The 72,089-nt window shown below is 33.1% G+C and overlaps 2 protein-coding genes across 2 annotated transcripts; one reads left to right on the top strand and one right to left on the bottom strand.

Moving 5' to 3' along the window:
- Positions 1–7,829: 7,829 nt before the first annotated feature.
- Positions 7,830–20,050, bottom strand: SCAMP5 (SCAMP family protein). The gene is made up of 12 exons (XM_012213942.4): positions 19,891–20,050; positions 18,467–18,577; positions 18,308–18,370; positions 18,078–18,111; positions 17,857–17,979; positions 15,543–15,605; positions 15,354–15,447; positions 12,149–12,194; positions 11,990–12,057; positions 11,811–11,859; positions 10,395–10,460; positions 7,830–8,092 (listed from the first exon to the last, which is right to left on the bottom strand). The coding sequence occupies exons 1-12, from the start codon at positions 19,948–19,950 to the stop codon at positions 8,060–8,062; spliced, it is 810 nt and encodes a 269-aa protein (XP_012069332.1). The 5' UTR covers positions 19,951–20,050; the 3' UTR covers positions 7,830–8,059.
- Positions 20,051–40,396: 20,346 nt separating this feature from the next.
- STRS1 (DEA(D/H)-box RNA helicase family protein) lies at positions 40,397–57,591 on the top strand. Its single transcript, XM_012213944.4, has 13 exons — positions 40,397–41,043; positions 41,142–41,266; positions 41,829–41,936; positions 43,466–43,546; positions 49,323–49,401; positions 52,682–52,767; positions 52,845–52,901; positions 53,004–53,071; positions 54,721–54,789; positions 54,936–55,029; positions 56,195–56,359; positions 56,473–56,565; positions 57,263–57,591. Exons 1-13 carry the CDS (start codon positions 40,542–40,544, stop codon positions 57,353–57,355), a joined length of 1,620 nt encoding a protein of 539 aa, XP_012069334.1. The 5' UTR covers positions 40,397–40,541; the 3' UTR covers positions 57,356–57,591.
- The last annotated feature ends 14,498 nt before the right edge of the window (positions 57,592–72,089 follow it).

The raw sequence follows: 72,089 nt of genomic DNA, 5'->3' as shown, positions 1-72,089 counted from the left end.
GTGCTTCTCTCCACTCCAAGAGTCAGACCCTAGCACAGGCGTGCTTTTCTCCACTCCAAGAGTCAAACCCTAGCACGGCCAAGGCATGCTACTGTAGCACAGGCGTGTCACTGTAGCACAGGCGTGTTACTGTAGCACGGGCGTGCTTCTCCATCAATACCATAGCCTTTTCCACCACGCTATCAGTTGGTATCAGAGCCAACAATCTTATCTTCTTCCTCTTTCATTTGTTTTCTTAGTTATGCTTAATAACCAACAAATATTTCCTAACAAGGACAAACAAGTCATGTCAGATCAAGATCTAGCCTCAGCTTGAGAAAATGAGGTTGGAAATGGAAGTTCTTAAGGCCAAGAATGAAGCCTTAGAAACACTTATCCAAAATACCCCCCCCCCCAAATACCTGAAATCCTCATGAAGAAGAACTGACTAACGAAGATTTCATTGGAGAGGACCAGCACCTTGTGTTGGGACGTGGAGGTTTTAGAGGAAGAGGAAGAGGGTTGTTTCATGGAGGACTTAGCCAAGGGGGTAAGCATTTGCCACCACCCATCCGTGTTAAAAGACAAGAAGAATCTTTCAACTATAAAATTGAATTACCTGAATTTCACGGTAAGATCGATGCTGATGCCTATCTTGAATGGATATACTCAATGGAGAGATCCTTTGAACTAAAGGAGGTGTCCGAAGACAAAAGAATGAAGCTTGCTGCTATGAGGTTGAAGGGATATGCTGCCCTTTGGTGGGATAATCTACAAAAGCGAAGAATGAGGGAAGGGAGGCCTCAGATTACTCAATGGGATAGGATGAAAGAAGAGACGGATGCGGTGTTCTTACCACCTCATTATAGACAGAAAATGATTGAGCAAATGTTGAGCCCTCAAACAAGACACTAAAACCGTTGAACAATACACCATGGAATTTGAGGAATTTTTATTGAAGTGTGAGGTCGAGGAGACTGAAGAGCTTATCATGGGGCGTTTTCTCCAAGGCTTGCATTCTGACATCCAAGACATGGTAAGTTTCTACCCTTATGAATCTCTTATTGAATTAAAGAGATTAACATTGAGAAGTGAGACAAGTTTGAAGCATTCACAAAATAACACCAATACCAGACCTTCTAACTACAAACTGAGCTCTAGTAGCCCTAATTCTACCCCTATAAAGACCACATACACACCCTCACCAAAACCCCCTCTTAAAAACACTACCAACACACCAAGAAATACACAATCTGTCCCACCATCCAAAAGTACCTCTAAGAATGCTTTGAAATGTTTTTAAATGCCAAGGGTATGGACACTTCCAGTCTGAGTGTCCTTCAAGGAAAATAATGACCCTTAGAGAGATAGAAGAAATTGAGGAAGAAATATATCATGCTAATTCTGTTGCAGTAAATAATGAATTGAATGTTGATGAGGGTGCAACCCTTGTTTGTGACGCAATGGAAGATGGGGAGTGTTTAGTGATGATGCGTATTCTGAATATTGAAAAGAGTGAGGAGGACTGGAGGAGGAAATCCATGTTTTACACCAGATGTTTGACAAAAAATAAATTATGTGAAGTTATTATTGATAGTGCTGCATGTGAGAATGTTGTATCCAATGAAATGGTTGCGAAATTGGGACTGAAAACTGAGCCAATTGACACCCCTTACAGGTTGGCTTGGCTGAATTTTGAGCATGAAATTAAGGTCACTAAGAAGTGTCCAGTTCCTTTTGCAATTGGGCAATACGTGGATGAGGTGAGCTGCCATGTTATCCCGATGACAGCTTGTCACTTGCTTCTTGGGAGGCCTTGGTTATATGATAAGGATGTGCAACACCAAGGGAAAGCCAATACTTACACCTTGGGAAAGCTAATACTTATACCTTTTCCCATGAGGATAACACCATCTTGCTTACACCGTTACTACCCGAGAAGCGAAAAAAGAAGAGAGAAGTTGGGATGGTTGGATTGTTATCCAATGATGAGAAGAGTGAGATCATGGAAGGGCTACCTAGCTATGTTCCAATTGATGTGAAGGATGAGCCCAAACAGGATCATGTGATTCCAAAAGAGGTACAATTTCTTATTAAGGAGTTTGAGAGAGTTTTCCCAAACACTTTACCCATCGGTTTGCCCCCTCTAAGATCAATACAACATGAGATCAGTTTTGTTTCAGGAGCTCAAATTCCTCATAAACACTCCTATAGAATGAGTCCTAAAAAGAGTGATGAATTACAAAAGCAAGTTGACGAATTGTTAAAGAGAGGCCTTATATGGGAGAGTGTTTCTCCTTGTGTTGTGCCAGCCTTTGTTGTTCCTAAAAAAAATGGCAAGTGGAGAATGGTGATAGATTCAAGGGCTGTTAACAAGATAACGATCAAGTACAGGTTTCCTATTCCAAGGCTTGATGACATGCTTATCGATTGCATAGAGCTTCAGTTTTTTCAAGGATTGATCTTGCGAATGGATTTTACCAAATTCGTGTTAGAGAAGGTGATGAGTGGAAAACAGCCTTCAAGACCAATGAGGGCATGTATGAATGGTTGATCATGCCTATGGGACTCTCTAATTCACCTTCCACCTTTATGCGGCTCATGAATGAGGTACTCAAACCTTTTCTTAACAAATTTGTGGTGATATACTTTGATGATATTCTAATCTTTAGTACTAGTTTACGTGAGCATTATATGCATTTGAGACTTATTTTTTAGGTTTTGGACCGTGAATCATTGTATACTAATGTAGAGAAGTGTCATTTTTGTGATAGCACCATTAGTTTTTTGGGGTATGTTGTATCTAAAGATGGTATAAGTAGGGATTCTGAAAAGGTCAAGGCTATTATTGATTGGCCTATTCCAAACAATCTATTTCAAGTAAGGAGTTTTCATGGCTTTTGTTCTTTTTATAGGAGATTCATTAAAGGTTTTAGTACTATAACAAGTCCTATAACAGACTGCATGAAAAAAGGGGTGTTTAAATGGACACCTCAAGCCATCCTTGCTTTTAACACTTTAAAGAATGCAATGACAAAAGCTCTTGTTTTGGCCTTGCCTAATTTCAATTTACCTTTTGAATTGGAATTTGATGCTAGTGGAGTTGGGATAAGGGCTGTTTTGAGTCAAGAAGGCAAACCTATTGCATTTTTTAGTAAAAAATTGAATAAGTGTAGGAGAAAATATTCTGCCTATGATCTTGAGTTCTATGCCTTGATTCGTGCTCTAAGACATTGGAGTGCATATTTGTTGGCTAACTCTTTCATCTTATTTACTGACCATCAAGCCCTCAAATACATACAAAGTCAAGCTAAGTTAAGCAAGAGACATGCATCTTGGGTTAAATACATGCAATCCTTTAATTTTGTAGTGAAGTATAGGGATGGTCCAAGTAATAGAGTGGCTGATGCCTTGTCTAGGAGATATGAGGTTCTTAGTACCATGCATGCTTATGTAATAGGATTTGAGAATATTAAGACCTTGTATGAGAGTGATGGGGATTTCGATCAAATTTGGGAGAGGGTTAGGAAAGATGGTGCATTTAAGGACTTCACTATTCATGATGGTTATCTTTTCGAGCTTGATGTTGTTTGTGTTCCTCAAAGCTCTTTAAGGGAAGCAATTCTTAAGGAAGTCCATGGTGGAGGCCTAGCTAGTCACTTTGGAAGAGACAAAACCTATGAATTGGCAAGTAAGAATTTCTATTGGCCAAAGATGTGGAAAGAGGTTTTAAGACTCGTTGAGGGTTCTAATACTTGTAAGCAATCCAAAATGACCATACAAGCTCACGGACCATACATGCCTTTGCCGATTCCAAGCTCACCATGGGAAGATGTAAGTATTGATTTCATTGTTGGTTTGCCAAGAATGAGACAAAATCATGTTTCCATTATGGTTGTAGTAGATAGGTTCTCAAAAATGGCTCATTTTATTGCTTGTAACAAAACTAATGATGCATCTCATGTTCTGAATTTGTACTTTGAAAATGTTGTAAAACTCCATGAAATTCCTAGGAGTATAGTGAGTGATAGGGATGTAAAGTTTTTGAGTCATTTTTGGAGACATTTATGGGCAAGGTTAGGAACTACCTTGAAGTTCAGCACGGCTTTTCATCCTCAAACAGATGGACAAACAGAAGTGGTCAATCGAAGCTTAGGCAACATTTTGAGAAGTTTGCTAAAGGGGAAAGTAAAGAATTGGGATTCTTTGTTGGCTCATGCTGAATTTGCTTACAACAGTTCGAAGAGTAAGACCACTAATTTTACTCCTTTTGAATTAGTTTATGGAGCTAATCCATTTGTTACTCTCGATTTGAGCAAAGTACACTCTAGTATTCCCTCTAACTTAAAGGCCGAGGACAGAGCTACTGAAATTGTCAAACTCCATGTTAGAGCAAAAGCACATATTGAGAAGAAGAACGAAGCCTATAAGATGCAAGCCAAGCTGAAACCTGTTATGGAGTTCAAAGAAGGTGATCTGTTGTGGGTTCACTTAAGGAAGGAACGATTCCCTTCTAAAAGAAAGAATAAACTTATGCCCAAGGTCGAGGGTCCTTACAAGATCATCAAGAAGGTAAACCAAAATGCTTACAAGGTAGAGCTGCCTCCATCTTACAAGATTTCCAACACCTTCAATGTAAGTGACCTAGCCAAGTATAAGGAAGACACCATGTCAACTTCTGATGAAGTTGAAACTTTTCAAGAAGGGGAGAATGATGGAGGTCCATCTAGCCTAGCCTTACAAGCTAAAGTTGATGAAGACACTCAAAGTGAAGATGGGCTTAGTGGAGGTGACATGTTCAATTTGAAGCTACAGCTCCTTTTGGGGCCATTTGGGTTCCTTCACACCATCATCTTTGAAGACAACAATCAAAGACCACTTGGTTGATCATTGACTTTGCATTTCAGCCCTTTTGTGCTATTTTCAACCATAGTTAGGTGTCCTTTGAATTTGTGTCTTTGAAATTGTGTGTGTTGTTTTCAACCTTAATTAGGTGTCCTTTGAAATTATGTCTTTGAACAACACATTCAAAGAGAGTTTATGGCTGTTGTCTCCCTATATAAAGGGATTTTGCGTACTTTGAAAAATAGATTTTGAATAACAAGAAAGTGTTAATCACATTTGGGTTTTATTAGTTTCCAAAAACTATTGGGTTTTGTTTGTTTTTAAAAACAATCATCGATCTTTCTCACTTTAATCTTCATCATCAGTCACCTTTGCCTTTCATTACGTTTTCAATCAAGTCAGACCCTAGCACGGCAAGGGCATGCCTAAAAGCACGGGCATGCTTCTCTCCACTCCAAGAGTCAGATCCTAGCACGGCCACGGCGTGCCTCAAAGCACGGCATGCTTTTCTCCACTCCAAGAGTCAGACCCTAGCACGGCCAGGGCGTGCTACTGTAGCACGGGCGTGTCACTATAGCACGGACGTGCTTCTCCATCAATACCATAGCCTTTTCCACCACGCCATCAAGGAGAAAAAAAAGCTGAGAATTTAAACAAAGATAAAAATATATGTTTGTATAATTTTGGATAAATAAATGACATTATAAATAAATAAATAAATTTAGATAATAATAATAATAACAATTTTATGATGATAAATCTTATAAAAAATGAGAAATGTAAAATTAAAAATAAAAAACACAATTCAGTCAACCACTATTTATGGTTTCATAAAACTTATTTTTTATTTTAAAAACAGTTTTCTCAAAATAAAGAAAAAAAATTAAGGAAGTTCAAACAAATAAGTTTTGTTCATTTTATTTAAAAAAAATGAAAAACAAGAAATTTAATCGAGAACAAACAGCACCAGAGCAGTCCAATAAAACTTTTTGGATGTAAAAAATTTCCTTTTAACAATTTACAAATAATTTGAAAATAGCCGCATGGGAATTTTACAAAAAATAGTTCATTTATAATTAAATTTCCATATTTCATTTGATATATTTAACTTCACCCACTTTTACATCAAAATAGATTAGCTTTGAAGACTCGTATTCTTATTAAGATAAAAAAATTCATTTGCAAATTCTATCAAATTTATTTAAATTTTAATTCAAGGATCATTCATTCAATAATTAAAAAAATAATATTTTATATAAACTTTTGTTTATACTTTCAAGTTAATTTGCCCATAAAATTTTATAAAGGGAAAATTATTATTTCGTCCGTGAGGTTTTACATAATTATTTAAGTAGTCCTCGACATTTATACATATATTTATAACGTCCCTGAGGTTTGCCACCGTCATATTAATTAGTCCTTCCGTCAAAAAAATACACTTTTTCCGTTAATTTTGTGAAGAAAAAACGAAATTATCCTTTGGAAAAATAATTATTTCATCCCTGAGGTTTGCCATAATTATTAAGTAGTCCCCTACATTTATACAAATATTTATAACGTCCCTAAAGTTTACTTCCGTCATATTAATTGGTCCTTCTATAAAAAAAATACACTTTTTCCGTTAATTTTGAGTGGAAAAGACAAAATTATCCTTTATAAGTTTTCATTGACATTATTATTAATCTCTTTCCTCTAAAATATCTGAAACTCATTTTCACCATCTTCCTCAACTCAACACGATCTTCATTGCCACCACCTTGTCAATGAAAACTATCATCTCCATATCCAGATCACCACCAAAACTAAAACCCAACATCCAAACTCAATCAAGCCATCATCACCCTTCATCCATTTATCTCTCTCTCCTTAATTAGAGGATTTAGGTTAGTTTGGTCATTCTATTAAAAATTAACAGCAAAAAGTGTGCTTTAAACGGAAGGACTAAGTAATATGATGGAAGTAACCTCAGGGACGTTATAAATACTTGTATAAATAGCGGAGACTACTTAAATAATTATAACAAACCTCAGCAACGAAATAATTACTTTCCCTTTTAGTTTTGTTGGTAATCTGGTTATGGAGATAATACTTGACAGAGACACGATGGTGGCAATAAAAACCGCGTTGAATTGAAGAAGATAGTGAAAATTTGAATTTCAGTTATTTTAAAGGAAAGGAATTGACAATAATGTCAATAAAAACTTATAAAGGATAATTTCATCTTTTCCGCTCAAAATTAACGGAAAAAGTGTATTTTTATTTTATGGAAGGACCAATTAATATGACGGAAGTAAACCTCAAAGACGTTATAAATATTTGTATAAATGTCAGGGACTACTTAATAATTATAGAAAACCTCAGGCACAAAATAATTATTTTTTCAAAGGATAATTTCGTCTTTTTCTCTCAAAATTAACGGAAAAAATGTTTTTTTTTTTTTACAGAAGGACCAATTAATATGACGGTGGCAAACCTCGAGAACATTATAAATATATGTATAAATGTCCAGGACTACTTAAATAATTATGTAAAACCTCAGGGACGAAATAATAATTTTACTTTTTATAAATTCAATTGTACCGGACGAGCTCTGGCTATAAAGAAAGATGATCATTAATCATTGGGCAACAAAATGAGTACACACCGTGTCAAAAAATAAATAAATAAAAACAAAAACAAAAATAAAAAAAAAAAAAAGAAAAAGAAAAGGATTTGAAGACAGCAGTAACAAGTAGGAAGAGGTTTTCACTTTTCACTTTTCACTTTAAGTCGCCAAAAAACCTGCGTTAGCTCCCCCAAGAAAATGTTAAAGTGGGAAAGGCCACTTGCAAAACAAACTACTTTGCCTTCTCACAGAAAGCAGAGAGGACATTCAACTGCATATACATCAGGCAACTCTCAAACATTCAGAAATTTTAGCACTACAATTCAAAATACCGAGCGAGGTAACTGTAATCCCAAGACTTCGGAAAACTTTATTGATTTATAGATGCAATACTACAAAATAAGAAAATTAATTATATATATATATAAAAGAAAAAAAGGAAATTAACAGATACTCATGTTGAAGGTGATTATATCAATTCCTAAAATGCACTAAGCACTCCTCTAATTGTACAGTCTCAAACACTCATCACAATAAAGAAAAAATGGTGATAGAATGAGAATATACTCGACCACTCTGAGAAGCAGTAATACCTTAAAACTAAATTCATTCACAAACCTTAAATCGGCCTCATTTATGCCCTCTGAAGTACATGTAAACTTTCTGCACATAAACAAAACACAATCAAGTCAAAAAGTATGTTCAGCACAACGAGTATTCAAATTGTTTTACGTGACCGCCACTATGAATATTCAAGCCTTCATATCTTAAAAATGTGTTTTCAAGTTACAAGCAATGACATCAAATCAAACACAAAAAATACCTTACAACTAAATATACGTGTGCGTGTTTTTGGGGGGGTGGGGGGTGGGGGGGGGGAGTGGACATGCACCATTATTTATAGAACAAGTTGGGCAAGATTCATAAGAACAAATAACCAAAAACAGTAGGCTAAGAATAAGAATATCTATCTAAATGTTAAAATTATAAATCACTGCCACAAGAAAAATAATGAGGTAGACCTATTAGCATTCTTCGCAACAAATGTTCCAGGAACATAAGAGACAGCAAAATGGATTTGACACTTGGTCCCAGGTGATAAAATGAAGAAAGAAAAGAGTGTAAACAACAGTAATCTTTTCCTTATCCAAAAACAAGACATAAAATAAAGAAAGAAAAGAGTCAAAAATTAAAATCATAAAGGAATCAACACCAAAATTTTCAGTTTCTTAAGGGTGCCTTGGAAAACGCTGTTGTTTCTGCCTTTTTTCGCATTTTGTGAAAGCAATTTTTTTCCCATTTTATTACCTTTCAGTTTTCAGGAAATCTTTACAAACAAAAGACAATATTTGGGAAGCCACAAATCCTGGTTTTAGAGTTATGTTGTTTCATTTTTCTTCCGCTTTCTCTTTATTTTCCATCTTTACTGTTTTCATGTCCACTTTATTCTAACACTCAGCTCCAACTCATCTAATATCAGGTTTGTTCCAACCAAATTCAAGAATGCCTTTTAATTACAATAGTTTTCTCATAATTATACAAGAAACTTGATCACCATGTTCAAACTGACGAGAAATCAGTGTCACTGAAGCTGAATTTTTTAGATAATTAACTATGACATTGTTTTAGTCTCCCAGCAGCTCTCATCCATTGAAAGTCCTCATTTAGAAATTACTTCAGACCCTTAGGGGCAATGTTTGTCTGTTTTCTGAAGGCTTGAGTTTTATTATAAATTCGGACTTACATAAATATAAATAAAAACTTGTCTATTTTTTAGAACATAAAATTCACTTGGTCTTTCTCCAATATTGATTAATGGCATGGTAAATTCAGCTTGTATTACAAGATTTATATTTCAAAAATGACTTTTTAATTAACTTATAAAAGTAAAATGCATGAACTTTTAGAGCTCTTGCCCCTAAATTTTCTTCTGTTGCCTATTTGTCCAATTCCCAATGAAATGCAGATTGAATTGCCAACCAACCCAGCCACACTGGCATACCCAACCACACTATGTCACTCAGTCTAGCTTTAGGGAGATTTAGATATATGTTGTTAAATCAGGATTTTAAGTGACTGTCAGTTGCAACATCATTCTTGGCACCATGTTGTGGCATGAGAGCAAATCAAGAAAATGACAAAGCTATCAGGTGGCCTGCTGTAAATTTTTGCCAAAATCAGCAAAATGACTGAAATTTATAGTGTAACATATATTCTAATGGAATATACACTATCACAACCCTGAACATCTGAAATAATTATTGAATGAAATAAAATTTTTGATTTTGTATTCATAATTTGAATATACTAGCTTATTAGATTTAAATCTTGTGATAACAATATTCTTTTAGTATTCAATGACAACATCTGAAATTGATTATCAAATTCAAGCATAAAATATAAATTGAAAAAATTAAAAATGTTAAGAATTATCTTTCAAATTATTTGATACAAAAAATAGTATGTTGATAGAACTGCCTAGCAGCCTCAATTACTTGTAAATAGGCAGGTGGTAACAAATCAAAATGAAACTTAAAAGAAAACCCAATAACCCCACTAGATTTAAAGGTTGAAAATACCAGTTAGAATTAGGATTATTAAAGGGGGCATACAATCATCCCTCACATTTGATAACGTAATTATGACACTGATGCTTCCATGATTACTAGTCATTTATTCACAATAAGAGTAAATTATACTTGCCCTCACAAGTAAATAAATTCGAAGAAAACATGTCTGAGAAGGGAAGGATGGTAAAATTTTCCTTTCTAGTTAAAGAAATGATATACCTATTTACCACTCCCAAAAAATGGGCCAACTTGTTACTCTTAAAGATATAAAGAAATCATAACCAAGTTAATAAGAATAGTGCAACCTTTTTCGTGCTTGTGCTTGTGCTCGTGTGCATAGGTTGCAAAGATAACAACAAACAATTGAAGAGTAAATGAAATGTTTCACATCTAACCTGGAGAACCCACAAGCTGAGGAGGGACTCTAAGCAAAACAAGCCAAACCCCACCAAGTAGAAAATCTGCATGATAACACACCAAAATTATTTGGAGCTAAAAACTCCTCTAAATAGAAGCAAAAAAAACAAATGATATGTTCTACATTAAACATAAAATATGCGATTAAGCATTTCCACCTATTGAAACTATCATGTGATTAAGCGTTTCCACCTATTGAAACTATCCCATATTATTTTCTTGAAGCTTTAATTTGATCTCTTACAAGCATAACACTGGAATATTAAGTTTTTATTTAACTTTAATTTTCTTTGAGCTCTTATTTATTTACCATGTGATAAAAAATAAAAATTTGGACGTAAAAAAGTTCGGAATTTATATTACAAAATTTTAATAATTAATATTTAAAATGTGTTGTGTTACAACTTTCGAATATACAAAATTGAAGAAGCGAATTTCCATCCTTTACTTTTCGTTTTGCAGTGACTTAAAATAATTGAGTTGATTGTCATTTTCTATCCCTAATTTCCTATTTCTATTTATAATTTTTTTGTGACATTTAAGTAGAAAAACTCAATGATTATATTAATTTAACTATCAACAATACAGAAAATTAAAATGTCACATAAATTTAAAGAGACAAAAAATACATTTATTATGTTCAATCACTGTACAATTAGTATGAATTAATTGCATCTAAATTGACTCGATGATTTTATTAATTTAACTATCAATCAAATAGAAAATTAAAATAAGTGTAATTTAAAAAGTCAAAAAATACATTTATTATTTTCAATCCAATTGTACGATTAGCATGAATTAATTTCATATAAATCGAATAAAGAACTATGTTAAATGTTATATAAGTTGGGAACTTTAAAAATTACATTAATTATTCCAACCCAATCAAATAATCATTATGTATAATAAAAATAAAAATAAATTACTAAAAAATATATAAAAAAAAATAAGTTATTTAGTATTTTATTTTTTATAAAGAATGAATTACATTTAAATATATTAATTTTGGTATTAGACAGATATTTTATTATTAAAAAATGAATATGAACTAATGTTTGTTCCTATATTTTGGTAAAAAACCAATATAATACAATATATGTGATATAATATAAATGTAAAATTAATTCAAACATCAAAAACTCTAGTTCTAAATATCCAAAGAACAAAATAGTTAATAAAGCTAATAAATACTATATCTATTAGCATAAATGAAGTGGAAAGTTAAGAATTTTCTCTAAAGATTTATGTCATTAAGAATTCAAGAACTTTACATGACATTAATATATATTAGATTATAGGTAATTCCTCTCAAAACTATACAATTAAGTTTTCATGCTACTCTACCGGTAAAAGAAATAAAATTTATATGGCGGTGCCAACAAAATACAACTTACCCCAACCAGCAAATTGTCAGAAATGACATCAACCGCTGGAAGGATGCCGCTGAAACAATAGGCAAATTTAGTTTCCAGAAGATAATCATCAATATTAATCAATGCTCATTGAGTACAGTAATCAACTTTTCACGATCTGTACAACTATCAATTAAAAACTGCAACATGTGAGAACTTACGTCAGTGACTTCCCATGGAAAACAATTGGCGGAGCAATGGCAGCAAATATACAGAACCCAACGTGAAGCTGCATTAAATCATATTCATTAATATGTAAGAAGGAAAATATATGGTGGCACAATGATGACAAGATTGATATGTTGTGGATAAAAACTCACAAGGTAGAACAGGAAAAACCAACCAAACTTCAAAGCACTATCTGTCCTGCAAGTTTAAAAGCAAAGCACCATTTGTCATAAAATTGAGGCATGCCAAATGCTGCTTTATCATGCTAAGAAAATCACCATACATTCAGCCATAAGCCAATAGAATATTTATTTTTACCAATGAGAATAACAGGTTCAGAATATAGGAATAACACCACTGATTACTATTAAAGTATTAATTTATCAGTTTCCTCGCATACACACAAATCTTGGTAAAGCAAAGAAAAACCGGGCTTATTAGTAGGAGAGGGTGGTGCCCTCAAGGCTTAGTAGAAGTAGCAAAACTCAATGATTATTAGTAGAAGGAGAGGGTGGGACCATTAGATACTCACGTACTTATTGTTAATGGTTAGATTAGATTTTGATCCAAGTATTTAATGGCTGTCAAACTTTCCATTTTTCAGCCACTATCTTTTTTTTCCATATTTATATGTTATATTTTGACCTACTTATTAAAGGGCTGTCAAACATCCTATATTCCAGCCTTTCTTTATATATATTTATATACTTCTATTTATTCTTAACCTAATATTTTAATGTCTATAAAGGAAGACAACAAAATTTGTTTGAGGTGCTCGCCCACACATCGTCTCGCCTGGCAGCACCTTGGTGCCTAGGCAACGCCTAGTTGAAGGTGCCTCGCCTCATGGTATACCAGGCACCTGTCCCTCACCTTGCCTCATCTTAGCGCCTCAAGTTCCTAGTGACAACACTGGGTGGGGCTGGGAATCATAAAACTCAATTGAAATGAACAGATGACAATATCAACTTTCACTCCTTGTTCAGTATAAATGAATATGAATAAATTTCATTTGCAAATGAATTTCATAATAGATTTCATTTGAATGAAATGAAATGAACTGTGTGTTCAGTACAAGTCTGAAATTCAATTCAATATTTGACTTTACAAAAATGACCTTACTAATGTTCAAGTAGCTCCAAGCACCATTTTCTAGGTGGTAGGCAAAAGGAGAATAAAAAGAGAAAAAAGTTCACTCACATATCAAATGAAAATTTTAGTAACTACAAAATCACTGTAAGAATAAATTTCATACATAGATTTGATTCGTCATTACCATTTGCATGTTTTAGAAACATGATTTTACATCCTTTCAAAGAGAAAAAATATTGATTTCTTCCACTACTTAATAGTAAAAGCCTACTAAGAGTTTGGTAATTGATGTATATATCAAAGAGAAGGGAATGAAATAACTAATCTGCTTCAAAAACCTTATTAATGCCTGCATTTTACAAACACCTGCATTGCAAAATGCATACAAGTCTTATAACTTGCAGATGAACTCCTGGTTCTAGAGAGAGAGAAGGAAATTTTAAGAGAGAGAGAGAGAGAGAGAGAGAGAGAATTTGATAGGAAAACTTTAGTCCAATGAAAATTGTTTGTAGAATTCATTTGAAAATTCATCCATTTGATAGTATTTGGTCCAATCATAGAATTCATAAATTAGAATTTCAAATATATTTTTTTGCATACTGAACGTATCAAATATTCACTTGCAAATGAATTTCATAAAGAATTTCATGGAATTCATTTATACCAAAACACTATTAGAATATTCAGAAACTTATCAATCTTAGAATTTAGAATAAAACAAACAAGAATCTTTAGAACTTTTTAATTAAAAAAATTTAGAATATAAGGGTTTGTAAAATAGTAAATTTGCTTCTTTGTGAACAAAAAGAACACTGGCCCAAGTTGCAGAAACACCTTCTCTGGTGAAAAAATAGCAAAAGAGGCCAGGAAGCCGACTGTGCTAAATAGACAACCCTCTAAATCTATGCCGCATGCAAGCTTATTTCTTGTTTTCAGTTCATGTTAATAGGTCATGGAACTTTTCCTTTATTACTAGCATTGTTGCATGTCAGAGTCCATAACTGGCTGAAATGTTTTAGTCCCTAGTTTCCTGGTAATGGCGGTATCTCATGCTAATTTATAGTCAGCCATAGTTGGTTGACTGGTCGGTTGAGTGTCAGAGACTCATAGTCCTATATTATTACACTTAAGATTTGGAAGGAATTAAGTGGAGAATTATTCATAGGTACAATTTCCCTCAAAGTAAACCACTATTATTTTTAGCTATTTTTGCCAGAATAGCTCAATAAAAAAGTACTTCCTTGCACATAACAACTAACTGGGAAGCCTAATGCATTAAGAATGCCTTTATCAGTAACTCCTTCAATAAGTCCAATTCTATAATACAAAATTTCAAGTTACACAATTAGGGTTAGGGTACTTTCATCTACAGTTGTAACCTACTGTGTTTACATTATAAGTAACAAATCTCAGCAAAGAAAATATCACCTGTTTGCAACAGGAAAAAATCAGTTTATGACTTGCCCCAGTCAAACTAAGGTCCTAAATCAGGCAGCAAAGCATATTAAGAAGGCTTAACAAGAGATTGCAAAAAACCAGAACTTTTCCCATTCAAACTCTAATTTGAATTCCCAAATTCATAATTCACAAACTAAAAACTTGTTCAGGGCTTGCACTCAAAACCCTTGATTAGAATTTACAACCTACTGAAGCCTGAACTCTTGCAATCTGAAATCGGGACATCATGATTATAACATGAGTTTACTGCAAAGGTTGGAAATTGGATCAGCAGTCACGGCTTCACACCATAACCTAACTACATGTAACCTCATTACATATCCTACTCGATTTAAGTCACGTTCCTTTTATCACCCTCATAAAACATGCTATACCAGGAGATGTATTTTTTAAATCTTATGTCCAGGCAGATCTTGTCATATTCAAGGTAGAGACCACATAATGCATGCACAGGAAGTGAAAAGAAAAAATGCAGCAGTTAAGTGGAAAGCATAGTTAATAATGTTTTAGGAATTTCCCCAATGCTATGAAGAATAAGAATTGCAATCAGAGGGACATAAATGAAATCCTGTAGAAAAGTGTTTATCATCAAAACTTCCATTGAGTAGGAACTATTTTCATAATACATTTAAAAGTAAACTAATGTTAACTTATGATATCAAGAATTTCACCCAGCAGGCCATAGTAACCATAGAAATAGTTATCCTAGAAGCCATCTACTTTTTTCACTGAGATGTATGATTCGCACAATGTCAATGGATGGCTAGAAATCTTATAAAAACAAAGAAAGCATTACTTAACACTTACCTCATTGCACGATAAAGAGGTCTGTACCATAACACATAAGACATAGGGATTCCAGACAGAGCATAGATTGATGCAAGCAGAAAAATTTTGACTCCTGCATGTTACCACTCTCGTTAGCTAATTCAAATTGCATTTTAGTCCTGGGACATATATTTACCAATAATAAGCCAATTAATTGAATATACTTACCCCCGCCTCTAATCCAATTGACCAGAACAGCAATTACATTAAAGACAAGGCAAAGAACTATACCTACAAATCAGAACAAAAGGAGGATTAGTATTTCCGCAAATGAGTTGCTAATTGTGACAAAGTAATAAAAGAACCACTGAAAGTATATTTCTTTTGACAAGAGGACAACAAAGAAACTAGCAAGATGGGATTAATTGTATTTATAGAGAAAGCAATAGCTTAAAAAAACTATTGATCTAAAGCCATATGGCTACATGGCAGTTTGGTAGGTACTAGAATGACCAAGGCAATTAAACCCAACTAAGAAAGGTCAAAAGATGAGTGTTTTTTTTTTTTTTTTGGGTATTAACAAGGCCCATTTTGGGCATATTCAAGCAAACCTTACAAAACAAGGATTAATATATATGATACAACCATACCATTAATTTATTAATTAATCTTAGTTACATTCAATTTAATGTGGTACATGAATTTTAAAACAACATATGGCACTTTCGAGTTTTTGAGGCACTGAAAATGAATGATGTTAAATGATTCAAGAATTGGTGGAGGGGTTCATGATCAAGCGATAAAGCCAACCTAGTGTTGAGTAATGACTTAACATGCTTGTACACAAAATACAAGGGTTGCAATGACGCCTCCAAGATGTTTAATGGAAACCCAGAAGAGTAAATATTGCTGAAAGCATCTTTGATAACAAGGTTATGTTGTGAAAGATCAACTACTTGAGGAACTAGAGGTACCCAGGAAAATGCAGAGTGAAGGAATGGGTATTAGTTGGTTAGTTGGGTTAACATTACAACAATCTTGCAACTCGTGCACGATGAACAATGCATCATGATGATTTCCTTGAAAAGGAAAAGACAACTCATAGTTACATTCACAGATTATTACATCACCAAGAAGACTTGGTCTCCTAGTGATAAATTCACTTACTGACATGTTCATGAAATGTGGAATTGTTGATTATTACAACATATATTATTGTCAGAATAAGAATTGGAATCTTGGAATATTTTGTTGAGTAGTTATGCAATTAATGCTCATATTGGACAAGTAATAACATTGTTTCATAAAATTATTTTCCTTTTCTTTTTACAAATTCACAATTTTCCAGTGAAACATCTCACGAGAGCTTTCTTTTTAGCGAAGGTCAGAAAGAGACAGGAATGGCGCGACAAGGGGGAAGGGGTAGCAGAAAGAGGAAAAACCAAAAAATTTATAAAGGCCTACTAGCTACAAAATCCAAACTTTCAAGCAGTTTTGAATTTGAACCAAACCTATGAAATTCTTTTGTCAACTTTAGCTTATTTTAAAAACTAGGTTGAATTATTTCCAACCAATCAAAAAAATGGAAAATAACATTTTATTACTAATCAGAGTAGAAATTAAAATCTATCCCCTCCAACTAACCTCTTTCCTCTCTACTTCATAATTGTCAACGTGTGGGGCAAGAGAATTGAGGTCACAGAAGAAAAGTGATGTAACGACCATGGCCAACAACTAGAAAAAGACCATCAGGTCTCAAACAAAACACACTATTCCTCTTTCAAAAATAGAAACTTAAGTCCAAGTCTTTAAATAACATTAGTTTTCGCATTATGGTGTGGAACTGCCATAGGACTAAATCCACTGGCGCTACTATAGATTCAAAAAGAAAAGAAAGGCAAAAGAAATTTACAATTAGTGTATCTTTAGCCAAATATATAACAAGTTAACCCTGTCAACATTTAAAATATACATTCAAAAGACATTATGCACAATAATTTAATAGATTAAATGGCACATAAATTCCCCCAGTTTAATGAAATGAGTAAAAGCCCCTCTATGGGAAAAGTTGTATAAAAACGTAAACAGCAAGAGCTATGTGCCGGTAAACATATGCATGACATATAAATGGTTGCCAATGACAACCCAAAAAAAATTTAAAAAAAAAAAAAAAAATTAAAGACCACTAGAAATTTTCAGAGTTAACAGGAGAAAGCACACTAGATATTAGGCTATAGAAAATAGAAAATAAAAGTGTCGAGAAGATGCCTGCTTCTCTCTCTGTCATGTTTTTTCTTTTCATCATAGTACCCTCAAACAAGATAGGGCACACATGTAGATACAGAGTACAGCACTTAAACTTAGGTGTAAGGGATAGGGGTTATTGGTTACTACTCTAAACTAGGAAATTGCCACTCCATGAAACAAAGGTTAAAAAAATAAACAGAATAAAAGCAAAAAACCAGATAATGTGGGAAAATTTCAGCACAAAATACTATTACTGAACTTTAATCAAAGAAGATGGAGAACAATAGTCTTATACCTAACCAACTTGCAAAAGCCAAATACTGTAGCCTTTGAGCATGAATCGGTATTTCATTTGCTATATCATGATGGATGATGGGGAAAAATGGAGGCCAGTTTTTATCATCTGCAGGGACACCAGCTGATATATACCCAAAGATAAAATAGTTATACATTGCACAAAACATATATGGACAACTTCGCAAAATAGCATATGTAATCTGTAACATTATTGCTTACCATTTGCAACAGCATCTTCTCTCCTTTTGATATCCTGCAAATGACAACATCAAAGAGAAAAACCTCAACATCATTTTTAAAGGCAGGATTAAAACCATCTTTCAAAGTGAAAGCATCAAACATTTAACATAATCAAAATCAGGTAGCAATTGGGCATGTGAAAACCATATTACAAGATAAATACATGATACACTTGCTTGTGAGTAACCAATCATAGTATTGAAAATAACCTTTTCCCTCCTTTTAAGATCTGCTTCCCATGCTGCAAGTTCTTTCTCCTTTTTCTTTGGATCCTGCATTATTCAATACCAATAAAATGCAGAAATCAGAATACAAGACATGAGAATGTGAAAAATTGGACAATAATGAGGAAATAGCAACATAATTACATTCATTGTATCAAGTGGAATGTCGACTGTTGCATCATTATGCCCAAATCCTGCCGGCTGAGCTCCCACAGGAGGAACGCGTGTCTTTGATCCAGGAGCAGTAGCACCATTCTGCAAAAAAACCCCAGCATGTAGCCCCAAAAAGCAAAATGAAAAATGAACACAAAAGTGACAAAGGTGTATAGCTGCATAATAATATTGAGACCACAAATCATATAAAAACCTTGCGGCTTGATCCAGGAAAGTACAGTTAGAACAATAGCATACAGAAATTGGACGGTCTGCCAAACCAACATAAAGCACTGAATAGACCAATTAATGCAGTATCCACAAAAATACTTCACAAAATTTAACATCCAACTTGAAGTTGAAATAAGTTAACCTGGTATTCTAGATGCAAATCCTCTCCTGGAATTTTGCAGTAAACTCAGAGGCATGACCAATATCCAAGGTTTTAATATATCTACATCCGATAAGTTTCATTATTCTGACATACATAACAGTTTTAGAAAGTGGCATTAATTACATGAAATTGTTAATATCATGGGCTTTGGTAGTCCAACAACACAATAGTATAGTGCAGATTAGACACCATATCATCCTTTTAGAGTCAAGCATATACAACAATTACTCTAAAAACCCATATGTCTGTAAACCACCGAACTCAGATCTCTATCTTGAACAAATTAAACTCCCAAAACTTGAATCCGTCAACTCTCACATCCAACTATAAAATAGTTTAAGGGTTTCCCTTTAACTAGTTAAACTAATATTGACTGGAGATTTTGGAGCAAGCATAAAACATGATGCCAACTGAAAGGCAAATTTTTGCATCAAACTAAAACCATTATTTATGACAAATGACTGAATGATGCAAAACCAAGAAACCTTTAGACCTTTAGAATTCATAAACTGCTCAAATTGTATTTATCTTGAAAAATAGTAGTTCATTTATAACAGTACTGATACCAACAATGAGATGCATTGATGTAGTTTTCGTTATTATTAGATTATTGGATTCTGAGAATAAGTTGATGTGAATCCGAAGAGAAACCCACAAGGTTAATTAACGTAAAAAATTGAAAGGAGTTGCATAATTCCAAGAGCAGTGAGGTTCAGTTCACCAAATGTAAATTGTCTTTGGAAATCAGTTCATAGATATTAGATTCCAAACTATGTATTTTCATATAACGAGTACATTACATTCTAAACATTTGTATATGAGACTTCCCCTCAAAGATTTTCAAATAAGTCTAGAATTACTTATTGAATTGATAAGCTCCAAAAAAAATTCAAAATGTCAGTGTAATAACAATCAGTTTGCAGATCGAGATCAGTGAAACTGAAAACATACTAAAATTAGATGAGAGAGAGCTAAGAAGATATAGGTAGATCTGAGAAGGAAAAGGTGGAAGAGAAATTACCGAGAAAGGATTGACCTCTTCTTCATCGAATGGGTTAGGATCGCTGTGATACCGACTCATGCTCGTTTGCTTTGCTTTTTCTTCAGATCCCTAAAATTTGCACCAAATTTAGCTAAATTTCACTGCCAAAGTGGAGTGTGCTTTATCTTCTCGCTTGTGTCTAACGCGGGATGTCTATTGGAATTTTTTACGCGTTTGACCCTTGGATTTGAATTATTTGCGATTTTACCACTTACGTTGCGTGGGCCAGATACTAGGCTAGTAGGCTGTTTGGTCCCTAAAAAAAACAGTGACCGAACTAAAACTCTCTTTCAATTTTAGGAATAGGAATGGAAGGATTGAAGAATGAGAACCATATCGAAGCAATTTTTCGGTAGTCTGTTCATCTATTTGAGGCAGGGGATGCTGACTTAAGTCCTGTTGTGGGTTTATTTTCTCCTTTGGTTTCGGATAATGATAATTTTATGCTTCTCGGAGATATCTCAGTGGACGAGGTTAAATTGGCAGTGAAACAAATGCATGCGGATAAAAGCCCAGGGATGGATGACCTAAATCCTAGATTCTACCAGAGGTTTTGAGATATTGTGGGTCATGATGTTGTTCAAAGTTGTCGGGACTGGTTTAATGCAGGTGTTTTTCCAGATAACCTGAACGATACTTTAATTGTGCTTATTCCAAAAGTAGAAGACCCAGAGGCAGTGAAGGACTTTCGACCTATCTCACTTTGTAACGTAGTTTACAAAGTGTTTGCTAAGATTCTGGCAAACAGGCTGAAGACCATCCTACCCAATCTTATCTCATTATCTCAGTCGGCTTTTGTCTCGGGTCGATTGATTTCAGATAATGTGTTAGTTGCTTTCGAATTAATCCACTCTATGAAAACCAGAATGACTGGTCGACGAGGAGCTTCTGCACTGAAAGTTGATATTTCTAAGGCTTATGACAGAGTTAACTGGTGCTACTTACGGGCTGTTATGCAGGGCTTGGGCTTTAGCCAGCGTTGGGTTGACTTGATCATGTTGTGTGTATCCTCTGTTAAATATTGGGTTGGAGTGAATGGGGATGAGGTTGGCCCAATTATCCCGGGACGGGGACTGAGACAAGGTTGTCTGTTATCTCCCTACTTATTTATACTATATGCTGAAGGACTGTCAAAGCTGTTTAGTAAGTCTGAAAATGAGGGTCGTCTCCAAGGCTGTAGAGTCCCGAGAGCTGCGCCACGACTATCTCACTTGTTGTTTGTGGATGATAGTTTATTCTTCTTTGAGGCATCACAAATCCAAGCTTTAGAGATCAAAAATATTCTAGTCACTTACGAAGCAGCTTCGGGTCAAGCAGTAAATTGGACAAAATCCGATATTTTTTTCAGCTCTAACACTTCTTAGTCGGATAAGGATGCCGTTACCGGAGTTTTTAGTGTGCTTGCTCCTTTAAACCACGAAAGGTATCTAGGCTTGCCCTCGTTAATTGGTCGGGAAAAAAGGCGCATTTTTTCTTTCTTGAAGGATCGAGTGAGGAAGCTGGTCAGTGGTTGGAACCAGAAACTTTTATCGAAAGCTAGTAAAGAGGTGCTAATCAAGTCTATGGCACAAGCTATTCCTTCATTCTGTATGAGTGCTTTCCTTTTACCGGTATCCACCTTACAGGAGATTCAGAGGTTAATGAATTCTTATTGGTGGGGCGGAAAGATGCGATGGTTGAGTTGGGAAAGACTGTGTGTAGCGAGGGAAGAAGGTGGGTTAGGCTTCAGACATTTGCGAAGCTTCAATCTAGCCATGCTAGGAAAACACTGTTGGAGGCTTTTACATAATACAAATTCTCTTCTTTATAGTTCCTTCAAATCTAAATATTTTCCAAGTGGGAATTTCCTTGGTGCAGGCGTTGGCCGTAATCCAAGCTTTGCATGGAGAGGAATTTGTGCAGCTAAGGATGCTATTTCTTCAGGTTTTCGGTGGAGAATTGGAGATGGTCAGTCAGTAAATGTTTGGACCGAGCCATGGCTATTGAGGGATAACCAGTTCCGAGTCAATCTGCCTATTCTTCCTGGCTTTGAGCATATAAGGGTTTCCGACCTATTTTGACACAAGGGGAACGTGTTTGGAATTTGCCTCTGATTCATGGTCTTTTCAATTCTTCAATTGCTGAACTTATCACCTCCATTCCTTTAGCTACAAACATTCAGGAAGACACAACTATATGGCACTGGACAGACTCAGGGATATATTCTGTGAAATCTGGATACAAAATAGTAGCATCTCAATATGTGGATATTGAAGATGATTTGCAATCAGGTTTTTGGAAAGCTCTTTGGTCCTTGAAAATTCCGCCGAAAGTGAGGCATTTCCTCTGGAGGTGTTGCCGAGACATTCTGCCAGTTAAAACAACTTTGGAAAGAAGGGGAATGGAGCTTGATACAAGATGCGATTATTGTGGTGTTGCTGAAACGTTAGCCCATGCTCTTGTTGCGTGTCCAAAAGCAAGATTTTGTTGGCAGTTCTTTGGTGTTCAACCAAATATTGGCAATTTTCCAAATTTCTTACAGATGTTCGAACACTTGCACAACGTGTGGGAAAGCGATTTTTTTGAGAGTTTCATTATGGGTCTATGGAGTGTTTAGCTAAACCGTAATGAACTCGAATGGGACCGAGTGGATGAAGCACCTTATCATGTGGTTACTCGAGCTAGAAGTATGCTCGCTTCTTGGAAGAAAGCCCAGCTGAAGCTGTTAGATTCAGATACAGGCAACAATGCTTCTGCAGATAGTCAATGGTTTCCGCCACCTACGGGCACTTTTAAAATGAACTTTGATGCCGCTCTTCTCCCCTCTGCCAGCCATGGAGCTGTCGGTGCTGTACTCTCAAATTGCCATGGCGGGTTTGTATCAGCAGCAACGTCTTCAATGCATGGTTGCTCTTCTCCAGTAGTAGCAGAAGCTCAGGCATTAAGAAAGGTATTATCCTGGGTGCTGTCGGGACACCCTACTTTGACGATTCAGGTTGAGACCAATCGTCTTCAAGTCTATCATGCTATGAGAAGTTCTGTCCACGACTGGTCCGAGTTTGGTGTTGTTATCTCCGAATGTAAACTACTCATAGTCCAATTGTCTAATGTCACCTTGGCTTGGATTGGAAGACAAGCAAATGATATAGCTCATGTGTTGGCTAAATCTGTCCCTAGTGGAGCTTGTTTTCAAACTTGGGATAGTGTTCCCGCTTATATCACTCGTTTCTTCTCTTATTAATATATTCCATAATTCAAATGTCAAAAAAAAAAAAAAATCGGTAGTCTTTCGATTTTTGATTTTGTTTCCGATTTCAATTCCCAACCAAATTATTATATTTTTAAAATGCGATACATTCCTTTAAATAAAACTATTTTAATATCAAAATAAAATACATATGCTAATTAAAAACAAACATCATCTATTATATGATATAGACATCAAAAAATAATGGTCAATAATAAAGTTTTATTTTTATTTTTTGTAAAGCAGTTTTAATCATCATATAGTTCTAAAATAATAATATGAACGTTACAAATACCAGCAAATACACACACACACACACACAAACAAGAAACCCTCTCAACCCTTAAACACAAACACACTCAATCACTTAAATAAGAAGGTTTTTCAGTTTGGAGAGAGCATCGGCATAGTAGCTATTGGTTCAAGGATCAATTCTATTTTGAGATTTTGATGATTATGTAAAATGAATAAATTTAATATTTTGTGCTAATATTGTTTTATACAGATTTATTTATTTTTAAATATGGAAATTAATAAAGAACGCAAGTTCCTACAAATCCAAAATTAATTAAAGACTATGAACAATGTGAAGATTTTTTTAGTATCTTAGGATTTATTGTAAGATAGAGAGAATATTCCTTTATAAGCACAAAAGTATTTCTTCTCTCTCTCAAAAATGATTTTCGAAGTATTACCTTAAATAGTAAAAGTCAAAATCTCGATTTTAATTCTCTTACCTAAAAGAAAAAGATTGTAACGCCAACATTTTTCTGTGTCTGAAATAGTCATTTACCGGTCTGTGAATAGTACCACGGGTCTGGAAATCGATATTATTTCGGTCCTGAAAAACTACTATTTATACTTTATATTTTATTTATATTTTTTGGAGTATGCATACATGATTTTTATGGGTAGAAAATAAGTAAGAAATTTATTTGGAGAATTTAGATAATTAGTGAATAGTGAATTATGGTGTTTTATTAATTAAGAAAATTTGAGGGATTATTTTTATGGAGTGAATTTAAGAATTTTGTGAAGATAAATAATATTTTGAAGAAATTTAATTGGAGAATATTTTTAGCCATTAGATTAGAATACCATTGACTTAATTTTAGCCATTCAATGGTGGTTAAAGACTAAAATGCCTTTTGTTGCTTTATATAAGTCAATCTTCAATAATTGAGCAACAACTTTCTCTTTTCTTCTTCTTCTTCTTCTCCATGTTTTTTCTTCAATTCTTACTTACTAAACTCATCAAATACACTCCATTAAACCTTGATTAAGTAATTAATCTTAGAAAGTGGAGCTTATGAAGTGATTTGTGGTGATTAATTTCAAGAAATTTGGATATTCTCTACTTAAGCCAAAGGTTGGAGAACCCTCTACTAGGGAGTTAAGGCAAAGCTAAAGCTTAGAAAGCTTTAATCTAAGCTTGCTAAAGCTTGTTTTAAGGTTAGTATTCATAAATACACTTACTTTGTTTCAATTTTTGATTTTGTGAATTTATGCTATTTTGTGAAAAATTGGGAATTTTGTATGAATTGATTAAATTGTTGAACTTTGATTGTATAATTGTACATATGTTATGTTTAGAAATTTTCCCTATGGTAAATTGTTAGAACTGTGGGAAAAAAATGAGGAATTGGTTTATTTGATGCATGATGAATGTTTAAATGTGTTTTTTAGTGTGTTTAAGGGCTGTTTTTTGATTATTTTTATTTTCCATCTGTATTTGAGCTCTTCATGAAAGTTTTACGTCTACTTCTTAGCTTTCCAACTCATTCTCTTGTGTCCAGTTTGGATACTTATGTGACGCCCCAAAATTTTCGAATCTTAAAATAGTATTATTTTATCGGGTCATGAATGGTGCTGCAGAGAGGGGAATAATATTTTATTTAGACTCGAGGAAGACATTGAGTATAATTAACTATGGATGGATAGTGATTTACCTGTCTATGAATAGTACCACCGATCTGTGATAGTACCTCCGATCCGAGAATCAGTATTATTTTGGTTAGAAAAAATTACTATTTATGTTTTATATTTTATTTAATATTTTTGGAGTATACATACATGATTTTTATGGGTAGAAAGTAAGCAATGAATATTTTTGGAGAATTTAGATAATTAGTAAATAGTGAATTATATTAATTAAGAAAATTTGAGGAATTATTTTTATGGAGTAAATTTGAGATTTTTGTGGAGAAAAATAATATTTTGAAGGAATTTAATTGGAGAATATTTTTAGCCATTAGATGAGATTACTATTGACTTAATACTTATTTATACCTTTTAGTTAATGATTGAAAGTGATTAAGTTACTTGATAGTATTACTCTAATGATAAGAATGGTTCTTTATACCTTAATTGTTAAAGAATTGTTTTATGACTAACATGATGCTTGAACGAGGCAAATAAGTGAGTTGAGTAAGTACTTATCCTTTATATGTTTAAATGATGATAGATAAATGATATATTGATTCTACGAGTATCAAATGTTAATATCATGAATACATTATGTGTGTTGAGGCACATGGGGACCTATGAGTTCTTTTGTGTAGAATCAGATTAAAGACGCAATAAGGTATGTCTATGAATGCTTGTGATGCTATATTTGAACTTTTAAGTTTATATCTGTGATTGGATTAGGATATAAGTATCAAGAACTATAACTAAATATATGAGCCCTTATTATTTACTTGGTTGAATAGTTGTATGAATGTGGATATATTGATACTGGATATACTAAACATGTTATTGAATGCTGGATTTGAGCTATGATCATTTATTGGACACAGAGTGTTCCACTCAAGTGGTGGACGCGCACCACCATTCTATAAGCTTATGCCACCATTCTATAGGCTTTTGCCTAATTTGTTTTGTTGGCTATTATTCCATTCTAATTCTGAATTTGATCCCTACTCTGCTTCTGTTTCTTTTGAGTTACTAATAAGGCCCATGAACAAAAAGATTAAAAAAACGTGATTGATATCATACTATCATGGTATCTATTTTGAAATATTTTATAATGGTATATTTATTTCAATAATATTCTAATTTGACAATGAGACTAACGATATTTTGATTTGTCAATAACACCAACAACGTTCTGATTTAGCATTGAGATTGTCAATAATTTGTTACAGTATATGTTTTGATAATATTCGAAAATAGTACATATGCTTTGAACTCATCTGATAAGGGATATATTCTGAATTATTTTGATATAGTATATGTTCTGATAACATTCTAAAGAAGTGTATATTTGGAATATGAGGAAATACGATCATTGATACATGAATATTTGTATTCTTTTTATACTGAGATTCGGAACGGATCTTATGTGATACAAGTTACCTATGAATATGTCAAATGTGCATGAAGTAAGATACTTATGAAGCATGAACTATGTTACTGTCTATTGGATTGTATGTATTTATGAACATAGAACATGCATGATGAATAGAATAAGATTGTAAATCTATGAAGTATGACATGTTGAACTCTGAATCTTAGATAACTCTGTTGAGCATAGCTTTCAGTAAAACATACTTGTTTTGTGTTTATGGATTGCATATAAATGTTAAGCACCACTGAGTTTTATACTCAACGCGATGATTTTTATCTCGCGTAGGTTGAAGATTTTGATTTGCTATTGATCCCGAGTTCCTGCATACAAAGAAGGAAGTTTTCAGACATTTAGTCTTAAATCGAGTCTCTATATCAAGCTCATGGCATGGATTAGTTTGGTTTAATGAGAGTAATGGTTTTTCTATTGGGGATTGTGATAGATACGTTTAAGTACTTTGGTTCATTTTGGATTTAAATTCTCACAAGTTGTATGTCTAAAATTTTGGATTTAGAATTGAGATTTTATTTGAGAACTTGAAACCAGGATTTAAATTTTGAACTTTCCTTGGAATAATGGTTCGATAAATTAGGCAGATGATGTTTTTATATAACTTGTATACTTGTATTAATTAAGATTTGAGACTTTACTGATTTTGTATATTTTAAATAAGTTGTATTTTTTAAAGATGAGAAAACTCTTGTAGTTTTACTGTAGGATTTTTCATAGACTATTATGAATATGATTGATGAACTTACCTATAATTTATTTTGAAATATAATTTTATTAGTACTAAAACTTATTTTGTTTTCAAAAAATTTAATATTGAGTCTTTCACTTCTTCCTTTAATGTCTTTGCAAACCAACCTCTTTTAAAGATATGATTCAAAGAAAAGAGTTTTTAAGTAAAGTAAGTCAGTTTGTGCCTCTGACATAGAATGTGACATTCCCCACTTGGTCCCATGGGAGGGGGAAGAGGGTATTACAAGCCCTTTCAAATTATAGGCAAGAATTATATATCATGAATAAGAGATATTGAAATCATATGGATGCTATATGTCCTAGAAATAAATCAAAATTTGAGATAAAAAATTTAAGATAAATTGCATCAAGGCAATAATTATCTTTTATTGAATATTTGATAATTAAATATCTATTTGTTTTTGGAATGACTTGAAAGAACAACATAATTACCAAAGGGCCATCATGAATTGATATATTTATTGTTGCAAAGCTCGTAAAATTGTAAGTAATTATAATTATGCAGTGTTAAGATTATTATTATTATTATTATTATTATTATTATTATTATTATTATATATTGACATATACTATTCATGTGATAGAAATTTTAAAAATTGATTTTGTTAGAATTGGAGCAGGTCGGGGCACACATGATGGTGACCTAAACTTATAATCCATATGAATTGGATAAGGGAGTTACTCCCCAATTACTGGATACTTTATCCACGTACAAAAAAAAAAAAAAAATGTAGTCGTTTTTCTTGGAAGAAGAACGATTCCTTTCAATAGAGTACATAAAAGAAAAGAAAAAAAAATTATCCTCTCAAAAACACATCAAACAAAAGAAGTGAATAGGGTTGTGAATCCAAGTGATTTTCTAGTAAAACCATTTAACCTGGCATCGACTGAAAGAAAGGAGAAGATTTTGCTTTAAGCATTAGGGTATCTACAAGAGTTGAGTAATTTTCTGCGCAAATTATGAATTAATGTCTTTAATTCATCAATATATAACATATTTATATATTGTCGTTATTATATTTGGGGCCTATATTAGCCCTTGATCTAGAATTACCAATGACAATATATGCTTTGAATATGCTCTTAAAGTACCAATATCAAGAGAGAAGATTTTAAGATATATTTTAGATTTTTTATATCCTTTTTATTATTGAGTAAAATAAAGAGATCTTAATAAAGATCATGAGGCCGCGCAACTGGATTCTGTTTCATTCCCTAAAGTGAATGCAATAATATATAATATTGGATGTAGACATGAATAATGACAAATGTCACGCTCGACTCCAACCACTAGAGGAATTGTCCGCTTTGGATCAAGCTAATTCCATCCCATACTGGATTGGAAAGACCCGCACGATTTTGTCCAGTAGGTGAAATAGGAAACTTCCCAGGAGGTCGCCTATCATAGGATTTTCATTACGCGAGCACGCTTAACCCTGGAGTTCTTCCAACTCTCCAAGTCATTCCACCAAAATGCGCCTCTAATGATTAGTTTCTCCCTTTTCGATATATGATTCAATTCATTCATGTGTTCCACATTCCTCTGCCCATAGCTAGCTGCTATGTAACACCCGCCACCCAATCCCGAGAGACTCGACGACGGATGCCACATTCGGTGCCGGAGACACCGTCTTAACTTAACATATAAATCATAAAACTAAAATTTTACATTAGAAGTAATTGGGTATTCACAAGTTTCACGAGTATATTATTTTTTTTTTTATAATAGAAATGTCATTTCATTTTCTTATCTTTTTTTTTTAATATATATACATTGGGAACAATCCTACAAAAATACTGTAAGAATATCCCTTTAAAAACTGAGCTCGCCAAACATGTGAATACAAAATACTCCCAATGAAACTCCAAATGTCCAACATCTCCAAATAATTATTATAACACAACAACACTTTTATGTTTTCATAACTAAATAAATCCTCAATAGTATTTTCGATTCATCAATTACTTGCATTCATTATAGATATCGAGTCTTAATGAAGTAATCATATCAACTGACTTAAAATATTTCATATTCACTCATTTAATAAATCCTATGCTTATCTCCAAATATATAAACCAAAATAATTTATTATTACATATAATTCAAATAACATAATCTCCAAAAAATGTAATAATTATACATGCCATAATTCTTAAGTACATAAATCTCAATCGACTACTACCAAATTAGTGACTTCTGCTTTGATAAGATGCTTCTACTCTTCAAGTAGCAACCACATCTTCAACCTACGCGTGATAAAAATCGACGCGCTGAGTATAAAACTCAGTGGTGCTCATAATTCACATACTTACCAAAATTGCGATGGCAACTTACTTAAAACACAAATTTCATAAAATCATTTATAATCATAAAATCTCAAATATTAACATGCATTTACATTTATAGCAAAAGAAATATCAAATAAACTATGAATTAACAACATGAAGAATTTAATTCTTTCAACTCATAAATTCATTACTTGCACATTTATTATACCAATACATATACTATTTATTTTTAAAACCTTGTACCGGAATATCATGCTTTGAAAATTCATTTGATAACATAATCATTAATTTCCAAAGTAAAGTTTACTAAAATAATATGATCTCATTCGTTTAATTCAACTACTTTGAAAACAATAAGACGATTATAAATACAACTATGTCTTCATTCTTTTATAGCAACAATAAAATGTTATTTTTCGTTAAGGCTCATACTCATGCAGAATGAACATAAGCAGATTTGATCGTGGCCTATGTTAGCGCCACCCCCATCACATACTCGTGGCCTATGAAAGCACCACCCCCATCACACAATCGTGGCCTATGAAAGCACCACCGTGGCCTATGAAAGCACCACCCCCATCACACAAATAAGCGCGTCCGCCTATTTATAAGGGCTGATAACCCTAGCATATGATCATAGCTTCACAAAAATTCCTTCAAAATATTATTTAACACAATAAAATCCTCAACTTTACTCCATAAAAATAATTCATCTAATTTCCTTAATTAATATAACACCATTTCAAATTTACTCCATACAAATATTGCCTCTAATTTTCCTTACTTAATATCACACCTTAATTAACTATTCACAAATTTTCTAAATTCTCTAAAAATATTTATTATTTACTTTCTACCCATAAAAATAATGTATACATACTCCAAAAATATTATAGAAAATATTAAACATACATAGTAATTTTTCCGGACCAAAATAATATTTATTCCCGGACCGATGATACTATTCACAGACCGGTAACTTACTATTTTAGACACAGAAAAATGGGGCGTTACATGCTATCCTAGAAGCTAGCCATGAAATTTGCTATACTCGCCCTCTTAGGATCGCTTTGCCGAGTCGGGATGTCATAGATACCAATGTCAAATTCACATAACCATATACTCAAACATGATATGTAAAAGTTATGGTTGAATACCTATCTCTTTGCAGTGTAGCAGATGAATAAGCTCTAGCCTTGCATACTAGTTTGCTGACCATTGAAGCAATTATGATTTAACAAACTGCTCCTGTTGTCCACAGTACAAAAGCCCTTTTTATCCTCACGATATGAATGAGAGAACAGTTAGTTTTTCAGAGAGTTTTCTATTTCTGTTTTTGATAGCCATAATGGAGAACGTTGTCATAACCCGAAATCAGAGGCCGGATCGGCACTAGGGCCCAGGTAAGTTTAAAGCCCCCAAGGCCCATAGTAAGACCAAACTACAAAACTCATACACGCTAAGCAAAATCCTAAGAGCAGTAAGCCCATATTAATTCCTATATATATATATATATATATATATATATATATATATTCAGGTAAATGATTTTGTGATAGATGCAATTGCACTGTTTGATACAGGTGCAGACTTAAACTGTATAAAATCAGATTTAATCCCTATATATATATATATATATATATATATATATATATATATATATATATATATATATATATATATATATATATATATATATATATATATATATATATATATATATATATATATATATATCAAGTAATCACATGATCCTGGCCCAATCTCAAACTTCTCAAATAAAACATAGTTCGGGCCTATTAGTAATAAACCTCGTTCACAATATGGACTACTGATTCATACATATCTTAGATAAATAATAAGGACATTCATAGATTAGCATACCTATTAATACAAGATTAGAGATACATAAATCCTACAACTGCGAAATTCAATAATAGTTAGAAGTAGTGAAGTTCTTACAAATAGAAATACATAAATTAGCTAATTACAGAATTTAGAAATTTATTTTTATAGCCCTGTGGAGAAGATTGCAGAGCTTTAGTTGGATCGATAGGGATTCTACTTCCTGACAAGTTAAATAAAAGAAAAGTGAGTTTTGCAACTCAGTGAATAATAATAAATAATGCATAACACAGGCATTAACACAAAATGCATTATAAAATATTGAAGTGACACAACCAGTCAAGCATATGCACAACATCATCACTCACAAGTAATTTCACCTTCAAATAATCAAACAAGTGGAAATTAGTCAGTGGCGTCATCGAAACCCCCGACGAGCCGTGCTCACACATGGCCCGCCCTCTCAAACGTGTGCATTAAGGAGTCGATCCCCATACATGGCTGACCGGTCTAATCCTTACTTGACTAGCCCTCTCCTTTTTTTTATACTCTCTTTTCTTTTCCATACCAACAGGCGGCCACCCTGTGATTTTCTATATCATATATCATCAGATGCACACAGGGGCGCCGATCTCCCTATACATGGTTGACGGTATCGAAGACCACCCTCACAAACCCATAGTGACCCACTTCATCCGAATTCTACACAAACAAAGCACAATAATTTCATAGCATAATTTATCAAATAATTCACCTAGTATAATGCACCAAATCCATAATTAATATGCAACATAAAAGAATATAATTAATATATAAGGAAATGTATATAAACACAATCAGATATTCATAATAACATAGTAATATAATAAAATAAATGCTAAGTTATCTCTTAATTATTCCTTTATAAAGTAAATAATATATGCATGCAAATGATAGTATACACTATTTATTATTACTTACAGTGATAGAGAAAATAATGTACTCTATCTCGGATTTTGACTTGGAGGAGCAATACACGGGTTCGGACGATCTAAAGAATTTAAGAATATAAGAAAGAATTGCATTAGATAAAGGACAAATTTAAATAAAGAATTAAGGAACTAATCTAATAAACTATCTACATATCTAACTGCTAAAACTAAACTAAATTCTACTGAAAATTTAGTAGCATTTCCCCTAAAAATTGGACTATCCACCCGTTTAAATATCAATAATTTTATTAAATATTTATTCAATCCACACAGCCTATCCGTCGGGCAATCAATAAAGTCAAATTCCCATCCTCCTTTAATAGTCACATCACCACACAACCATAATTTATAAATTAAAACAACCCTCAATTATAGCTTGAAATAATCTTCCAACTTATTACAGCAATATTATCAATCCCTCTTACCTTACATCAATATAATTAGCTTCTTTAGTTAACTACCAAATAAATAAACTCTTTTATAAATATAAATATAAATATAAACAAATCTTATATCAATATTCTTTAAATGACACCTGCACATTAAATATCTTAAGCTTAACCACTTCATATTTGCTTATATAAATATATATGTCATAATTGTTGCGTCTCTTTGAGTTCCCGCAAGTATACGGATCGCAACGTAGTAATAAAAATATCGATCCCACGAGGAACGGGTTAAGTCCACTTTACTACTTTATTCTTAATTTTATGTTTAGAGAAATACAAATGTGAAATGATTTAGCTATAATTCTAGTTATGTTAAAACTAAATGTTACTCATTTCTATAGATAAGTGTGTAGTAGTATACTTAGAAAAATTGATCATGCACTGAATTTTCTTCTTCTATATCAAAACATGTAACATCCAATAAATAATTCTTTAATCACATATAGTAAAATATAATTCAACCTCTCGGTATAGAATTACTCTATCTATTACATGTATTTCTACTTATAATAAATACCTTACTTTGTTAAATATTAAATTTAGTTCTTATTCTTTGATTATTTCAATAAGACAGATTCAATGTTAACAAAACAAGTGAAATGTGCATATGCAAATTCAACTAATTGAATTTTATCTCTTTGATCTTTACTAAACTATTTCTTTCTGAGAGTATAATTTAGTAAACTTGATTAAACAAAGATCAAAATATAACTTAAAGAACTTTTATTGAATGAAACCAATTAATATTGTTGCTTTGTATAGAAAAGTAATGAAGAACAACATACAACAAGTCTTTAAAAACAAGAGAAAGATAGAAGTAATCAAACTCAAGCCTCCGGAGGGCGTCACACCTCGAGTAACTTCTTGATGTTCTTGGCACAAACAATAATAAGTGACTCTCGTCAACTTACTTCTAAGTACTACTATCACACTTTTCTATTACTAACTTTCTCTTTTCTGAATTTTTCTCAATGATTTCTTAATCTGAATATGTATTTCTTCTTCCTTCATTTGGATTACTATTTATAGAAGAGGAGAATGATGTTGGTTGTGATGGTGATTGGTTGGCTAAGAGGTGCTTTAGATGACTCCTCTTGGGAAAAGTCTCGACCTATGCATAGGAAGACATGACTTTCTGGGCAGCAGTTTACGTCTCCTGGAAACATGACTCGCGCTCACGAGTTTCAGGGTCGCGCTCGCGATCTTTGCTTATAAAGTCTCTGCCTCTTCCGGAGTGCTTTTTGCACTCGCACAGTTGAATGTTGCGCTCGCAACTTGTGTTTTGATGCCTTTTGAGTCTTCTGGCACATAGGTCGCGCTCGCGATTTCAGGTGGCGCTCGGACTTTGTCAGTTCTTCTTTTGCAACGCGACCTCATTCGCGTTGTGAATTTTGCTAGGCATGTTCTTCCATACTTAATCAATTTTTGGTCCTCTTTTTCTATAAAAGCAAGTCTTTTCATTCCTTTGCTCAAATTGTATTCCTAAAATCACTTTAAAACAAAAACAACACGAGAAAATGTAAAATGTAAAAAAACAAACATGCAATCATACGAATTATGTGAAAATAACATAACAAAATTGCCCGCTTTGCGAGGCTATCAATAATCCAAACATAAACTTCATACATGCTTTACTTTCTCTAAACAAACATAAGAACCATCTCTTGTAACAGCTACCATTATACAAAACTTCGAGTTTTTCACCAAAACTCATGTTTCACACTATAACCAATTCATCCTTAACATAATTATCTTTATGAAAAACTATTCCTTCTTAAATTAAAATGGCTCACGTAATTACAAAGTTAATTTCTACCATAAATGAGAATCCCTTGATTTCTTCACAAAATTTTACAATGTATAAGTAAATAAACTAGATATCTTTATACAAAAGAAAATTCAATTTTTATAAACCAACTAGATAGTAAAAATCAAGGTTTCATCAAATATTTAACATATATAATATATATTCTACTTAACTCATCTAAAACTCAATTCATAATTCCTAATAATAATAATTTAACAAAATTCTCCAAATCCCGCCGTAGAATCCAAAGTTAGGAATTTAATCTGTACATTAATTCAATCTATACTGTAATCCCTTGAACTAAAATAAAAAACTTATGAATTCCACCTAAAAGAGTTAAAATATAGCTTACCTAGCTGCAAAACAAGCTTGAAAATTGGAATTTTCCGGTTAAAATGACATGCAGTAGCAACAATGCACTAACACAGTTACTGCCGCCACTGACTTGACTGAAAATGGATGGGATGGTGGTTAGAGGCACGCTGGAGGCGAGGAGAGAGCATAGTCCGGCTGGTCCTTGGCTGGCTTTGCCGGAAAATGGAAAGAGGGATGAGGAGTCGACTGTCCCGATCGCAAGCCACAATCGTAACTCCTCGTGATTCGATGTGCCAGATAGAACGAAGGGAGAGAGAGGTTGGAGCTACGTTGTCGTTGAGAGTGCCTGGCGTTGCCGAAAAGTTAAGGAGGAGGCTGCGATGCGATTTTCGATGAGGCAAGGTTGCAGCTCTTCCTGCTACAATTGTGCTTGCTAGAAACAAACAGATAGAAGGAAGGAGAGGCCGGAGACGCGTGGTGAGGAGGTGACGATGGTAAGGAGTGGTGGTCTTTGGTGATCGGAAAAATGAAAGGGAAAAGGGGGGAGGGGTGAAGTCGGCGCTAAGGGGAAGAAAATGGGTTTCTAGAATTTGTTTGGGTTAGGTTCTTATGACTGATTTGGTTTGATTCGGGTTTGGTCGGTCCAAATCGTGATTTTTTTGTGGTTTTCGATCTCCAATCGGTTTTATTCGGGTTTTCATTTAATTGTGGGTTTGGTTCCATTATATAAATTATACATTTACATTTAACTGGTCAAATAAATTCATAGGGTGTTAATTTATTAAATTTTTAAATGAAAAATTTTTGAAAATAAAATTCCGGGTTGTTTCAAACGTGTTCTCCTACTCTTTTATTTTAGTTGGATTACAACAAGTTAGAGTAATCCTATTAAAATTCACACTCTCTAATTGTAACCAACTAGAATTATATTGAAACTTATTTAAATACTAATAATAATTAGACACATTAATAATTATTAATGGACCCGGGTTAAAAGACTAGTCATGTGCATACCCATACCCGCTTATTAATGCCAATAGTTCCCATAATCAATATCTCATTAACTTATTTTGCTTCATTTCTATAATACTAATCTTGTCCATAATATTCACTTATGCTTAGTTCCATCATATCCCTTAAAATAAAAAATCAAATATCATTAATCCAAACTTTCATTCTTAAGTTAAATCACAAAATCTAGTTGCTCTACTTCAAGAATCCAACTAATGGAATAATAAAATGGATTAATATCACTTACTAGTAGTAAAGGGGAAGCTACTACAAGTAAAACCATGGCTGCCATTATTTTCCAAGAGAAGAAAGAGCTCCAAACTTCAACCAATGGAGACACAACAGTAGAGGAGAGGAGTAGAGAGAGTCCAGCTGGAGTTGAGCTATCATCGGTAAGTAGAGTTGGTGGCCGAAGTTGTTTGGTGAGAGGAAAAGATATCGTTGAAAGGAAGGGGAAAGAAGAAGAAGAGAAAAGATAAGGGATAGATGCTTATGATGTAGTGTAGTCCCTTCTTCTTTTCTTTTTCTTTCTTTTTTTTAATTATTATTATTATTAGTAGTAGTAATAATACTTATTTTTCTTGTAGTGAAAACTTATAGGGAGAGTTGATTTGGGTTTGAATGGGTTAGTTTGAGTCAACTTGGGTTTTGCTTCGATTTACCTAAATCAAACCAAAAAAAATACATTAATTTAGGAAATAATATTTAATTGCAAGAAATGTTATAAAATAATAGAAAATAGGGAGAGAAGTAGAGAGAATAGAGATAAAAAAATATGAGAATATCATTCTTATTAATGAGAAACCACATGTATATAGGTACATAAGTGGTACCTTAATAAGGAAAATAGGATCCTATATAAATTAGGAAGATAGACTTCTCACTAATTAGGAATATAGACTTCTAACCCAATATTGACCATGATTTCAGCATCGGACCCTAGGAAATTTCACTACGGTTTTGATGGCATGAGAATCAGTTCGATTGGGAGTCGTTTGGGCCTGAACGGACCTTCGAAAGCCCGAAAACCTTAAAATCAAAGGCCAGGGGCATGGCAGTAATTTGCCCTGATCGGTGCCAACAAGCTCCTAGTCGGTGCCGATGAGCCCCAGATCGATCCCGATCTGGTGCCTACCGATCACCTTGATCGATACCGAAATGGAGCATTGTAGTACCGATTTTAGGGATCTCAATACTGTCGTGTCCCTGGTCCAGCAGCTCCTTGGCCTATAAATATGCGCTTCCCCTCTCATTTTACACATCTCTTGTTGTTTGATCGAGCGCTTCTCAAGCATCAACGACTCTCAATCTCCCTCGAACAATTCTAAGGCCTTATAGTCCGACTTTGCTCTTCTTTCTTAGTTAAGACAAAGCCCGACTTGGATCTCAAAAGTCGATCTTTTCAACTTTCACTAGCACTTTAGTCTTCCTTAGACTAAAGCTATTAGTTAATTAATTTATTATTAATTAATTTAAGAATTAATTAATAGTTTGTTAATTAACGCTAGTATATAAGATTATAATTTAGGTCCTTGCACCCTCCCTTAGCTTGATTTGGAGAAAGACTCGACCTCTTTGGTCATTAACCATCGTGGAGCTCTGATCCGGTTGAATCATAAACACAAGGGTATAATCACTCAACTCAACTTTGTTAAATTAAGCTCGATCTGTCCGGCACCTTATCAACTGTCAAGCCCAGTCCGTCCAGCACTTTGCATGCTTTAAGCCCAGTCCATCCAGCAAAACCAATAAAACCAGTTTTCAACTAAGCCCAGTCTGCCCAGCAAATCCTTTAAGCCCACTCCTCGAGTGGCTCCTTTAAAACCCTACCATCATGATCGACGGTAGAACTTCGTGCGCCCTGATCCTCGTACAAACGAGGTATGAAGATATACCTATGAATTTCAGCGTAAATAGCGGGCCCCTGACCAAGCTGGCCGATCGGGTTTTAAGAAAATGTGTCGCATGATCTAGAATCCTTGATAAACGAGGCTAGAGTCGGGTTTCCCTCCGAATTGTACACCCTTTATTCATTTATTTACTTTTAATGCACTATATTTTTGATATTGCAATGCATTATTAGTATGTTCATGCATTGATAGACTGACATTCATGCAAAATAATGTTTTGATTTCTCAATTATGACCCACACTGTTGATTCATTCGAAACAAGTTGAAAACCTAGTCCCCGAACCCAATGATTCGAGGCTAGTGCATTTTATCCTAAAGGCAAACTGAAAACGGAGTCTATCACAGGGTTTTTTCCTTAATCTTTTTCCCGAAAACAAAAACAAAATTAAGGTGGCGACTCTATCACATCACACACCTGTCAAAATGCTTTAAAGATGGTGACTCTATCACATCACACACCTATCAAAATGCTCTAAAGAGCCAACCCGGCATCACTTAAGCACTAAACCGAGCCATAATCAATCTAACAATCAAACAACATAGGAACCGTAAGGAGTTCCTCCCAGTCTCCAGAACAAACCGACCAATGGGGTCCGTCTGGATCGACTCCGTCCTTCGGATCTTTCCCACAACGCTCGGGAGGGGGCTCACACCCAAATATAATATCCACTAATTTCAGAATGCTCTCCTTTTGATGTCCACTTGTCAAAAAATATGTCTCATTAAAACCTTACTAGTAAAAACTCTATAGAAAAAAATTTCAGTGAAGGAAAAAGAGTACATTATTCTTTTCTTAAATACACATTGAAAATACTACTTCATTAAAAACTTTTACTAGGATAACCTAGTGGAAAAAACCTTGGTTAAAGGGAAAAAGAGTACATTGCATATTTACTCTCCCTCATGAAGTTTGATTTTACTATGATATTCATTTCTTTTATAAATTCAGTTAAAACTATTATATTATGCTGCAAACAACTTTAAGTTTGGTTGTTTTAAAAGTCCAAAATTTTAGAAAAATCCAATTCACACCCAATCTTAGGTTTGTTCCATATTCAGGACCTACGACAAGTTTTGGAGGATTTCATTCTAGCTTGCTTAGAATGGTTGAAGGCAGAAAGAGAGAAGAGAGAGAAATACTAAGAAATCAGTCTATTGAGTATTTTTGGGTGTCCTGAGGTGAAGTACGACTACTCTCTATATAGTGCTAGGATGAAGATGAAAAGGTTGCATTTTCAATGTGGGGTTGGAGAAAATTGGGTGTCGATTCAGTTTGCAAAGAGTACTGAAGTTCGATATGGTGTTGATTCAGTGGTAGTTTCCTTGCAGTCAAGCTGTGGTGATGCATGTCCTGACAGTCTGTTTAGTCTTTGGTTTGGTTCAATTATAGATTGATTCAGTTTCTCTTTAGGTTGATTGATTTTTAATCCATTTCAAGTTAGTGCCAAATGCTGTTTAAAAGCTTTAGATATCTAATTTCTAGCCTAACTTGAATTACTTAAATATTATATTTGTAGCTTAAGTTATAGCCGAAAGTGTGAAAGGAGGTCATCTTTGAGCTTGATTTTCCTTTGTTTCTTGTTCAATTCGAACCTATTTAAGCTTACTCAACCTAACTATTTTCTCACGAAGTTACATTTGCATAGGTGTAACAAACATGCATCCACATTTTTTTTTGCTCAGACAATTTTGTGATTTGTGGGGCTAAATACAAGGATTTACTTTAAAACTTTACAACTTTATCCATGTGACACATTGAACTTTGTGCATTGTGCCTCTCAACTTTTGAGTTTGCATATATCATGCCCTTCTCCACACCAATACAAATAATTTTATAGTTCTTATATTTTATAATCAAAATATTGATCTTATTATGTGGTTGTACAACTTTTGAAGCATTTATTTTAGTATTTTTCAATTATCTAATAGATATATAACTTATCTAACTTTACAAGATGATACCTTGAATAACATAATTTTCATAAATTGAAGTGTTTAATAATTCAATTTTATAAAATTTGTGGAATAGAATAGATCTTTTGTAAATTTTAGTGTGCCACATGATTTTTTTATACTGAACACATAAATTTACTACTATATATATATTTTTATTTTTATGTTGAACACATAAATTTACTACTATTTTTTTTTTTAAAAACTTTTTGCCATCCCAAATTTTACGAAAGACTTACTATATATCCTAAAAGTTGAGGGATTTAGTAACTTTAAATCTTAAAATAACAGTTGTTTAGATTTTTAATTTTTATATGCAAAAATTAATTTGATACATAATTAATATAATTTTTAAAACACAAATTTTCATAGTTTTAATAATTATTTAAGTGATCTAATTTGTATGTTAAAATATTTAATAAGCCTATAAAAATGTTTTAAAAGTTAATTTTATAAATCAAAAGTGCTTAAAATCAAAAGTGTTTAATATGAATTAAAACAAACACGGAACATACCATAAAAATTTTTAATTAATAATACGAGAGTGAATATATATATTCGGCCCTCATTTTCTTTTTTTTTTATATATATACTTGACCTGATTTGGTTTTTGAGAGGAGATGGTAAATTGTTTTTCCGGAGGAAGGTGAGTAGAATATTTCAGCTAAACCTAAAACCCAAAACCCTCTTACCTCTGTTTATTTTTGGTGTCTAGCTCCGCTTCGAGTTTTTGCCTGCAGCCATGGTTAAGAAGCACCAAGAACCCGCTCTTGTTGGCGGCGAGCAATTTGGCGAACAAACTGACAAGAAGAAGAAGATGAAGAAGAAGGATAAGCACAAAGAATCTAATTTTGACGAACAAGAGGAACTAAATATAAAGAGAAAGCTTGAGGAAACTGAAATTCAACAAGGCTTCAAGAAAAAGGAAAAGAAGAAAAAGAGAAAGGAAGAAAAGGAAAATGGCGGAGACAAGGACGAAGAAATCAAGCTCCATGAAAATAACAATGGGCATGAGTTAACGCATGTTAATTGCAAAGAAGGTGATGAAGAGGCAGTGGCGGTTACTGGAAAGGATGCTGAAGAAGCAAAATATGCACCATTAACATCGTTCTCCGAGTCTAACCTGCCAGATAGTGTCTTGAAATGCTGCAAGAGTTTTAAAAATCCATCTCCGATTCAGGCCCATGCGTGGCCATTTTTATTGGATGGGCGTGATTTTATTGGGATTGCAAAGACTGGCTCAGGTAGAATTTTATTTTTAAATTTGATACGATGAAATATGAATTGATTCAGATTTCTGAATTGTGTGATTTGTTTTTTTATTTTTCATTATTGGTCTTAGGCAAGACTTTGGCATATGGGATACCGGCAGTGATGCATGTTTTGAAGAAACGAAAAGGGGCATTGTCAAAGAGGGTGAACCCCCTTTGCCTTGTACTTGCGCCTACAAGGGAATTAGCTGATCAAGTAAGTATCTTGGTCTAATGAAGACAGTATTGGCAAATGATTATGTTCTGGTGCGATAAATGATCTTGCTGGAACTTATCTATGAAATGGGAATTGAGAATTGCATGAGAAGGAAAAATTTCATGTATGTCTATTGAATTTCTAGATTCCTGCTATGGTTCCATGGTGTTGCGACTGGAAGCCTGTATCCATACAGGTTTACGGAAGGGTGAAGGATCCTTCACAAGATGCCTTCAAACTTCACAATGGCAAGAGGAAAAGCATCTTGTGATGATGATCCAACAGCAAGCCAAAGCAGTGCAATAGAGCATTTGCGTGCTGTGATGATAAGATATATTTTTTGAAGTGATTCTAAGTCACTGGCAACAAGGAAACTCTACATAGTTAGGATTTTGTTGATCACGTATTATTTTTGTAATATTTTCCTTTTCTTCTTGTTATTCTCATTTAGTGCATAGATTATGTCCTTATAACTGTTTTGTTTTTGTTATTTATTGAAACTAATTTCTTAAAGCATGGGATGATAATTTCCGTCTTTTTTTTTCTTTTTTCTTGGTTGCAGATTTCAGTTGTTCTACATGATGCTGGGGAACCTTGTGGTGTGAAATCAGTGTGTTTATATGGAGGAACCTCCAAAGGACCTCAAATTTCTTCACTGAAGTCTGGTGTTGTAGGATGCTCCGCTCTCTCTTCCTAATTTTATGTGGCTATTTTTATTAATTTCTTTTGGCTAAATAAGTTACCGTATCATTGTTTGAGGTTGTTTTTTCGGTTCAATTGAAAGTGTAAATGGAGGGTTGACATCAAGAGTCCTAAACTTTATTTTTCTATAATCTCCATGTAATCTTTTTGGAGACTGCTATGCATCTTGGAGATTCACCCTTTAATTCTTGGAGCTTTATTTTTTTCTGATGGATAATAAGGAATTGATAACCTGCAGATGGAAAATTATGGGCAGTGGTTATTTGAGGGGTTAAAATGACTAATTGTTGTATGCAGGTAATTTAGGTGCTTATGGATTGACAGGAGTATAAAAAGGAGATTTGCTTTGTTGGATATGTCTAGACAAGAGAAGTTAAAATGATGCAAGAGTTTGTCTAGCATTTTCTAGTGTTACCGTTCATTCCAGTTTGGGGTTAAGACTTAGTTGTTGTGCTGTTCATGCTACTATATTATAATTTTGGATTATCAAGTCTTTTTGTTAATTTGGTGCAAAACCTAAATCTGTCAGGATTTTAAGTTCAAAGTCGTTTTTTGTGTGTTAAGTTTTACGTTTAAATTCTATTCTAGTTGGTATGCATGCTATATTATGGGACGTAATGTCATATCTACAGGCAGAGTTTAGATTTTTGAGTAATAATAAAAACCTATTGTTGCTAATTGTTTTTCCTGGTTCTGTAACTAGAAGTTCCAGTCTATTTTGGTTGATATTTTGGTCTCTGTCCTCTCTTTTCAATATTCTTATGTCAATTCTGACCTAATTTAGGATTAGGCTTATTTTGCTACATCATCAAAATTCAGGACCTGTAGTCTGCTAGTGACCTCCACGAACAGTTTTAAGGTGTTACTTGCAACAGTTTTACTTGAAAGTGGATGTGAAAAACATACAGCTTTATGGTTGATTGAAATATTTTGGAAATTGCCAAGAAGTAGATACAAAAATGAAAAGAATATTTTCCAGAAATGACACCTAGAATTCTCTTCCTTAAGCAGAACAAGGGGTTAGCACTGTATAGGGCCAATCCTTATTTAATTGGAAGAATTACATGAGTATGATTTGGGGAAAAGGAAAGAAAGGAACAATGACAAGGAAACACTGCCTATGGTTTTCTTTTCCTCCTAATCCTATAAGACCTTAGTCTTTTAAATTGGAACTTAGGAAAGATCATTTTAATTGTAAGATCCATATATTTTGAATGTGATACAATAATAATTGATAGAAGCTATTATTTTAATTCTTTGAGAGATGTAAAGGCTGGACAAATTTTTTCAGGTGGGTTTCTTTACTTTTCTTTTGTTTTGTTCGGCTATAAGAGATGATTTATTTTCTTGCAGATAAATTTTTTATGCTGTATCTTATTTGTACACTTGCATGAATATTATCATCCATATGTTCATTTATGATATTTGTATATGTTTAATGTGCTGCACTTTTTTCTAGTAATTAATCATTATAATGTTCTTTTTTGTTATGCTCAGGACATTATCATTGCAACCCCTGGACGGTTGAAGGATTTGATTGAAATGAATGTATGCCACCTAACGGAAGTATCTTTTGTGGTAAGTAAACAGTTATTTATTAACCTTTTGCTAAATTATGACGGAAGTTTGTACTGTTTGATGGTATTTTTTGTGTGGCTACATATTCTTTATTGGTGGGAGACGGTTGGTTCAAGTAATTTGGTTCAAATTTTCATAAACCCAAAATAACAAAAAATGCTGTAGGTTTCGATCAAGTTTGTTTTGTATCATTCTGTTTTCCAACAAATTATACCATCCATTAGCTCTAAATATCTTGTTGAAAAGATATGAGAATAAAGAAAAGAAATCACAGTAATGGAATAAAAAATTGAACCAACTCAATGACCCAATCATCTGAAAGACTCGAACTTGATCTTTTCAATTGGTGGGACATAACATAAAATATGAAATTCCCCATTTAAAAAAATCTGGATAGGCAAAAACGATAGACACTTGGGGCGCATTAGATACTCAGAAACTACAGGCTAGATTCATAATAGCGACAACACACATCAATCAGTGTTTGAAATATCTCGATATTTATCTTTTTAACTTGGGTGATCATGTAAACCTAGGAAACATAAAGTACAAATAAAATTACAATATGCATGTAGTTAATTTGAATAGATATGAAAAAGCAAACTCTAAAAGGACTGGAAAGTGCTCAGTGATACTAAACATGGACATAATTCTATATCTTGATTCATTAATGTTTTATTTCTTGGATCTTGTTGTCTGGATCAAGAAGACATTTGAAATATCTGGAAACTTATCTCTTTAACATGGGTGATCATGGGACATATGACAGCTTGAAGGGCTATTAAGACTGAATATTGGATTCTAATTGAAGCCTATAATGGGTAAGTATTTAGGATGAATAATTAGGTGTCTATGAAAGTCATATAGCCGACCCCAACTAGTTTGGGACTAGGCTTGGTGGTTGTTAATTAGGTTTATATGGGAATAGGTCAAGAGGCAAAGTGAGGAAAAACAGGACGATTGTATTGTTTCTGATGAGATTGAAGCACTCGAATAATACCATGAAAAGTAAAGTAGAAGGCTGCTAGGCTTCTCATTGCATCTCACAACTCAAAGTGGCATAGTTGCTGGCTTTTTTTATTCAATAGCAAAAACTGAATTATAGATTGTGCTCATAGGCTATAAGTAACCCTAAACTTTCATTCTCATTCTCTAAGGGTTTTTAATCCAAGTAAACTACAAGAAGTTTGATTTTCCTAAGCCAATAATGACTCTAAAAAAAGACAGAATAAATATAAATTCTCTTGAAGAAACAGGGACATGTTTTCTAGCAAAGGTAAAAATTACACAAATGCTCCTTTGATCTAAAACAATGGACCAACAATTAATTTATCTAACTAGGTATATAAATAGGACTCTAACACAAGTAGAAACTGTGCCGTTTAACAATAATTGTAAAAGTCTTCAATTCCTTGAATTTCTTTTTCTGCATCATTTTCCCTTGGTCGGAGAAAACTTGTGTAAGAGTTTTGAAATGCTTGCACAACAAAAGTGAGAACTTCTTGAACAGCCTGTTGTTAGCATCAATAAAATACTTGAAGGCTCCCTTTGGACTAAACTTATTTAGAATAACAAAGCTGGTCTCTTGAATTCCAACTCTCAAGTTAGCATACATCCAATATCTTTGGTGTCTTCAACTGTTCAACAATAACATAATCCCTTTTTCTATTGAATTTTCTTTCAACAATAACGTAATCCCTTTTTCTATTGAATTTTCTTTCAACAATGTTTTTAACAAAGAGTTCCTTGCATTAATTCCCGAACTCCTTTGGAGGAAGCAATTCCAATTTTCTTTTTATTTTTTATTCTTGAAAGGATCTAGTTTCACCTCCTTTCATTGCAAATTGTTAATCTTCATTTGTTGTTTTATTTGTTGCTTGATAGTGCTCTTCTTCAAAAGTTTCTCACTTACAATTAAAAGCCTCATTTTGAATAGAAAGTAGACCTAAACAAATCAAAGAATTACAGATGAATGTACAAAAAGAACTTAATTATGTGAACTGAAAAGTCAATATTGCTATTGAAATTAAAAAAATTTCAAAAACTTATGGGCAACCCAATATTCTTGCAGAATTTAAAAGAATTTCCAAGCTATGTTGTAGTTGAATTGATTCCAAAAACCACCTTTTGCTTTTCTGTCTGTTCTTCATTTTTGACTTCTTGTGGAGGCGAATCCAAGTTAAAAATTTTTATGTTTCAGCTTTTGGAATGGTAGTAAATAAGTGGACCAGCCAGCTTGCAACAGAGGCTCTTCTAGTTGCTGGCTTTGTTGTTCCAACTTTCTTTGTGGAGAAGTTCCTCTGGTTCTTGTACTGCTATTATCTCTTGTTGTCCAGAAATTCCTGTTCATAACTTTTGCTCCTGTACCTGCTTTTGAAGTCATTTTGTGTGACATATTGGGGGCACTGTTTTTATTTGTTTCCATCATTATTATCCTTAGCAACTATTGACAATGCTTAAGTAGTGCCTCCTACAGCTTCACTTTGAGTTTTCAACTCCTCAAATTGGTGTTCATATCCAACCACTGGCATGCTGCCAATCTAGAAGTGTTCGCTTTTTCATGCATCTTGGGTGGCAAATACTTTTCTTGTATCTTAGCTTTCATCCTTGCCATGTACTAATTGATAGTTACTTCAATCTTGACATATCTCACTCAATTCCTGCCACTATATCTTAGTTAGCCTGATAACTTTCACCTTAGCAGCAAACTGAATCTTGCAATCTTTAACCATTCCATACTGGTCTAAGTATAATTCAATTGAATTGAGCCAATTGCAAAAGAGAGTAGGATCTAAACGACCTTCCTAACATCATCCATGGTACCTTGTGACTAGGCACAGGCTATGGATCGTGACTGGATGTTGCTCCTAGCAATGGTTGCTTGCTAGAGCTAGCGGTTGATGTTTTCTTAAGCATCTTATCCAACTTTTACCTTCCATCCAATTCAAAAATTTCTTTGCATCTTCATGATCTTGTTGAAAAGAATTGGACTCTTGTTGAAAATCTTTGAAATTGCTTAGAGATTGGACACCATAGCTAGTGAAGATTAAGCAATAACAAGGATCTTGAAGATAACCAAACTGATCTATGACAGCTTGAGGGCCTGGCTGTTAAGGCTGAATCTCAGATTTAATTAGATGCTAGAATGGGTAAGTATTTAGGGGAATAATTTGGAGTTTGTATGGGACTAGATTCACATTGTTTGGATAGGGGAATATAAGCAAAGAAAGAAAATAAACAGAGAAAAATAAAGGTAGATTGATGTTTTCCCTTGTTTGGGAAAAGAGTGGAAAATCAGGAATCTGGTCCCATTCTCCCAAATTTGGAGAGGGAATAAGAAAGGAAAACTATGAGTTTATCTCCTTCCAATCCAAACAAAGGAATGAGATAAAATTGCCATTTAAAAATTTCCTTGCTTATTTTTCCTCTTTATTTTCTTTACTTTCCCTCTTCATATCCTATCATTGTGAAAAGAGGCAAAGGGAACACAAAGTGAAAGTTTGCGGAGAAATTAACGCACTATGAATAGTAAAATCAAGGGTGTTTGGGCGTCATACTAAAATTTTCTTAGGCATCACACCTAGGATAAATTGCATCAAAGTATCACAATTGCTTTTTCTTTTTCTTCAATAGCAAAAGTTAAGATAACCATTGCAAGCATAGGTTTTTGAAGATTCAAAGCGAATCCTAAACCCATAAGAATAGGACTTCAAAACTATTTCGTATCCTCTCAAGATTTGCACTAAAATTACACTAAAGTCTCCTTTGTTTGATGAAAAATATTTTCATGGAGAACACTTTCCACATGTCTTTTGATGATTAGGGTGGCTAATGTAAAATGTTTCATTGTCACAAGGAAAAATGTCATTTTTAAGGAATGTTATTTCCTTTTTTCAAAAGATGAAATGTTTTTCGAGCTTTGATAGAATTATTAGAAGTGAATATACAGGAAGTATACACCTCTTAGTCTACTGACCACCACAGGTCATCCTTGGTAGTTTTTGGCCTCCATTGGGCATATGTGACGCCATAATTCAGCACCTTTTTCTTTTCTTACCTTTTTCTTTTCTTTCTTTTTCTGTTTTGCAATATTCAATAATTAATAAAAATAATAACTTTATGGGTCAAACTTTTCGGTTGTAAATTTTAAAAATTTATTTTTTAATATATTCAAACATTGGAAAATAACTTCTAACTGATTTTCAATATTGTGATCAAACAACAAAATATGTTAGTTGCTTTCTTGGAAAATGTTTCCATAGGTAAGTTATTTTTCATGAAACAAATGGAGCTTAAAAGTGATAATATTACCCTAAGCCTAGGGGATGACCACGGTTCGGTTTTGAACCAGAACTGAACCGAAACCAAACAGGTCAAAACCAGCGCTAAACCATAGTCAACGCTTTTGGTTCCAAATTGTAACCAAAACTGTGAATTTAAGGTTCGGTTCCGGTTCTTCACTTTTTTGAGCCAGTGGTTTTAAACCAAAACCGGCGGTTTCAGTTTGAAATCGTAAAAAATATGTTCTTAAAGAAACTCCCAACTTATTTTTTTGTTTTATTATGGTTTTTAAAAGTAACTTTGAAGAGTTTTTATTAAATTGATTTAGTTTTTTTCAATAGCAATATCTATTGTTATTATTTATTCAAGCTACAAATCTTAAAAAAGCATTTTAAAAAAATTTAAAATATATTTTTTACTTTCGGTTCAAAACCATAAAATCAAAATTGGCGGTTCCAAAACCGTCTTAGAAACTGCCTAAAGCGGTCCGGTTCTGGTTTCACCTGAATTGGCGGTTTTGGAACCATGGTCATGTCTACCTAAGCCTATAAGGACTCTTTAAGTTAAGTATAAAGAATCCTAAAGAAACAGGGATAAGATTTTTTTGCAATGCTGAAAATACAAAATTGCCTCATGGACCTAAAGTAATTGGCTGATAACTAATTTATCTAACAAGACATGTAAATAAGGCTCTGATAGACTAGGAATATGTTAGAATGTCCCAATAAATTGCACAGAAAATTTGAACTATATTTCTAAAATTGTTGAATTTTCTTGAATTCTTTTTTATTTTATCATTTGAACTTAGGAAACATGAAAGACAAATAAAATAAAATTCCCACAGCTAAAAGATAAAGACATTGAACCACTACTATGTCGGTCCCAAAGGGTTGTTGTCTTCTCTTTTTCGCATGGTTTAAGACAACATAATAAATGCTACATTCTCTTATATTTCCTTTATACTTCTTACATGTCCTTCATGCCATAATTAATGCATTCTTTGAATTGAAGAATTATTGGGGGGTTAAAATAGGAAAATTTAACTCTTGAAATATTTTGATTGTGGAAATGGGCATGTATTATGGAACATCCAAAAAAGGAAACAACCTTTTTGGATTGTAGGTAGTATATTATATGATTTGAAGGGTAGCGTACTTTTCTCTGTGCATGGTAAAGCTAGTTTAACCATCTAGAGGCTTTATTGCTTAATGTTGATTGTTTTTGGTCCTTACGTGTTCTTTATGCCATAATTAATGCACTTTTTGAATTGAAGAATTAATAGGGAGGTAAAATAGGAAAGTTTAACTCTTGAAATTTTTTGATTGTGGAAATGGGCATGTATTATGGGACATCCAAAAAAGAAATAGTAGAACAACCTTTTTGGAATGTAGGTAGTATGTTATATGATTTGAAGGGTAGTGTGCTTTTCTCTGTGTTCATGGTAAAGCTAGTTTAACCATCTAGAGGCTTTATTGCTTAATCTTGATTATTGTAGGTCCTTGATGAAGCAGATAGAATGCTTGACATGGGATTTAGACAAGAAGTTCGCTCTATATTGAGCAACACATGTTCTGGTATGTGATATTTTTATTGCTCTTTTTTCCCCTTGAAAAGAAAATGTGCTGGAAAATCAAAATGAGGTCATTGATACTGAAACCTTTTCAGTAAATGTACCCTCCTATATCACTATCCCCTCCCTGTCCCTCCAAATTTTTTTTTCTCCTTATCCAAAGTGTTCTAATATATTTTCTTTTATTTTTTCAATTCATAATAATGCATGTTTTATTTATTGCTTTTAGTCTTTTGAATCTATTAGTTCATGCACTCAATTAGTGCACAATTTTCACTTCTTCTTTTCTTTTCCCCATCTGATTGAGGCTAGAGATATAAATCGTAATATTTTGTCATGATATAGTTTCTTCATATTTAATTTTGAATAATAAAGTTGTTTTTTTGTTTTAAAAGCATGCTACTACCTTTTCTATGGATGTCTCTTTGGTGCGCTATGAGGAATTATTTGAAACTATGTTATTGCTTCCATTTTGAGATTATATGTGTTATCCGAATCTTATTTACAAGTCTACATGATCAACATCAAGTATTCTAATGCATTGAGCAATAAAATTGTGGTTCCTAAAAATGAATCAGAAAACATGTGTTGGGATTATTGTTAATGTTTGAACTTTTTAATCTTTTTTGGTGTTTGAACGGAAATTTTTTCAACCAAATATTTATTGTTGATTTTGGGTTTTCTAAATGTTGACTAGGATGACTAGGGCCCACTTTTGCCAAAAAAGCTTGCTAAGTTGGCATTAAGGGTTCACTTTTGCCTAGAAGCTTGTTGAGTTGGCAATGAAAATGAAAAAACAAAATATTAAAAATTAAAAAATCCAAAGAAGAGAAAAACATATATATATATATATATATATATATATATATATATATATATATATATATATATATATATATATATATATATATATAAATCCAAACCTTAATGGCAACCTATGGACCAAACCCTAATGACCTAATTTGTTAGGAAGTGATGAATGTAGAACGAGAAAACCCAACGACTTAGCTTTTTTTTTTTTTTTTTTTTTTTTTTTTTAAGTTCACTTGCAAATCTTAACAGTTCAGAGTAACTTCAATGGTAAAAGAAAATCAATTCAAAATAAAAGGGAAATGGATTTATTGGGTATTTTAAGCAATCAATTTGTTATTATTTTTGTAGTCAATTCCATTGGGTAATTTCTACTCTCTTAATCATTTGAGAAAAAATTTTTAAAATCTTTAAATTCTTCTAGGATTTAGAGAGGGATGAACATTAATTGTGAATTCTCTTCTTAAACTCATCTCTTTTGGGTATCAAAGATAAGTTGCATAATCTTCCTTTCTTTCTTTCTTGATATTCATATTCTTTTGGTGTTCATGTCCCTCTTTAATCATATTTTGTTGTAACATGGTGTCTTTGTTGTTGCCGCTACAATTCCACAAGTAGAAGCAAATGTTGATGCATTCTCATTGTCATCTTCTTCTTCTTTTGGTCATTGAACATAAGATAGAGAAAGTCATTTGTAGATTGGTTGTGGAAGATGAGATTGGATCTTTACTTATGCTTTGTTCTCTATTAGATTTTGAATTATGGTCTCCATTGTAGATTTGAAGGTCTTCTTTTCTTTTTCATTTTAAAGACATTTTTTTCCTCACTTCATAATACCAACTAAACAAGTTTTTAAGTAAAAGTGGGCCCTCAATGAGAACTTAGCAAGTTTTTGAGTAAAAAGTCGGCCGTTGTTGTCCTAAGGAACATTAAGGTGAGCTACTTCAACAATGAAGACTTGATTGAGAAAAGTTGTAGTATTTGGGACACTGGAATTAAAAGGTTTTTCGTTCATGCTTAGATCCTTTTGGTGCTTCATTAAATTAAATGCCAAATGCATTAAGTCTATTAGTATTTAATGAAAAAAAAATGATTTTTCCTTTTGTAGGAATGTATTGGGATTTTTTAAAAATTAGAATTTCTTTTTTCCTTCAAAAATATTATTATTTTAATATTAGTTAAAAATTTAATTTCAATTGAGTAATGGGGTCCATAGTACCTACAAAATTCCGCGTTAGTAGAAAAATAAAATCTTAATTAATATCTTATACTATATCATTAAATAATAACAATATTGTTATTATATTTAATACTTAAGTGTCTAATAGAGAAAACGATAGATTTGATGATATGGTTTAAGATATTAAAGGATACACTTTTTTACTGATGTGAAATTCCACTAGGTAAAATGGAGCTTATTATTCAATTGAAATTAAAAAATTAATTAATTAATTATTAAAAGAAATAGTTTTAAGAAAAGAAAAAAATTTGTAAAAAATTCTAAAATCTCATTCTTCATTTCATATTATGAGGGTTATTTTTCTATGTGAATGAAAGATATTTTTTAATTGATTTTGATGCTGGGATTTTGTCTTTTGTTAATAAGGGGTTAGTTGGAGCTTAGTTTTTTGATGAGGGATAGGGGGATTGGCGAGTGGAAAAGACACAAATATGAGTCAGTTTTTTTGTTTAGATGAATAATGAAATATTATTATTATTTGTTTCTAATCTTGACTATGGTCATGTGTAATGTAGACCCCTAAATGCTCTGGTTTGTAAATGTGATATTTTGATAGTAGAGGGTGCTAAAAGGGGAAGAGGTCGACCTAGAATTGTGTGGAGGGAAGTTGTCATGAAAGATTTATGATTCTCGAATATTAGTGAGGATATTCCCATGAAGATAAAAGTTTCATATAGCAGATAGTAGCTACTTGTTGCTTACCTTATGCTTGTCAAATGATTTAAAAATTTCCTTTTCAAAAATTTTTTGTCCACAAAAAGTATTTTAAAATTTTTTCCCAATTTATACTTCACTTTGTACCACTATGAATTTAAATCAGAGTGGATATTGAAAACAAAGGATTCCTATAGTCAACTCCCACAAATTTGAGACTAAGGCTTAGTTATTTTTGTCAACTTCAGAAAACAAGTTTCTGAATTGGATTAATAGCTGAAATTTCAAAGAAGGGATGCAAAAACACAGTTTCGGGTGCTTGAACCCTTTCGTCCTACAAATTGAAAAACTTCAACTTTTGATGTATGATTTTTTCGCAAATAGGAAAGTGTGGAGACACTTTGTGGGGCTAATTATTACATTAAGTAAAACTTGTGAGAAGATCTAATGTTTAATTAACTTAAAATTTGTGATGGTCTTCTTACTTCAACTATGAATTAACTTGTTTGGTTCATTTTAATACATTTAATGTAAAACTTATGTTATTTGATTATTAATACAAGTCACTTAACCTATACAGATCGCCAAATGATAATGTTTAGTGCTACATGGCCTATAGATGTTCATAACCTGGCTGAGGAGTATATGGATCCTCATCCCATTAAGGTATTGATTATTCGTACATAATTCTAATTTGTTTGGTTGTTATCTATGTCCTTTGTTAAACAATGAGCATTTTTTAGGTAGTAGTTGGTTCAGAGGATACGGCTGCCAACCACGATGTCATGCAAATTGTTGAGGTTTGTTTCCCATTTTCTGGCAGGGGACCATATTTTAGATATTTCATTCTAATCTATGATAAAGATCTTCTGATGTTGGTGCATTCAATTTTATAAATGTAGGTCTTGGATGAACATGCGAGATATGGACGTTTGCTTGCTTTACTAGAAAAATATCATAAATCGCAAAGGTACCCTCTTGTTATAGAAGTGTGTCTTTTTCTGAGGTTGAGATGCTTAAGCTATGTTTTGATTTTAATCGCGTAGTTTCTTTTATAGGAGATAAAATAGCTAACATGAGTGGGATTTTGGTACTGTTTGGCATTCATTAGATTGATCATAAATAAATTTATGAAACTTAAAGAAAGCTCTAATCTAATTCAAACTCTACTTATTCTTAATGCATATCTAGTTGGGTTGGTGGTATTCAAAATTTTTAGAGATCTAGCCTCTTTATTTCTAGGAAGTAACTTAACTTTGGGAAACATTTTCCAATACAACAACTCACTTTTTGTTATTTTGTTGCAATATTGAAAATTACTTCAAAAATATTGAAATTTTATTTTATAAGATTGTAAAAATTTTTAGAACTGTAGGAATTTTATATTTTAGAAATTTATTGTTAAATATGAAAAAATGCATAAAAATGATAATTGTGGTAGTCTCAGATGACCAGTGATAATGGCCACTGAGTGGTGGTGATTACTGATTAGTTATCAGTAATCGATAATGGTGACTATTAGTTATCAGTGTACTAGTATGTGTTTATAAAGTTGTATTATGTTTGTCAATATCTGAAAAATGTTTTCCTCTTTTAAAAAGAGGAAATTATTTTCCTTCAAAATTGCATAGTTTCCCTTTGATTGAAAAAATATTTTGCATTGATTGATTTTCCTAAGCAAAATGTATCTAGAAGAAGTTTTCAGGTAAGTTATTTTATAGAAAGAAATGGAGCCTAGAGATGATAAATCTTTCTTTTTGCAACGTATATGCTGATTCAAGCCTAGATATTAGCAACCTTCATGTTCACTGTCGCTTCAACTTTTCATTCATAAGTCAGTTCCAACTTCCTTAGTACTAATATCGTGTTACTTAAATTTATGTTTTAAACATATTTAATTCATAATTGTTATCCAAATCTTACTCTTTCTTTAAAAGAGTTTTTAGAACTGAATTAATAGCTGAGCTGAACCAAATTTATTTGGATTGCTTTTTTTTTTTTTTTTTTTTTCCTTTCCTTTTTTTCTTTCTTTCTTTAATCAACTTAATTTGGTTATTTCAATTTTGAACTCATCCCAACTGATTGACTGCTTATCCCCGCGCCTAATGGTGTACATTATGTTTATTGAATTCAAGTTGATGGCATTATTTTTAAATTTATAAATGCTAACCAAATACTTTAGATAATTTGACTTTACCAAACTGGCATATAGTTTGATTTATTTTATATTTGATTTAGAATAATTATAATTCATATATTCCTAATATTTGAAGATAATTATTTCGGTTAATTTCTTTGGTTAACCAAACTGATAACAATAAATTATCAAACCATTAACTGAACTAAATCAAATATTCACAACCTTCCTGAATTTAAATGAGAGTTTGATCTTGAGGTTTTAAGTTAAAATTGAATAGTGTTGCCTCCTATTTATGTGAAACCAAACATCTAGAGCTGTTGGTTATCTTTTTTCTTTTTTCTTTTTTTTGTTCTCTTTCCACTTCGTTTAGTTTCAAATTTCCAGTTATTAATCTAGAACTAAGTTTTTAAATTACTTTTTGTCTTTAAATGTTCATTTGTTGCACTTCCAACTCATTCATGGGTTATACTTGTGATCAGAAACAGAGTATTAGTTTTTGCCTTGTACCAAAAGGAAGCTGAGCGTCTTGATGGAATGCTAAAAACGAGGTAGACTATTGTGATTTTCCATTATCTTTTAGCCAAGCCAAGTTTCTGGCTGTGAATCCAGCTGCTGAAAAATAAAGTTGTGAAGATACTTGATGTTTTTGGTGGACTCACACGCCCCCATCCCCCTTTTTTTTTTGATGATCTAGTGGTTGGAAGGTAGTTTCGATACACGGCAACAAAGCACAAGATCAACGAACAAAGGCACTATCATTGTTCAAGAAGGGCAGCTGTCCTTTGATGGTATGTTCTGAATTGATGTTCTAATCACAAATTTACAGTTGTTATCATGCTGCAATATTGGTGGGATCTCAGTATCTGCACCATTTTTTATTTTCATGAATAGTTGCAGCTTAATCATCTTTTTCAGTTTTGTTTTTGTTCTGCCCAGTTCTCTCTGAAAATGTACTCCAGGATTTTTGAATTGTATGTAGGATGCACAAATACATGCTTTTGTGGGAAAATGACTGAAATACCATCATCCTAGGATCCTACTTATGGCGTTTTTTTTTTTTTTTTTTAAATTTTTATTTTTATTTTATTAGGCACTTGAACTCTATTCATGTTAAGCTCTGGAACATTAAATTTGTCTTATTTTTTCATTTTGAGGACTTTGTTCATGGGAAAGGTAAAATTAATGCTAAATTCGTTAGTAGCAGTTTGCAAATCACTAAAATATTGCACCACTTGTGAAAAATTGCACTATTTCGTAAAACAAAGCCTGAAAGTTCAGGACTGAAGTTTTCCTTCCTGTAGCTTCAGTATTTTCCATGTGAGAAATTAATGCAGTTATTTTTGATGTTTTTACTTTTGTGTTTACTATTGATGAATTTCTCATGAATTCTAATTTTGCCATCAACAAAGTAAAAAATATGAGGTGTAATTACTAATGCGGAGCAATCAAAGTTCAAGGGCCTCATGTTCAAAAAACACGATAAGTTCAGGGGTTTCTGAACCTAGATGGATGTTTCCAAAACATGATGTTTGCTTGAGGTCAAAGCAGCTGAGAATAATTACATTAATTTCTGGTCCTGGCAACATAAGGTTGATGGCTAGGGTTTTTTTGGCACTGGTGAGTGGATAAGTTTGATGAACTGTTTAGAGAGGGCACTAAAAAAATAAAAAGGAATTCGCTGGCTGTTGGGTTGCTGAAGATGGGAGGAAGAAGGCTCCATTCAAACATTGTTGTAATCAACCTGGTCTGTAGAAGTTGGTGAACTGAGTGATGCATTGGTGGGTTATATGTATTCAAAATGAGTGTGAGGCAAGTCAATCCAAACCAAAGTTATAAGTCGAGAGGCCAATTTTAGTTCAACACTTCCAATCTCATGGACCCAAATTTACTGTAATTTCCATTGGTTATGCTTGTTGATAAACTTGAATGTTGTTTGATGTAATACGCTTGCAGGTAGCTACTGATGTTGCTGCTCGAGGATTGGATGTTCCGGATGTTGAAGTAGTGATCAACTATAGTTTTCCACTTACGACAGAGGATTATGTCCACAGAATTGGGAGGACTGGACGTGCTGGTAAGAAAGGTGTTGCTCACACATTTTTCACACATCATAACAAGGTAATGTTTAAACTTTAAAGTCTAGTTGGGATAAATCTGCTTAAATTATGGGGGTTCAAGTAATCCATCATCTGGCAATATTTTCTTGGAAGTAATGAACAGCTGTATTCCAGGGACTTGCTGGAGAGCTGGTGAATATTCTCCGCGAAGCTGGACAAGTTGTGCCAGCTGGCCTTTTGAAATTTGGCACTCACGTGAAGAAAAAGGTGCAAGTTTCTTTTGAATGACTTTTGCCGCTTATATTTGCATGTACGCTTGCAGTTTTAGTTTTCAGCAAAACCCGTTTTTAAGCTCTTACACTTTTTGAGATTTGTCTATTGAGACTTTTATCTTCAATTGTGTGTTATCTAGCAATGAACTTCCCCATTTTATTACATTGACTCAGTAAAGGTCATGAAAATCAGTGGTAAATTCATTAATGTCAGTGTAAAAAATAATACAAGTTCGTACTTCTTTTTCCTTGTAGAAATTATTAAGCCTGGAGAAATGGAAAGAAGCCATTACTGAACTGTGATTTTGAGTTGTCTATTAGATGCAATTCCTTGATTCAGAGCAGTACAATTTTCAATGCTTTTTTAAACATTAATGGTTTTTTCTTTCTTTTTTTTTTTTTAATTAAAAAAATTGCCATTAAAGAAGTTCTTGATGTCTTTTAAATTGGAGATTTCATGGGCTCTAGAACACAGTTGAATGATGGGAGCTCAATAACAAATCCCAAAAAGTTCAAGGACTTGAAACGTGTTCTCTTAGTCGTTGTTATGTGGTTAGTTATTAGCACGTTGTTATGCGATTAGTTAGCATATGCCTGATTTCCTCCTTATGCGTTATGTGAGGGGTTGTCGATACATTCAAATGATTGGTTGTGTAGTTAGAAGCTGTTGACAGTTTCTTTTGTCAATGCAGGAGTCCAAGCTTTATGGGGCTCACTTCAGGGAAATATCTGCAGATGCTCCAAAGGCCAAGAAGATTAGATTCGACTCGGATGATGAAGATTGAATTTATTGAGACTGGCAGCAGTCACGATTTGACAATTTAAACTGCTTGACAGACTTCCATTTATCCTAAATTATATATTGATTTTTTTTTTTTCCTTTACTTGCAGCAGGTTTGTCTCCTTTATTTGTCAATCTGCTGTTATGTAACTTTAATTCCTTGGCAATTGCCTACAACCATTTAGGATAAAAATTAAAGTTTTCAGCTTTAGTTATTAATTCAATTATCACTTCATATCATTTGGGAATCCTAGTTACGTAAGTGCATAGGATTACTGTTTGATGTGTGGACTCTGCATCTACTTTGCTCATGTTCTGTAGTTTATGAAGACCACCGCTCGTGTTAAAAGGGAAGCTCAAGCAATTTTCTCATTTTACTGTAGTTTGATTCTAAATCTTCTCATGTTTACTTTGAAGACATTCTTTCTTAGGAAAAGTTGAAACATATCTCATTTCCTCGATTTAGCGGGAAAAAAAAAAGTGTATCTAGCTTGAGTGTAGACAGATCAGAACTTGGCCAATCATGATCGAAGATTACAAAAATGGTTACAGTCATGACTGGGAAGGGTACAGTCATCCATGATTTCTTATAGTTCTTTCGTTACCAATTTGATATTCAGAAACAGCTTCTTCTTCCAATCCTTTTATTTATTTATTTATTTATATTCATTAAAAATAAAAACATAAATAATTTCAAAGGATGTTTGATCAAGTTGATTCATGCAGTCGACATGGATAATTTATATCCAACGGCTAAGTTGTAGGTACGTGGTAAACTTTTTATAGGTAATAAAAGTCTCGTGTTTTGGAGCTTTTTTCATTAATTTATACAGGTGATTTATATTTATGTTATATTTATGTTATATTTGGACATTATTAAACTCATAAAAATAATTAATAATATATATATTTTTTAAAATTACATATATATATTTTAAAATTACTCTGTCCAACCCAAAAGTTTGTGCTGTTGACTTTTATATAAAGTTTAAGAAACATAATAATGACTTCTGTATAAAGTTTAAGAAACATAATAATCAGTAGAGAGTAGAAGATTAGAAGAAGTATTGTGCTTGCTTGGTTTTCCCATTTGGTTTTCATACGTATAGAGGACATATGTATCTGCTTAAGAATAGTTAGGTATATAGCGGAGAAAATCTCTCCATTGTCTCATATCCACTAAAAGTATATTGCTTGAATATTTTGATAGATATTTTAGGAATTTAAAGGATATTTAGGGATTTAAATATATATATATATATATATATATATATATATATATATATATATATATATATATATATGAGAGTTGAAATAAAGAGAATTTCAATGCATTTCCTTTGCCTAAGATTCCATTTTTCTTTTTTAAGAAAATTTTGAATTTTACTTATTTTTTGTGTTTTGATTAGCCAACGTTAATTATTTCTTTTCAATTTAATATTTAATATATAGTATTGATAATTCATCATTTTAAAAATATAATCTAATCATCTAACCTAATCCAATTAACTTAATCCAACTAAAATCTTAATTTTTAAGTTTTTAAATTTTATATAATCTATACTCCTTCAGCAAAGTTAATTCACATTATCACTCCTTTTATATCTATAAAATGTGACATGGTTAACAGCAGTGAAATTCGATTCAACTAAAATTTTAATCATTGCTGGACTGGTTAGTTAACTTTCTTTGTTCCTTTATTCTCATTTATATATTTTTATTTTAACTTTTTTTTTCTTTGTTTCTACTCTAATTAATTGCATTTAGGTTCTTTCGGGTGACGAAAAGCTGGGTTGGCTTATGAGACAAAAACCTTTACCATCTATGATGTTATGGGGCGATAATTCTTTATGTCCTTCCTCATAGTACCATTTTTTTAATGTAAAATCGTGCTAAGCCATTAGCCCAAATTGGTATTATTTATTATTATTATTATTATTATTATTATTTTTACAATTTTCAGTCTTAATGCTGAGGCCTTATAGTATTTTCAGACTGTTATGTTGCATTGTCTTCGAGATTGTTGTTAACATAGTGTTTAAATCCTCCAAACTTGATGTGCCAATGCACTATGCAGTTCATTTAGCAAAGGTCAGTTATTCTACTGAGATGAATTATCCAATTATCCAAAACTAATAGAGATTCTGACCACAAAAAACCTTCGCTAGTAGTGTGTTTTCCAATAAAATTAGATCATTAAAAAAGGAGTTTGTATCCCTGCTTGAGGTGTATTATATAAAAGACAACTTTGAATTGAAGTATTATATTTACCGGCTTCTATTAGTGTTGAATATATATATATGCTAAAACCTCTGTTTTCTTGCTCTTACATTAGAAAAATAAATACAAAGATATACATAAATATCAATTGTTTTATGAACAAATCATTATTTAACTAAAGACTTCTACTCTTATTTTCAATGTGAACATCAAAAACTTAATAAAATTTAATAATAATAATTATTTAAAATAATGTTTAAGTACCCGCGCATGTAAGCACGAAATTATAACTAGTATTTTAATCCGAATACCACCCACTAGTATCTTCACACTTACACCTTGAGCACTTGATCTGCAGGGTACTCATCTTCTTCTTTGGTGCTTGCCTTCTTATTCCCTTCTTCTTCCTTTTGAGCAGCTCGCTCTTCTTTCCTGTCCTCTTCCTCGGCTGCCTTTGGCCCTTAATCCCTCCTTCTCTTTCCTTCTCTTTTTTCTCCTCTTTCCCTTCCTTCACTTCTTTCTCAAGTTCTGGCCTCTAGGCTCTATTGCTAGGACATCAATAACATTCGCAAAAATCTCTAGGCCTAGGTATGTCTTCCCATTGTGCTCAAAAGGCTCTATTGGTAGACTTGGAGAGGAATGCTCACTCGAATAGACAAAACGTCCATCCATGTCTAACCAGCCGAGTGTTTTTGTTGGAGTGCTTCCATATTTGAAACCCAGACTTAAGCGATGCCTCTGGGTGTGGATCTTTGGTAGTTCAGTGATACCTTGTTGGTCCTTTCCCAGTCCTTTCCCCTCCTTAACATTCATCTTCTTCATGATGTTAGCGGGCCCCATATGGGTACTTAGGACTGCGATTTAGAAGCGAGTCCATGGGAGAATGACCTGTTTGTCAATATTCAATGCAACTACACTTCTCTTATTAGCAGCTGGAATAGTAATGATTTCACCATTAAATGGAAACTTAATTTTCTGGTGTAGCGTAGATGGCTCACTTCCCAAAGAATGGTACCATGGGCGCCCAAGTAGCAGGGCAAAAGTCGGGGGAATGTCTATCACAATAAATTCTGTCTCTTTCTCAATCAGCCCAACTTTAACAACTGTCTTGATATACCCTATACTTGTCTTTTGGAATCATTGTAAGCTCAGATGATAATATTTGAAGGTTCTAAATCTGACACTTTCAACTTGAACTTGGACAAGAGCTTTAATGGACATACATTCAGAGCTGAGCCGTCGTCAATCATAACATTGTTCGTTATCATTTCTCTAACTTCAACTTTAATAAACAAGGCTTTGGTGTGATTCTTACCCTTAGGATGAAGCTTGTCATAAGAAAAAGTGATTATAAGGGGGTTATGTTGGACCAACCCTACAAAGTCAGTAGTGGAGATTGATGACGAGACCAGAATCTAGACCGTAGGTTTAAGCAAAGCCTCTCAGTGCTTCTTGGAAGGGACGAGTAGGTCCCATATGCTCACATTAGCATGGGTTCTTTTCAATTATTTGATTAATGCGTCATCTTCATCATCTTTCTTTGGCATAACCAATGGGCAAGCTTTCTCATTTTTTACTCTAAACTTGCTCATATCAGGCTGATAAATTTGACCACTGCGGGTCAAATGATTCACATTCTTTGCTTCCTCTTCCTTCTCGTTACTCCAAAAATCCAAAATAATGGGATTCACTATCAAGTCATCTTCGCTCTCAACCCACTCTTCATTCTGGTTTACCCATTCTTCATCACTGTTGTCCCACACATTCAGGATCATCGCAAAAATCTATTCCAACAATTGCTCTCTCTCTCTTTCTTCCTCCTCCTCAAATTCAGCCATCACCTCCTCGGGAGTCTTGCCAAACTCAACCATATATAAATTCTTATAGGTGGCACATTGCGAAAGTTCGGCAATTGATTGGTTCTAGTGCTTGGCCTAGATTTCTCCGGATCTATCACTTTGCCTACATCAATAAAGTTTTGGATTTCATGTCTCAACCACAGACATAGGTCGGTAGTATGACCTTTGCCTTGGTGAAACTTACATTAAGCATTACGATTAAAGTTCTTTGGCAAAGGTTCAAGATGTGGTCTCGGTGCTACCGGTTGCAACAAACCCACTGACTTGACTTTCTCAAACACCTTCGACAGAGGAGTTCAAAAATTGGAGAATCTCCTTGGCTGCATACTGGTGGCCCTCAAATCTAGGGTGGCTGTTGTGTTATTCTTGCTCAAACTCGGGTCTTCCTAGAAGAACTAGACCCTTAGAAACCAGACTTGTTGAAGTTCCCAGTGCGGTTCCCATATTTCTTATCTTCTCTCATCTTGTCCTCAAATGGCAGTACTGGCCTCATAGACTTTTGAGAACTCGGTCAAAGGCATGTAATACATTTTCTCTCAGTAAGCGGGCAGGGTTCCCTTGATGAAGATTTTGATCTGTTCCTTAGTATCAGGTCGGTTTCTCATTTGTATGACCTTGGCGCTCCATCTAGCCTTATAATTAGTGAAGGATTCATCACTTTTCTGCACTGTCGCTTCTAGATCTCTCAGATTGTCACTCATCTGGATGTTGTAGGCATATTCTTTTAGGAAGACAGTAGTGAGCTCATTCCAGTTTTTCCTTACTTTCTTCTCTAGGTTGTAATACCAAGTCTGAGTTGACCCGGTCAAGGACATAAGGAACATCTTCAAAATCTCTTTTAACAATAGACCCGCCAATTACTTTATTACCTTATACTGCATCACATGGACCTTCGGATCGCCTGTACTCTCATATTTTGGCATTTTGGGCATCTTATAGGTCTGAGGAATGGTGTTTTTCAGCTCGAGTTCTTCATCCTCATCATAATCAATATCGACATACTTGTCCATGCCCTTTGACTTTATAAAGACATGGAGCTTTTCCAACTTCTTATCTAGCTTCTCAAACTTATCAAAAATGACCGGTTTAGACTTGGCCTTCTTGGAAGGTACTTTCTTTGCAAATAATTCCTCATCTTGCCATGTATCATCTACGTGTTCCTTTCTCTTAGCTCTCCTTTGGCTTCATCATCCTCTATTACCATGTGGTCTTTACCCTTGTTGGTTCGCAGAAGCTTCTCTAAGCTAGCAGCCACTATCTTCTTAACCAAGTTTTCAATTTCTGAGATGGGAATACTGGTCTCACCATGTTATCAGCAAAAGCAGAAGTAGAAACTGGGAAATCGGCTTGAATTAGAGGGCTCTCAATCTCAATATGGGAGCCCAAAGAACTTGTGGACACTGAATCAGGAAGGTCAATAGGGATTGAAGGTTATTCAACTCTAATCAGATGGCTGTTTGTCCTCAACCAGTAGATCTCTTGTGGAGCTTTCTCTCTTCGCGGCACTATCTTGACTGTACAAGACAGATGTTAGAAAACACAACATGATGCATGTATGCATGAATGCATGAGTATGATATGACATACAAAAAATGCAATCACATAACAAGACATCGTGAACTGCAATTAATGTTATATTCCATTATAGCTTGATCACGATTGCTCGAGACAAAAATTAGAGAAGGGCTCTCTAGAATTGATAAGATCAAAACGTGCCCTATTTTGTAGCCAAATATTTATAATGACCTCTTGTTTATTTTTGCATCCCTTTCTTTTTGCCTCAAGTGTGAAGATACTTGAGCAGGGTTCTTTACTTATTACATTTGAGTTTTTTTTTCTATTTTTTTCTTTTTGGCATTAACAATATTTGGCACAAAATAGACTAACTTTTGCTTCTCAAAAGTTGACTTTTTACAATGATAATTCTTTCTTGGCCCTAACTAGGTATTTATAACTTTTGAAACTCAAAGCCTAAGAGGTTTGATAAGGCTTGGTATCCTCTAAGGTGAAGTGACCAATCTCTGTAAGGCGGTTGGTGATATTGCGCATGAGCGTAAAATGCACCTCCATACCTTGGAAGAGGGTTATGGCCTCAGGTTGTGCTTGCTTAATTTAAAGCAAGAGTTGATGGGCCTCTTCTAATTGGTATTTTTTAGTCGGTGTCGGAATCGGAGGAGCTTCCCTCTTAGGCACTTGAGCCTCGACCTTATTGTCAACATCAAAACAGCTTGTTTGGCTTGTTTTGCTTCTGTCACTTCTCTCAAGTCCTTCACCCTTCAGCGCTTCGAACGACGAGATCGAGCCATGGTAGAATATTCCTATATGGCTATAATAAAACAAGTTAAGTGATGCATGAAAAAAAAGCACAACACGACATAGCATAAATATACAAGCAAAGGGGAACGGGAGTTGGGAAATGCATGATCTCCACCCTTATGTCTCCTACACACGATTCGAGGTCAAAAGTCTTTCTAAAACCATAGGACATATTGGTTGGGCCCAAATCACCCGGTTAAACCAGCCTGCTTGTTGTCCATTAATTCAAAATGATTAATAATAAGATTAACTAAGAACTGAGATGTAAAATCTTTGAATGCAATTTTGGAAAATATGTCAAACATGCAAATCATCTCATACATAAAACATAAAATCAAAACATCCATAAGAATGGGGAAAGGAGAAAAGATTACAAACCAATAACCTAAGAATACAATCTACCCATTAACCCTCAAATTTTCCAAACCCTTAATTATTACAAGTAAGCAACAATAGGACCCATTATGGATACTTTACATTTTGCCAATAAAATAAACTAAAAATAATAAAGAACCATCCATAAAACATAAATACAACATTCAAATAATATTTGTAGGTCCCGTATACGTATGGCACAACCCAAGAGGGAATGGTGAATTGAGTTTTCTAAAAATTAAAAATTTAACTTTCAAAAACAAAATCAGAATTCTGTTGCAGTGGAAATAGAATGCGTTTGTGAGAGTAAGTTATCAAGATTAGAACTTCCTCATAAAGCTCAATGCAAAAACTAGAAAGACTTTGTGAAGAGTAGCTATAGATTAGAACTGATTCACAAATCTTAATCAATTTCAAAAACACTTTATGAAGGAAAGTTATTACGTTTAGAACTATTTCATAAAGCTTAGACAAACATTAAAGATTTTGTGAAAGACAGTTATTGAATTTTAGAACTGCTTCACAAAGCTTTAAGCAAACTTAGAAAAACTGATTAAAATCCAAATTGTGATATATACTGAATATAGAAGAATAGATTAGAAATTGGTATAATCATAATGCAGAAGTCCAGAGTTCTAATGTTCAATAAAGATAAAGCTTATTCGAGTTTAGAACAATAAAACCATTAACAATTTTGCATTTCTAAAAAGTTAACAAATGTGTAAATAGAATAAAATTAAGCAGAACTTCAGAAAATAAAAAGAAGATAAACACAGAGATTTATAGTGGTTCGGCATTAACTCGCCTACATCCACTCCTCAAGACTCATCTTGAGATCCTCCACTATGTTATCTCTTTTCAAGTGTAACAGACAAACATACAGTACAAGAAAATAGATCAACACCTAGATCTAAACTTCTCCCACTAGATTTTTCAAAGGTTCTAGTCAACCTCAATCCTTTCTTTTTTTGCAGAGAACAGAAACTCACATCAAGACATTAGAATCTCACACAAGGAGAAGGTCGCTTGATAAAATATACCACCATAGCTTTTCACCTAAGCTATTATACAAAAGTTTTTTTTAATTAAAAAGCCTGTCTATAACAAATTACAGAATCTATATAGACAGAGAGAAATGTAAATATAAGCACAGGAAAACAGAAATCAAGATTAGAAAACGAATTTAAAGATCAGAACTATTTTTTGAAAGATGTTGTTATAAAATTTTATTTTCTCTTTAAAAATATTTCTTGAAGCAAGAAGATGAAAAGAAATAAGCGGGGTTATTGAGAGAGAGCCTTGAGAGATTTAAAACATATGATCAATGGACTCTTACTCTAAAAATAAAATACCCACGTTTTCATAAGAGGAAAACGTCTTATATAGAGGGATGAAGATCCTGTTTAGAAAGCATAAAATCTTTAGTTTAAGAAATATTTCTGACATTCAAAAAATAAGAGATACGAAAAGATCTTTAAATATTTGTTGCCAAAAATATTTGAGTCAAAAATCTTTTCGTTTAGCAAAGTAGAGTAAATAAAAGATTTGACTTTCCTTTTTATAAAATGATTTTCGAAAATGCAAATATATGCAAATCTCTTTCAAATATTTTTGTTACCAAAAAATAATTATACCAAAATCTTTTTCAAATAGGTAAGTGAATTAAAAAGATCAAGATTTGACTTTTATTATTAAGGTAATTTTCGAAAATAATAAAAGATATTCAAATCTCTTTCAAATATTTTGTTACCAAAAATAATTAAGCCAAAATCTTTTTCAAATAGGTAAATAAATTTAAAAAGATTAAGTTTTGACTTTTATTATTAAGGTAATTTCCGAAAATCCTTTTTGAGACAGAAGGAAAATATTTTTGTGCTTATAAAAGAATATTGTCTCTATCCTATAAAATATCGTAAGATACTAACCACTAAAAAGAAATCTTCAATAACCTTCATGGTCTTCAAAATCTTAGATTTGTAAAGACTTGCCTTCTTTAGCAATTTGCATATTTAAAAATCTGCATAAATTAATATTAGCATACAAAAATATTAAATTTATTTGTTTTGCATATAATCATCAAAATCTCAAAATACAAATGACCCTTGAGCCAACAATCTCCCCCTTTTTGATGATGACAAAACCAATAAATTTATCAATTATAACAACATGTGCTCCCCCTAAATTTATGCATGTCCGCAAAATATAAGTTCTAAACATAACAGATTTACCATAAAGCAAGATTAGAACTTATATAAAACTCCCCTTGAATAAGTGCAATATAATATCTGTGAAGTTTAGAATCAAAATATAGATTTAGAAACTGACATTAGAATTTAAACTGACTTCTAATTCTAATAACTAGAGTATACATTAGAATTGAATATAAGTTCTAAAGTCTAACAATCAGAGCATATATATAAAAGCATATTCTGTTGCCATAGAAATTGACATTAGAATAAAGAATATCACAGATTAGAACATGATAAGCAAAGAGATTAAGTACTAAAAATATACTGTACTGTTATGTTCTCCTCCAAGTACTTAAGCATCAAATGTACTGTGTTCTCCCTCTTTTTGTGACCATAAAAGAGGGTTAGTAAATTAGAACAAAAAAAATAGAAATAGAAACAAAAAAATAAACAAAGCTAGACAATTCTAAAAAGAATGCAATAAAACAAACAACAAAAACAAATAGAAATCAGAGTAAATAATAGAAAATTGTTCATAAAACATAGTTAGAACAGATTAGAAGGAAGTCAGAGGGATTTAGAATCAGTTCAAGTCTTTTAGAACTTCTGAGGTTCTATGCAGGTGAAGTTTCAGTAGGACTCTTAGATCTGTAAAAGAAGGATACAGAGGAGGTTTTCTGCCATGAACTCTATGCCTTCTAGCAGTGTGCTTAACTCTCTTAGGCTTCTCTGAGGTAGGAGTGTAGGACGTAGTCTTAACCTTTAGAGTAGCTAGTCTATTCTTATTGACACTCTTTACATTTTCCATAGACTCAAAGAGAGACTGAGTGTGTGCTGCCACAGCCTTACCATGCTTGATGATCTCATCAAGTTCCCTATTATGCTCTTCAATGAGATCTTTTTCCATTCTGTTCAACATAGCCTCAAGAATTCTAAAGTCTTTTTAGCTTCAATTTCAGGCTCCTTTTCCTCTTCATCACTAATTTCTAATTTCCCTGTTTCTACATCACTAGCATCCTCAACTTTCTCCTAGGTTTTCTGCCATGAACTCTATGCCTTCCAGCAGTGTGCTTAACTCTCTTAGGCTTCTCTGAGGTAGGAGTGTAGGACGTAGCCTTAACCTTTAGAGTAGCTAGTCTTTTCTCATTGACACTCTTTACCTTTTCCATAGACTTAATGAGAGACTGAGTGTGTGCTGCCACAGCCCTACCATGCTTGATGACCTCATCAAGTTCCCTATTATGCTCTTCAATGAGATCTTTTTCCATTCTGTTCAACATAGTCTCAGGAATTTTAAAGTCTTTTTAGCTTCAATTTCAGGCTCCTTTTCCTCTTCATCACTAATTTCTAATTTCTCTGTTTCTACATCACTAGCATCCTCAACTTTCTCCTAGGTTTTCTGCCATGAACTCTATGTCTTCCAACACTGTGCTTAACTCTCTTAGGCTTCTTTGAGGTAGGAGTGTAGGACGTAGCCTTCACCTTTAGAGTAGCTAGTCTTTTCTCATTGAGACTCTTTACCTTTTCCATAGACTCAATAAGAGACTGAGTGTGTGCTGCCACAGCCTTACCATGCTTAATGACCTCATCAAGTTCCCTATTGTGCTTTTCAATGAGATATTTTTCCATTCTGTTCAACATACCCTCAGGAATTCTAAGGTCTTTTTTGCTTCAATTTCAGGCTCCTTTTCCTCTTCATCACTAATTTCTAATTTCTCTGTTTCTGCATCACTAGGATCCTCAACTTTCTCCTTTTCTTTCTCTTTTTATACTTTTAATTTTTCTTTTCCTTTTTTTTTTAAATTTCTTTTTCTTCTTAACTCCTCCTTTTTCTAAATCTAATTTCTCCTTTTCTATTCTGTCTTCCTCAGCTTTTTCTTTTTCTTTTCCTTCTTTTTTTAATTTCTTTTTCTTCTTAACTCCTCCTTTTTCAAATCTAATTTCTCCTTTTATGTTCTGTCTTCCTTAGCTTTTTCTTTCCTTCTTCTTCTTCTTCATCATCCTTTAGTTTGAAAGAATTACTGTCCAACTTTGAAACATTATCACACTCTCTCTTTACTTCTAAAAACTCAAAAACAAGAGTTAGGACCATTCTATAGGGCAGCTTCTTCGGACTTTGCCATTAGAAGCTGAGATCTTTTCTTTCCCTTTTGATTTCACTATCTTGCTTTTCGACTTTCCCTTACCCGAACTTGATTCCACTACTGATTTCTTCAGTCCCGATTCTTGCTTTTTCGTATTTCTCATTTAACTTCTTAAGAAGTTGCAGTTCTTTCTTAGTCAAAGAATCAAAGGAGGAAGAAGTGGAACTAGATTTGGTCATGATTAGGGTTTTGGAACTAACAGAAGTTTAGGGTTTCGTTGAGAGAAAGAGTTAACGAAGAAGAAAGTAAATAATTTAGAGCAAATAAGATAGAGAAGGAAACTAAAAGAATAAAAATGATTTTAAAAGAAAAATAAACGAACAAAAAAAATAGCAAAAGTTTAAATAAAACAAATAACACACAATAAAGAAAAATGTCGCCAAAAATAAATGAAATAAAATAAAATAAAGAAACAAAATAAAATAAACACAAAACAAATAAGATAAACACGAAACGAATAAAATAAACACATAACAAATAAAAAAATTGACTGTTTTAATTTTGTCTAAAAATAGAATCTGATGATGACATTAGAACTTCACATCAGGGCATTTTGCGTCTCTTTTAGATAAAAAAGCTTTTCAAAGTCTCACAGTTAAAACATAACACATGGTAGTTCTTTCAATCTCAAATATAGAAAGCATTTTAGAACATACTTACAGAGTTCTAAAGTTAAGAGTTTAGAACTAACATACTGAGTTCTCTTCTAATTAAGTAGAATTGGCTTTCGCTTAAAGGTTTAGTGAAGATATTTGCCAATTGCTTTTCTGTAGGAATGAACTCAATCACTATATCACCTTTTTTGAACATGATCACATATGAAGTGATGTCTGAGTTCTATGTGCTTGGTTCTAGAATGCTGGACTAGATTCTTAAATAAGTTGATGGTGCTTATGTTGTCACATTTAATTGGCACTATTTCTAATTTCAAACCATAGTCTTCCAATTGTTGCTTGATCCACAGAAATTGTGCAACACAGCTTCCAGCAGCAATATATTCTACTTCTGCAGTAGAAAGAGCAGCTGATGTTTGTTTCTTGCTAAACCATGATACAAGGGCGCTACCTAGAAACTGGCAAGTTTTAGACGTGCTTTTTCTATCTATTCTGCTTCCTGCAAAATCAGAATCACTATACCCAATGTATCACCTTTAGAATACCATAGACCCAAATTAGAAGTTTCATAAAGATATTTTAGAATTCTTTTTACAGCAATTAAATGAGATTCTTTGGGACATGATTGAAATCTAGCACATAAACAAATACTAAAGTGAATGTCAGGTCTACTCGCAGTTAGATATAATAAAGAACCAATCATATTTTTAAACAATTTAATATCCATATCCTTTCCTTTTTCATCTTTTTATAATTTTGAGAATGGACTCATTGGTGTACTACATACCTTGGTATTCTCCATTTTGAACAGTTTCAACAATTCTCGAGTATACTTGCCTTGGTTTATGAAAATTCCATTATCACACTGTTTGATTTAAAGGCCAAAGAAGAAATTTAATTCTCCCATCATACTCATTTCAAACTCACCCTGCATAATCTTAGAAAATTCCTTACAAAGAAGGTCATTAGTAGAACCAAAGATTATGTCATCAACATAGATTTGCACAACTAGAATATCATGTGCTTTATTTTTAATAAATATTATAGTATCAACCTTTCCTCTAGAAAAACCATTTTCCAATAAAAACTTACTTAATCTTTCATACCAAGCTCTAGGAGCTTGTTTCAAACCATAAAGAGCTTTAGTAAGTTTGAAAACATGATTTGGTTTATCATTGGCTTCAAAACCGGGTGGTTATTCTACATACACTTTTTCATTTAGAAAACCATTTAGAAAAGCACTTTTCACATCCATTTGATATAACATGAAGTTTTTAAAGCATACAAATGCACAAAGCATTCTAATGGCCTCAAGTCTAGCAACCGGAGCAAAGGTCTCATCAAAATCGATGCCTTCCTCTTGGTTGTACCCTTGAGCCACTAACCTTACTTTATTTCTCATAACATTACCTTGTTCATCAAGCTTATTTCTAAACACCATTTTGTTCCAATAGCAGAATGGTTTTTAGGTCTAGAAACAAGTTTCCAAACTTAGTTTATCTCAAATTGATTTAGTTCTTCTTGCATAGCAAGAATCCAACTTTCATCATTTTGAGCATCTTCTAAGTTTTTAGGTTCTAATTGAGAAACGAAAGCAACATTACTAAAATATCTCTTAAATTAAGCTCTAGTCAAGGGTTATCCATGATGTCCTCTTGAGGATGATACTTGTGGAATTGCCACTCTTTTGGTAATTCTAAATTCTCATTTTCTGTTTCTGGCATTTGTCTTTCAGTTGCGTTCTGTTGTTCATGTTCATTTTCTGTTTCAGCCTAATTTTCAACGTTCTGCTCATCTACTGGCTGTTCTAGCTTTTCTAATTATTTATTCTGCTTTTCTTAATTAAAATCTACAACATCGTCATTATCTAAAATTCTATAAGTAGAGTCAGATTCATTAAACGCAGATTTAGGTACCCAACTCACATTGGGTCCTGGAGGGTTAGTGGTAACAAGTGTATTCAACTTACTATGATTTTTCTTTCTGTTGAGACTGTCAGATTTTCGATGTTCTAAAGTCATAACATTAGAAATAGCATCTTTCTTATTAGAAACATGATTCTGTTTTGAAATGCTATCATAGCTAGAACTTCTCTTTCTTTAGAAAACAATTCTGAAATTGACTTTAGAATTCTAATCTCAGTTTTCAAAGATTCATTTTCAGAATTCAGATTCTTACATTTTTGTTCAAAGTGTTTCAGATTTTCAAAAAATTTATCATTACAATCTTTAAGATCTTTAATCTCTATGATAAGATCTCTGCATGTAACTTCTTGATAAAAAGCATCTTTCAAATGATTACATTCAGTTTTTAATTTTCTGAAATCCTTCTTTAGAACTTTATGCTTTTTAACAAGCTTTTCAAATTCAGTGTAAACGTTATTATAAGTATCTAAAAGATCATTTTCAGATTCAGGTTCAGAAATGCTTACATTGCTTTCTTCACGCTTTTGGACCGTTGCATCTGTTTCATTACTTTCAGCTTTCCGTGTTGAAGTTAGAGTGCTGATTTCCTTGGAGTCAAAATCGATAGTGGCCATTATACAGATATTTGCAATTTCTTCTTGGTCACTTTGGCTTTTAGAATTCGAATCATCTGAATCACTTCTAGCAGCTACGAATGCCTGCTTCAGCTTGTCATTCTTTGACTTCTTTTTCAGCTTAAGACAGTTAGGCTTGATATGGCCGGGCTTGTTGCACTCATAACAAACCACTTTAGAAGGTTCTTTTTTAGGCATGTTGTTATTTTTAGATGGAAAGTTCTTTTTGATAAACTTTTTCTGTGGCCTTCCACTCTTTTTATAGAACTTTTTGAATATTTTAACAACAAGTGCTAAATCCTCACTATCAAGATCAGAAGAACTTTCTTCACTAGAAACTACTTTCAAAGCCAGTCCTTTCTTTTTCTTATCTTCTACAGTCAAAGAAGATCTCATCTCTTCTGAAACAAGAGCTCCTATCAAGTAATCATAAGTAATAGGAGCCTCTTTGTAATTCATAACAGTTCCTATAGAATCCCATT

This window comes from Jatropha curcas, chromosome 11 (genome assembly GCF_041381405.1).
Source record: "Jatropha curcas cultivar XTBG-Jc1 chromosome 11, XTBG_Jcur_1.0, whole genome shotgun sequence".
In the NCBI taxonomy this organism is placed as follows: Eukaryota; Viridiplantae; Streptophyta; class Magnoliopsida; order Malpighiales; family Euphorbiaceae; genus Jatropha; species Jatropha curcas.
Note: the sequence above shows the minus strand (reverse complement) of the source record. Positions and strands in the feature narration are given on the sequence as shown.

Coding starts and splice junctions, on each gene's coding strand:
- SCAMP5 (XM_012213942.4), bottom strand. CDS start 19,950: ATGAGTCGGTATCACAGCGATCCTAACCCATTCGATGAAGAAGAGGTC. Junction 15,606..17,856: donor GGCTTTTGCAAGTTGGTTAG/GTATAAGACTAT, acceptor TCTGATTTGTAG/GTATAGTTCTTTGCCTTGTC. Junction 10,461..11,810: donor CTGACAATTTGCTGGTTGGG/GTAAGTTGTATT, acceptor GTTATCATGCAG/ATTTTCTACTTGGTGGGGTT.
- STRS1 (XM_012213944.4), top strand. CDS start 40,542: ATGGTTAAGAAGCACCAAGAACCCGCTCTTGTTGGCGGCGAGCAATTT. Junction 41,044..41,141: donor GATTGCAAAGACTGGCTCAG/GTAGAATTTTAT, acceptor TATTGGTCTTAG/GCAAGACTTTGGCATATGGG. Junction 41,937..43,465: donor CTTCACTGAAGTCTGGTGTT/GTAGGATGCTCC, acceptor TGTTATGCTCAG/GACATTATCATTGCAACCCC.